This window comes from Vicia villosa, linkage group LG1, assembly GCF_029867415.1.
Source record: "Vicia villosa cultivar HV-30 ecotype Madison, WI linkage group LG1, Vvil1.0, whole genome shotgun sequence".
Classification (NCBI taxonomy): domain Eukaryota; kingdom Viridiplantae; phylum Streptophyta; class Magnoliopsida; order Fabales; family Fabaceae; genus Vicia; species Vicia villosa.
In genome coordinates this window covers 1,754,356-1,811,486 of record NC_081180.1, presented here as the reverse complement: position 1 = coordinate 1,811,486, position 57,131 = coordinate 1,754,356, and the positions used below count along the sequence as shown (strand labels likewise).

Here is a 57,131-nt window from a genome sequence, read left to right as displayed (position 1 = left end):
AACATGATGATTAACTTACTAAAAACACTAGTAGAAGACCCGTGCGTCCGCACGGGTAAGTCAAATCTTAAGATGAATAATGTATTACAAACGTAAAAAAAAAAAAATTAAAAACTCGAATGAGGAATGTTAATTTAAGATTAAAAAAATATAATAGAGATGAAATGAATTTATATATAATAACTATGGAAAAAAAGAATATGGAAATACAATAGTCATTCATATCTTAGGTCATTCAATAAAGTTAGGTTGTTAGTGTTATACAATTGTTATTATAAAATTGTTATTATAAAATCACTAATAACTGAAAATATTTAAAAATATATATTTATCAAATCACCAACATGATAAATTTAATATGTCTAATATCTATAAATATTTACAAGTATGACTAATAACTATAAATATTTACAAATATCACTGATAATTATAAATATTTATATTATTTTATTGTTTAAATAAAAAAGTATTGTGATAATAGTGTCCCGTAAAAATAATGAGTTTATGCTAATTATAAATATTTATAATATTTTGTTGATTAAAATAAAAAAGGTATTATGGTATAGTGTCCCGTGAAAATTACTTAAATGAATAGTTTTTAATTTTAATTGATATATAATTTATTTTAAACAAAATATAGTTTTTAAATAAATTTATAAAGGGGGTGTGCTATTTTGACACCATTTATCCCTACACCGTATATCACACAACAAAGTAAAATATCATGCACATAAACCAAAGTTAATTAAATTAATAACAAATAAAATAGTATGTTTTATGCATTAAAATATGGTGTATGTGTCAAAAAAAATAGTGTAACTTCTAACAATCTAATTAAAGTAAAACATCTTTAATCTTTATAAAGATTTTACAAACAAACACATGAAGATAAATGAAAGTCTGTTGGTATTAACTAACTTCTAACAATCTAATTAACAAACTAACAAAAGCTAACAAAAGCTAGTTGTTCTAACTACTAACTGATTTCATTAGTTTAGTATTACAAAACTTAACATGTACAAAGTATAATGGAAGAAAGTTGAGTGGAAACAAAATGACACAAATTAGAACTTCAAAAGCTGCTTTAGCAAATAATAGCTCCCAAGGATACCGGAGGATATACTCATCATACTGGTATTAAAACATGGCAAAGATCAAAATATCTTACTAAACCACCAACAGCATAGTGGTATTTAATTTAGCACCAACAGCATAGTGGTATTTAATTTAGCACGATATTCATGTTTTATAAATGGATTAAATAAGTTTTTGGTCCGTATAAATATTGCAGTTTTTATTTTTAGTCCCTTCCTGTCTTTAGACAACCGTTTTTACAAAATAATCTTTGTCAAAACCAGCTAAAACCGTTGCCAAAATCCAGAAAGGACTAAAAATGAAATTACAATATTTATAAGGACAACAAATTTATTTAACTCATTATAATTTAAAATCTAACTCAAGTATTCGAATCATTATTGCACAATTACATTTGAATTGTGGATCTTGACAAGGAACAATTAGGGGGGATTCAAGGGACACCAAAATGGTTTTAAAGAGGTCTGGAGTTTCAATCCTGAAAAGACAAACATGATGATTAACTTACTAAAAACATTTGTCTATCCATAAGCCAATTAACAATTAAGATGCCAAAATTTCCAATTACCATAAAGGCGCTAAAAAATGTGTGCATTAATCAAAACTATTTCTTAGAACTCACTTATACCTTAACCGTTGATGCATAATGTGCGGGCGGGTATTGGATTGTTGATTATACAATTCAAACGTTTAATCAATAAACACTAAGGGTGTGTTTGGATTGACAGTGAATATAATTGATTCTAGCAGAATTGAGTTTGGTAGAATTGATTTTAATAGAATTGAGTTTAGTAGAATTGATTTATGTTTGGATACATTTATGTAAAAGTGAGTTTGGATACATTTATGTAAAAGTGAGTTGAATAATAAATTTCAATATAAAAATCATTCAAAATCAATTCTGGAGGTAGAAACTACAAATTCTAGCTTCAAGTAGAATCAATTTTACTTTTCATAAAATAAACATCTCAAAATCACCCAGAATCAATTCTACACCTCTAAAATTGATTCCGAATCTTTCAAAAAATCAATCCAAACATGCTATAAATTGTTTATTTGAAAATGACATTTTTGAAAAATAAATTTCACGGACTCACTCAAAATCTTATAACACATTCTTTAACTTTTACATAAATTCTTCCATTCTTATTTTTTAATTAAAGAATTTAATATTATGTTTAGTAATACAATTGAACTATATTTTGACAATAGAAATATCATAATTGTCTTAAATTAGACACAATTTACATTTGTATCTCTTATCACTAAATAACAATTTGATTTTTTATTCACTGTGAAAGTTGTCATAAAAATATCACCTAGAACCTTATATTTTTTTTCTTAATTGTAAATTTTAGACATTTGGAATGATTGTTTGCATTCTCTTTGTTTTTAATTGGTGTAGATATGACACATTTTGGTGTTGTTAACCTAGTTAATTAATGTATTAAAGGATGGTGTGTTTAGAGACCTTCAACTTGATGTTGTATACGTTGATATTAGAAAAGAATTTATCATTGAACATGAGTTTACATTACGTTATTACATGCTTAAATGAGTTTGAGCAAAAGTTGTCAAATTAGGGTTTGGGATTAATTATGAGGTCTGATTTTGGTTTTGATAGAATACATGAATTTTCTACGCTGAGATGTGAAAGAAGTGATAAGTATAAAGAATCTATCCAAAAGTTAAAATACGATGACACCAACGCAAGTGAATGTGGATGCATTTTAAGTTGGGTGGATATCCCACGATAATTTTTTTTGACATTTAATATGATTTACACTGTACATAACCATTGTCTGACTCACAAGTTAGTCGATTATTTGATTGTCATTCATTTAGATTCTAAAGAGAAGATATTTTTGTTGAGATAATAATAGGCATGGTTAAACCCATAAACATACTCACAACTTCGAAAGAAAGGACAAAAAAGTCTCAAATATTAAATACATTTATAATATTCGAAAACAGCAAGACATCCACAACATGGTCCGCACTAACCAATTTCTAATATCTTATGATGAGTTGGCCTTAAGGGATTTTCCTTTGGATTAGCGTCAAATATATATGGAAAAATCTGTAATACCATTGGATGTAATTGTATGTCATACTCCACAGGTTAGGAATGTACACACTACAAACATTCTTCAATACCAAATGCTCATGGTATTCTACAAAAATCTCATCAATATCTCTACGATGGATTGTGGGAGGTGTAACAAATGTTTGGTCCCAAGGTATACCCTGCATATAACAATTGTCTTAAACTTACATTGGTAGATGTGAGTACTTAAGTCGAGACTCGATAGCCACCATCCAAAGTATTAGCAGATCTACTCTAAAGGCTGTGTATGATGATGTTCATCGTATGATGTGAAGCATATATCACCTGCCATAATGTGGTCAATAACATATATGTGCAACTCAATCTCCAGATTTCTCCTTTGGGTTAATCAACCACCCACAAGGCAACTTTTTATATTACCCGATAAAAAACTTTCACCGACGATACTTGAAAAATGATGGAGGATTCATGCATGAAAAAGATTTAAATGAAAATCATTAATATCAACATACATGTACCATGAAATAAACAATCTATATTGTCTCATCACCAAATACAAAAAATATGTCCTCAATGCACATTATCTATGATAAGCAATCTGAGTATCATCACCAACATGATTAAAATCAATAGTCAAGTAGTATTTGTAATTAGCCTTTTAAAATGAAAGTCTTGTATGTGCTCCTAAAATACCTACAATCTCTTCTTGGTCCTTACCCGAATTAACTTATAAGTGTGTAACCATTAGGTCTAGTGCATCAACTTTTTGTATTGGATCTTGATCTAACAATCCGTCTATGATAGGAAGATGTGCCTTTTCTCAACAAAGAAAAACAAAAAACCATGGCCAATGAAACCAAATCCAATTTTACATGCATCCTTCAGCCTGAATGCTTATAATACATTCTGAAATCATGGATCATCTTACTCGAACAACCTCCTACCATGGTTAATGCATGTTAATGTTTTACGGAACAATAAAAATTAATACATTAATGTCAACTGATTAACTAAAAAACAATGATCATAAATCAAATATTTAAAATCATAAACAAATATTTGTTTTACCTCTCCGTCCCAAACACGAGCAACGACATGGCCTACATATAGTGGAAGTAAGGACATGTCTTTTGGCCCTCTAAGAAATTGCTCAGGTGCGTTAGGAGTAGGTCCAATGGGAACATGTGTAACATAAGCAAAAAAGGAAAGAGTAGTGCACAAGCCAAAGGTATGTCATGAGACCTTGATCCACGACCATGTGATGATGTTGAAAAGTACCCGGTGATTGCCAAATTTTACAGTGTACTTTCATCCCTTAATGATTTTGCTTTCACTCTACATACTAAAGCACATTGTGATTACCAATCATGTTTATACCTCTCTTCGTCATCAATCATTTTTCTATAATCACACAAGACACATGGTTAACATCAGTAAACCTAAGTAGACATATAAAAAATATTGAAACCCAATACAAAATACATTGTATAATATCTCAACAGATTAGAGATATATGAAAATTTCTAATGTTCGAAAAACACTATTCAAATATGATCTCTGAATACTGTTAACTTGACGATTTCGAATTAGAGAGTAAAATCAAACCGAACTCTAACCCCAAATCTAACCAAATTAAAACTCAAACAAACAACAACAATAAATTAAACTTGGGTATGATACGAGATATAATATACACTAAGTCAAAATTAGAAAGAAATTATTGCATCATGATCACAAGAAGTAGTGTGAGGATGTGAAGCGAGTAAATTTACCAAATGTTTTTCACATAATACAATTACTTGGCAAAAATGTGCGAAATTGATTAAAAACTTAGTTTAAATCAATAAGAGTAAGAATTAAGAGATTTTGACTAAATAGTTCTCATGCAAATTGTGTTTTTAAATTATTTGACATTTTGATTTTAAAAGTTACTGAATGAAAAAAAAAAAAAGCATTTTATTTTATCAAGGATGCGTGTAATTAATAATGGGTGTTCCGAGAATTCTATACCCTCATTTACATTTGAATACATTTTGTGTTGAAAGTGTTTCTGAATTCTAAATTGTATTATTTAAAGTTACATGCATATATATATATATATATATATATATATATATATATATATATATATATATATATATATATATATATATATATATATATAAATATTAATTATATTATATTCTCTCTGTTTTAAAATGATTATCATTTAAATTTTTTGCATAGAAATTAAAAAATATAATCATATTATCATAAAATATTACATTTTTATTAAATTATTCTTATAAATGTATTAAAAATAATATGCAGAATAATAATTAAAAAACACAATTAAATAAATAACAATTATTTTTATATTGGAAATTAGAATAAGATTCTTTTAGAAGAAATTTCTAACAAATCATTTTAAAAGAATAATAATTTTTTTTTGGCTCTATAGCACCTGTTTAGTCCGGTTTGAAGGCAAATTCTGACATCAAGTGGTTCTATCCCCTCCCGATCACTTAATAACAATTATTTTTATTTTGATATATATATTTTATGTTAAAAATATAAAGGGTTGATGATGATGGGAGAATAGGCAAGATAAAGGAGTAACGAGTTGATCCGTTTGGTGAGTAAGTAACACGTTGATATATCATTATCATCTTTCTGATCTGTACTAAAAGGATAGGGATAGATAGATAGGTATGGGAAAAAGAATACTAGCATGCAAAAGACAAGACAATTCAAGTATCCGTGGATGTGGGTCCCTTTACAATCCTACTATTATTAACGTCTTTAACTTTCCTATGTTTTCTTTCTTCTTCTGATTTTCTACCATCTCTCAATCTTTTCCGACGCTCCTTAATCATCCATCCATGTCTTCAAATTCCCGAGGTATGTATGTCTCTCTTTTAATTCAATATTGTATGCATATTCAATACCAATATTTATTATGGATCATTGTTTTGATTAATATTATTATTACAGATGTTTGTATTGTTGGTGTTGCAAGGACACCAATGGGTGGTTTCCTTGGTTCCCTTTCATCTCTTTCAGCCACACACCTAGGCTCACTCGCTATTCAAGGTATCAGCTCATCTCTTATCTATTGCTATTCACACTTGTAAAAACGATAAATAACTGTATCTGTATCAGCACCTTCCGATACCGTTTTAAAAACCTTGCTTGTAAAGCTGTTTGGTAGACTTTATGAAAAACCTGCTTCTCCTGCAGCTGCTCTCAAGAGAGCTAATGTTGATCCATCACTTGTGCAAGAAGTGTTTTTTGGGAATGTTCTTAGTGCTAATCTAGGCCAGGCTCCTGCTAGACAGGCTGCATTAGCTGCTGGAATACCCACATCTGTTGTTTGCACTACTATTAACAAAGTTTGTTCATCAGGGATGAAAGGTATGTTCTTTTTCTTGTTAATTTTGTAAATGGGTATTCATGGTTAAATCAAATTATGATTTAAACTTTTTCGTTTCAGCTACTATGCTTGCTGCACAAACAATTCAGTTGGGTTCCAATGATGTTGTTGTGGTTGGTGGTATGGAAAGCATGTCAAATGCGCCTAAGTACATTGTCCAAGCAAGGAAGGGTTCTCGGTTAGGACATGATACTATCATTGACGGTATGCTCAAAGATGGCCTTTGGGATGTCTATAATGATTTTGGCATGGGAGTTTGTGGAGAACTGTGTGCAGCTCAGTATTCCATAACTAGAGATGAGCAGGTAGTGTTCCTAACGAATGGAACTTCGCTAAAATTTTGCAGTAGATTTTATTATCACTTCTTGCTTTAACAACTTTTAGCCAAGTCCTTTAATTGCTTCAATCATCGTAATCAATATCAACGTCTGAAAAAGTCACGACTCTTCCGACTACCATAACCCCTTTTAATTGTTTTGGAATAACAAAGTTCTTACATTGATAGTATATTTCCTAATTTTGATCTGATAATTGTACTTTCTTGTCGCATGAATCTACTCTACTCCCCCTTGAAGTTTCTTTTGGGTAATATATGTCCCTTGAACATTTTTTCAACTCCGTTAAATCCTTGGTATATAATTGGGTTTGATTACTTTGTTTTGCTCTGCTATATAATATCTATATGTTGTTTCTCAGGATGCTTATGCCATTCAAAGCTTTGAGAGAGGAATATCTGCACAAAAGAATGGTCATTTTGCTTGGGAGATAGTTCCGGTATGATTACGACTTCTGTCTCTGTTGAAACTTTTGATAACTTAAGCAGTGTTGTTGTGATTTTCAATCAACACTTTCTGCTCCTTGCAGGTTGAAATTTCCAATGGAAGAGGAAAGCCTTCCACACTAGTAGATAAAGATGAAGGTTTGGGGAAGGTAAATAGATTAATTTTGAAACATGTGAACTATTCTTAATATACCATATAGTCTCTAGTGTGCATACTCATAGATTTAGGCTTAGTTTGTGTGTGTGTGCGCGCTTGCGTGTGTGTGTGTGCGCGCTTGCGTGTGTGCGTGTTGCATTTAGCATTTTTTTACTGCCAAGGTTCGACCTATGTTAAATACAACAAAATGAAAATCTAAACTGAAATTGTTTTTGTGTGTATGATATACTTTAGCATTTGATAAGTTCATTACTCTAGAATCTTTCAACTAAACTTTTGTACGAAATTTACTTGTTCCCTTTTGGAATATGGTGAAAACCTGTGTTTAACTTATTAACTTCCGTATTCGTGTTTCCAGTTTGATGCTGCAAAGTTAAGGAAGCTTGGACCAAACTTTAAAAAGGTTGGAGGTACCGTGACTGCTGGCAATGCTTCTAGCATAAGGTCCCTCCCTCCCTCTCTCTCACTCTCTATCTCACCTCATCTGTGTGTTTTTCGGTATGCATTGATTGTTTTCGTTGCACGATCTTTTGTTGATAATGCATTTTTATTGACCTGAATAGTGATGGTGCTGCTGCATTAGTGCTAGTGAGCGAAGCGAAGGCACGTGAGCTTGGTTTGCATGTAATTGCAAAGATAAAAGGATTTGCAGATGCAGCTCAGGTTCGATAAAAGGTTAAAGTAAATCTTGATTAACGAGCACTTGGAATGGAAACTGAAACAAAACTATTTTTGCAGGCACCCGAATTATTTACAACTGCTCCTTCCCTTGCAATACCTAAAGCTATATCAAATGCTGGTCTGAAGGCTTCTCAAATTGATTATTATGAAATAAATGAAGCCTTTTCAGTATGGAACTCATCACATATTTTATTTGTTCACGCTCTCCTTCATTACGTTTCGTTCTTTCATTATGTTTCGTTAATCATTTTCTAACCTCTATGTAGGTTGTGGCTCTTGCGAATCAGAAGCTTCTCAGTCTTGATCCTGTGAGGGTTCATGTTACTTGGCTCTTTGACTTTTTTGAATATTAACACGTTATTTTTTGGATACTCAAATCGTTAATTCATGTACTTCATATTGAATGCAGGCAAAAGTTAATGCACATGGAGGTGCTGTATCATTGGGGCATCCATTGGGTTGCAGTGGAGCTCGCATCTTAGTTACATTATTAGGGGTAACTTGTGCACTCGGATTCTATATATCATTTTCTTTCACCCTTTGAACTCAAGTTCTTATACTTCTCCATTTATCATGTCTATTAGCCATGCTGCTGCTGTTATCTATTCCATTTTATATTTGATAGGTGATACCTATATAGAATTATAATATTATGATGAAACACATGGCTCTAGAAAATGCATTAATTTCCCCCCGATTTTTGTGATCTGTGGATATCTTAGCCGGGTTATGTTTCAGGTATTGAGACATAAGGGTGGAAAGTATGGTGTTGGTGCCATCTGCAACGGGGGAGGAGGTGCCTCTGCTCTAGTCGTTGAGCTAGTGTAAGCCATTTTTTATTTGGTAAAGTGTAGCGTAGATTCTTCCTGGGGTGTCTAACTTTTGCATTTTGCAGGCAAGGCGCTACTTTGAGACGTTCGTCATTGTGAGAAAGATAGAAACTCCTTACATCACACTGCTTTCCAACACATTTTGGAAGGACAAAACATATAGGTTGAGTTAAAGGAAGAAATGGTATTAGTTCACAACCATTTGTAGTTATGTCTTTTTATGAACTATATCTAAAGGTTATCAATGCAGAGTTGACAAAAGAGAATAAAGAAATAAAGTCGGTCTCAAATCTAGAGTGTTGGTGAGTTTAGCCGAATCACGGCAAGCTACCATGATTTTGACAAAAACTACACTTTGTAGCTTCAACAAGATCATAGTGCCACTCTGATTTCATCAAATTCAAACAAACATGTACTTAATCTTTCCGATGAATGAACACTTATGTAGATTCCTCAAGAGCTTAATAAAAATATTGTAACAACTAACTGGCAACTGATTTCTATCTCCTTCAAGCTAATCTCCTTCAAGTTTCCACCAATTCATCTTTCCATTCTTCATACAGTATCTCTTTGTAAGGCTCTAGTGACTAATCCTTGATATCGATGTAATAGCTATTTGAATGACATAACATGGTCAACTAAGGAATTCTACAACTGACTGGCAAAGTCATGATGAACCTGATATGAGAAGTTTTCATCGTATAAAATTGAAATTGAAGGAATGCATGACAATAAGTTTTAATTAGGTATAATGTTTAACAGCAACGAGAGGCAATAAAATACTCCCTCCGTCCTACAATGAGTGACCCATTTGGAATAAAATGATGTCCCAAAGTGAATGAGCCATTTCAATTTCCAATACATTTTTACCAATTTTACCCTCTAATTAATAAAACTTTCATCATTCTCAATACATAATAAGGATACTATAGTAAAAATACTATCATCTCTCCTACTTTTAACAACTTTTCTTAATCTGTGTGAAATGGTGTGCTGGGTCACTCATTATGGGACGGAGGGAGTACTATGCAATGAAAAATATAAAAATAAATGTTTCTATTGGATTTTTGACCCAAATGCCACTTGCAAGAAAATATATTATCCTGATGACTTTTTCTGGCTGACCGCCATTCTAAATGTTGGATGTGGCAGAGTCTTTTCATGTGGCCGCCGTTTGAAATAGAGGACATTAATATTTTTTTTTTATTTTTTTATTTTTATTATTTAAAGGTTTTTTTAAATGATTTTAAATCATTTTTAATTAATAAAATTAGTTAATAATTAAAAATAATAATTTAAACAATAAAATAATTATAAAATATTTTTTTGAAATTTTTTAAATAATAATGTATTGGAGTAGACTAGGCATACTCTATTGTTGTTTAAAAAAGTTCAAAAATTATTTTATAATTATTTTATTGTTTAAATTATTATTTTTAATTTTAACTAATTTTATTAATTAAAAATGATTTAAAATCATTTAAAGAACGTTTAAATAATAAAAAACGGTGCCCTCCATTTCAAACGGTGGCCATTCGCCACTTCCGCCATTTGGAATGGCGGTCAGCCAGAAAAAGTAAAAAAAAAATGATATTTAGAAAATTATTTTTCAAAAAGTGACATTTAGGAAATATATTTTTTTGCTGCAAATGGTATTTGGGTCAAATATCATGAAGAGAATGTTTGTGTGGATGGTTGTCAGTTTTACATAAAAATTAGTGAAATAGTTGGAAATTAATTTTGTCAAATTTTAAGTCAATGATGACCATACATGTCATAGGACAACACAAAATAGGCAAGTACTCCCTCTGGTCCCATTTATAAGAGAAGATTCTCTTTTTAGATACATTGAATAAATAATGTATCTGGACAACAAAATGTCCAAATACATTATTTATTCAATGTATCTAAAAAGAGAATCTTTTCTTATAAATGAGACTGGAGATAGTAAAAAATAATGCACGTACACTTAGGCATAGTCAAGATATAAAATCTAAAGGCGGTAATGAGGAGTCAAATTCTCACGTGAACATGATCAAACATAATAGCATATATAGCAAAAAGAAGGGAAAAGGAATTGATTCAAGGGGCTGGAGGAATAAAATAACTTATTTGAGGAGTTTTGCATAAAAGTTGCTCAAATCAAATATAGATAGTAATAGTCATACAATTCTCTAAGTCCAATGTGGTTCGTGTGTTTGAGATGATTTATATGTTACTTGCAATTTTGCACACATATAGGTCTCTTGTAGGATTAGATGCATGTTTTTGTTTTTGAAAAGTATCTATGGAGTTCGATTGATGTCAGTTGTTGAAAGAGGATTATCAATGTCATGTTTTATGTAAAATTCATTCAAATTGCAGTATCACATTAATTAAATTTCTTTTGACAACAAAATCTAACATAATTTTCATTCATGACCAAAAGGTGTTACAACATTAACAAATTTATTTTTCATTGACCTTCATTGTCAACATGATGTCCTTTTGGGACAATTCGGCCCTTATAAGATGTTAGTCTTTGTAAGCAGAAAAATTCATTGATGAATCATAAGAAATTAGAACATCAACACTTATTTATTGAAGATATGATTTGAGAATAAGGGTTGTTATTTTTGTCACCTTAATTCAGAATCTTGAAAAGATAAGTGACTAGATCTTCCTCTGTATCTCACACTCCTGTTTACAACTCTCAATGGGGTAAGCTGTGGAGATGTCAATTATGTTTTTGATTTTCGTGATTACAGAGGGGACCTAGCCACATAATATATAACTATAGCCCCTACCCAATATGGGTCAAGGGTTAAGGCCCACACTTTTACCCACACCAATTAGGTTTCAAATACTCAGGCTTTAATTCAAAAGACCACTTAACCAATATAGGAGTCTACTTTTGTCAACATTGAACTCACCATCATGCTCCGACTGCCTTCTGAATCCTATCTTGTGTCTTAACCAATAGCAGATCAATGGTTCTGACTTGTTCCAGAGGGTTCAGTGGTTTTGATAATGCAGGTGATTCTTTTGACCTATTGATGGTAGGTTTGGCGATCAGTTTCTGCTGAGCGATGAGTTTCTGTTGAGCGATGAGTTTCTGTTGAGCGATCCTTCGTGGTTCTCATGTCTTTATGGAATTTGTTACTTGTTTGGGTGTTTCTATACACTTATAGTGTTGCAATTTTTCTTTTATTGTCTTTTGTCTTTTTACTTTCTACTTGGCACTCCTTATGCCAATTGGCTTTGATCTTGTATATTGTTGTGTTTCTCCAACTTATATTTATATAATGTTATTTTTAGTGAACCTTTAGAGGGAACAACTTATGTAAATGCGAGGAAGGCCAACGAAGGGGTGAGGGGCGAGTCATTCGGCGAAGCCCCAGGCCATTCAAATGGTCCATGAGGCCTTCAAAAATAGACCAAGAGGTCGTCCAAATGCGGAAATACAACTTGTACAATTGGACTTCCATTGTCCAAATTGCGCAGTAAACGTGGGTGATGTTGTGTACCCACAATGTCTGACTAAAAAGAGTCAGTTAAGAGAGGAAACCAGCACGACTCTAGGAAGAATAAGTCTTTCCTTGACCACTCTTCCGGTCATGGAGTTGGGACATAACCACCCACTAACTCTACAATCCAGACCCACTAAAGCCTCTATAAATACTCTTATATTATGACTGGGGAGAGAGTACAAATCCTAACTCATACGCTAATATACTTAAGCGCTTAATATTCATGGCCTCTCACTTCACGTGAGTAAGCCCTCTAAACTACCACAAACACCACCGTACAAGATTTCTTGCCGCCTTGAACAAGTCATATATATATATATATATATATATATATATATATATATATATATATATATATATATATATATATATATATATATATATATATATATATATATATACACACACACACACACGAGGATCCGTTGACACCAGGTGTAAGTCTCTACAAGACTTACACCAAATCTGAACCGTTAAAAGAATTAATCAAACAGTTAAATCTTAAATTCATATTTAATAAAAACTAGTTATTTTTCATAGATTTAGTTATTCTTTACGTCTTAAACTATTTAAAAAAGTTTAATAGTTTGCAATTAAATGGTTACTAATAAAACCTTTAAACTAATATTATTTTTATATGAAGTATTTAAATAAATATTATTTTTGTAATTAGATCATTTACATTGTGGTTAATAATAGTTAAATGCCAATGATATAAAAATACATCATATTATTACGAAAATAGTTAAACAATAAGATGATTAAATAATCTTTAGTTTAGACGTTAGACGCTTTATATTTCAAAATTATTAGCAAATTTATCATATAGATTATTTATTATTTCATATGATTATTTGTATCATTCTATTATTTTTTTACTCGAGCACATTGATAAGTTTTAACCAGTTGATTTGAAAGCATGTACAAACTCATATCTTAACCAAAAATATCTTCAATCTCTTGGATGGTTATTATAATAACACATGAAATATGAATTAGTTACTAGTACAATTGGATGATCTAAAACAATAATTAACATTTGTGCTGTCTTAATAACACATTAGGCCAACAAGATTTTTCTATAGATCATAATCTAATTATAAATCATCCTCATCATGCAAGAACAATGACAACAATTAGCCAACATGTAAACATGAGGTATTTTTGTATTTGACCAACCTCTTTGGTTGGCATCCATCCACAAACCTCTCTGTCTCTTGTGCCAAAATAGCATAACTAATTCTTCATCCTAGCAGATTTAACCAACCATTACCTGAGTTTTTCTTTTCAAAGGGTCCATCACCTTTCAAATGTAACTTGGACTCAAAGAACCTCCCTTTTCATTTTCATTAGGGTTCTTCTGAGTTCCAGCACCTTTTCACCTTTGGAGATTCATCTCTACAAGGCTTTTCACCCTTCTTCATCTTTGTTTCTTTCGCGTAATAAGGTCACAAGTTTGTCACCATTTTCATTTACATTTTACATATGCCATTTAATCTTCATCGTTTGCGTCAATCATATCATATTGAATATAATGTATTGCAGATTCATATGCATTGTCGAAAGTTTATAATGAATCGAATGTAATGTTTTGCAGATACTATATATAGTCGAAAGTTTATAATGAATCGAATGTAATGTTTTGCAGATACTATATATATTTACAAGTTAGAGCAAAGAGAATGAAAAGCCTTAGAAAGTCGGATTCTCCGAGGGGAGAGGTTGGAGAGATTGACACAAGGGCACCATTCCAATCTGTCAAAGCAGCTGTTAGTTTATTCGGTGAAGTAGCAGTTCCTAGGGACAGATTCGCTGTCAAGAGAAGATCAGCAGAGGTATGTATGCACATCGAATGAGAACCGCGCATGCATAGATAATTTTTTTTCCATAAAATATCAAATTTATGCTACTTTGTTACCATCCTTAAAAAATGCAGAAATCCAAAACAAATGACGAGCTTATTAACCCTTGAAACATATGAACCGATCACCATCTAACAAGAAATCGTAAAGCTTATACGACTATATACAAATGAGTTTTTTTTAGCTACCTATTATTATAAAAAGACTGGTGATTAATCTTTGTCACGGGAATTTGCAGAATGTATTTGAAAAGGAGACACAACTTATCTTGGCCCAAAAAGAACTAGGCAAGTTAAAGAAACATGTCGTCAATGCCGAGGCCACGAAAGCGAAAGCACTTTCTGACCTTGAGAAGGCCAAGGAGACCCTTGAGAATTTGACAAACAAGCTGAACAATGTGAGAGAATCCAAGCAATCTGCAATGGAAGCGGCAGAAGCTGTGAAGAATCAAGGCAAGCATTTTGAAAAGACGTTATCTCTAAAAGCTATAGGATATGAAGCTTGGAAACATGAGCTAGAACATGCAAGGAACGCGTACACGACTACGGTAACAAAACTAGATTCTTCCAAGAAAGAACTCACGAAAATCAGGCAAGATTTTGATGCAGTTTTGGAGGCGAAGCTGACAGCAGTCCAGGCAACAGGAGAAGCTCAGCGGTCTGCAAAGTTAAACTCGGAAAGGATTGGTGAACTGTCGGAGGAAATCGCAACGATGAAAGCATCGATAGAACAGTTGAAGCTCACCTCTGCGGCAAATGAAACACAATTTGAGTTTTATAAAACCACAAAAGAAGAAGCACAGAAGAAGCTGGAGGCTTTGAAGAATGAATATAATGATCCAGAACTAATCCAAAGTCTTGACGCAAAACTTGCTGAAACAAGTGCGGAGATTGAGGTTCTTCAAGAGCAGATGAAAAAGATCCATGCTTCTAAGATGGATTCTGTGAGACTTCTAACTTCAGAACTCAAAGAAGCGACAAAGAAACTGCAGGAGGTTTCTGCAGAAGAAAACTCCCTTAAAAAGCTAGTGTACATGCTTAGGACAGAACTGAAACAAGTGAAGAAGGAGCAAGATGAACTGAAGGAGAAGAAACAAGCAGCAGAAGATCTTGCTGCTAACCTCGCCGACGAATTGGAAGAGAGCAAGGAAGAGGCAGGGCCTCAGCCAGGTACTGTGGAGGATCTTGAAGCTGATATCTTCTACATGCAGAATTCCAAAGTCCAGAAGTTACAATCGGAGACAGAAGATGCAAAAAGAGAAGCAGAAGAGATGAGAAGAAAGGCTCAGGAACTGAAGCAAGAAGCAGAAAAATCCCGAGCAGTGGCTGACGAAGCAGAGAAAAACCTGGAACTTGTACTGAAAGAGGCCAAAGCAGCAAAAGCATCAGAACTAAAAGCCATCAAAGAGATGAAGATTTTGTCCGACGTGCAAAGTAGACTCTCGAATTCAAAATTCAGCGGTAAAATCGGGATGCGAAATGAAGAGTTTGAGTCATTGAATGGAAAAGTGAAGCAAATTCAAGATTTGGCAGAAAAGAAAGAGGCATCTGTCATGGCTGAGCTGCAAGAAATGTACACAAGGAAAAATGAACTCGACAGAAAGGTGGAAGCTAGCCAGAAAGTTATTGAGGAAACAAAGGCTGCAATGGAGACAGCTTTGTGGTATGCAGAGATGGCAGATTCAGCTAAAGTGGCAATGGAGCATGAACTAACCAGATGCCGTCAACCTGGTAGTACGAATTCCCGGATATCAGATTGTTCTGATAATTCTTCAATATTGAGCAACTAGAACTGTAATAAGAGATTCAAAAGCTAAATGGGAAAGTAAACAAATTGGTTGATTCTTGGGTTGGCTTTCCGTCTTTCTCTTGGAAGAAAAGAAGACTCCTCGCATTGGAAGGTCACTTATTTTAAGCAGTAACTCTTCCATACCTTGGAAGCAATGTTAATATTCAATCTTTCATATATGAAAACAAAAATAAAAAAATTTCAAAACAAACTTGTGCAAATATGATTTCTCATTGTTAACATGCTGGTTTCTTCTTCTTCTTGTTCCTAGGGCCCTTAGTAAAATAGTTTCTGGCTATTGTATTTCAATTCAGGGAGAAATATAAGATGTAAGTACTCACACAATGCTAAAGAAGGTTAACTTAACCGAAAATAAAGCATAAGTTGCCCTAACACACCAATCAAATTGACTATGGTTGGCTTCTGCTTATTATCTGAGATTTCTCTCTTGCATTGTGGAATGCAGCAAAGCTAGGATTCACAATAAGCCAAATCCTAGCCAGAGTAATTTGGACATGCAACTTTTACACTAGCAGTACTCTATTGATTTTGCGTTCTTAATTGAAAATTCTAAGTAAAAATAGTTTTAGTTGCATTGTCGTTCTCAAATTTGTTTAACTTAAGTGATAGCAATTATATTGGTATACATTCTTCGAGTCAGTGCCAAACTCCTAACAAATTGTGATTCTTTCTGTAGCACGCCTATTCCAAGAAGTCTTTTCTTTTTTATTTCCTCTCCATACTACTTGATACCTCACTATAAAAATAACAAATTGAAAAATAAAGATGAAAATTTAATAGAATAACAGCCTCAAAGCTCTGAGAATCTCTTAGTGTGTCCTTTCCTTCCATGATGAAATCATTGAGTCATCCCAGTTTTCTACAAGATTGGGATCCCACACCTGTTGTTTCTTCCTTCTTTCAGCAGCTTCTCATTTCCTGTTCTTATAGCTGTTATGCTAGTCTTCAGCTGGTGGGTTTCCTTCTTGTTCCCGGGATTGACCTGTCTTCGATTAGACCCGTGTCTCAGTCAAATTGTTCAAACGTTCCTTATCACCGTTCAAGGTTAAGCTATCAAACTCCGACTCTATAGTCTTGGCAATCCTTGTATCCACATCCTGAGGTTCGGGGAATACCACATGAAATGATCCCTGTTTGATGGGTGCAACATCTTCCCGGAGTCTGGCTTGCTGCTTGACGTAGTCGTAGAGCTGTTGATGGAAGGGATGATCCAGAGAATAGACATTTTCGCTTCCACCTTCTAAATGTGGGGATGAACCAGAGCCTTCTTTTCTACAGAAATGTGGCAGAGATGGGTAATCCATGATCTACACCAAATTTCATTTGTTAAATTCAATTAGATGATATAAAAGTAGACAATAAGTACCAAAGAGTAGGTCTTCCATGTTGTAAGAGAACTACCATGTGCATTCTAAAAGGAATAAAATAAATAATGTGAAGAAATTCAGAATGAATAAACGCACTTCTAGGAATCACTTCTGCTGCTTTTTATAAACAGGTTTGAATCTTATAAAATGGAAGGGGCAATTTCAAAGGTAAGCGTGGAATTAAAAAATGATTGGTTGAGATTGCAATAAAGAAATTTGTATGATAAACAATAAAATTACTAAAAGTTACTTAATCTTTTTAATCAATGGTTACAATTGCATACTTTACTTTCTAAAGTGAACTAGACGTTAACGGACCTCAAAGGTAATTTCTCTTTACACAAACACACAGACACACACACATGTACAGAGATGACACAAATGTTACTCGTTAATAAAAAATGATTTTGATTGAATTTATCCGATGAAATATAGCTAATATTAGTAGGTAATGATGTTAAATTTTACAAAATTTTAACAGCAATAAGTTGTGATTTAAGATATTTATGTAGGTAAGAACTAGTTTCATATCAATAAAAATCTAAGATTAAGATGTGCATAGTGAAGTTTCAAAGCCAGCCAAAGACTTTATGATAAATGTCAGTTAAAAGCTTATCACAGTAAGATAACTTTAGCTTATAACAATGTAAGTAGATCGTCGATTATAAACATAGAAAACCCATGTTACAGATATAGAGACTAATTAAAAACTTTCTCCAAACTTATATGTTGTATACCTTTCAATTCTGGAACAAATAATAATGCCCTTTCTATATTTGCAACTGCAGTTGGTGCTTTCAGTGACTAGTCTGGGAAGTTTTAACCATTTTCCAATAATTAGTTTCAAATGCTGTGTAGTGTAAGGGGGCTTTATTCGACTGATCGGCCATACAGTACATGCAATATTAAGGGCATGTGTGTGGCTGAAAGAAATACAGTAACTTTATGACGACATTCTCTAATCTGAGGTAAAAAAATGCCAAGCAGGCACTTCTGTTCTGTCCAGCTAAACTAATGGCTTTTGTAGAGTGGCCGGTTGTTCGGCTCTTCTAGGGTGTTTTTTCTTTCTATATTGCATTCTTTATTGTTTTCTTGAATCATAAAAGGAATACCTACCCTCTACTTATTATGCATTTCTCTCCTATTATGAAATATTATAAGGATCTTCTGGAGTAAATGTAAGCAAAAACCGAGATCATTATAAATAGGAAAAGAAGCATTGCTTTCCTTTCATATCTCAACTATTCATTTCTTACACACCAAAAATATTGCTCATAGAAACAAGGGGGAAAAAAAGAAAAAACCTTACATTTAACAGCTCATCTCGTCCACATCCTGGTAAGACCTGCACTTTTCTTCTTGTCCTCTCTTGCAAAAGTGGCTTCACAACCTGTTAATGCAGAGTGTTTAACATCTCGCTAAGGTCTCCATACAAACTAAAATTAAATAAAAATATTATGCAGGAAACAAATCCATAAGGAACAACATCTCCTCTTCTTATTTTGGCAACAGTAGTAACTCACCTTCCAACAAGCTGAAAATATGTATGGCGCATTTACAATGAAATAAGTATGCGTCTTCTCAGGGTAGTTCTGATCATCAATGGATGATACAATCGTTAACAACTGCAGCATCAGCATGAACAAGTCAATGATATAGGACATATATAGATAAGAAAGCAGTTGGAAAAAATTGAACAGTTTATGCTTCATATAATTTTTCATGAAGCAATAAATTAAAAAGTTAGACCTCAATTCCAAAACTTGGAGTAAAAATGTGTGTATGTTTAGTACTTAACTTGTATCAGACACTCTACTGTTTATTGATCCTTGCCTATTAATGATATTTTCAACATGCTCTCACAGTTGTTCACTATACAATATACAACTATACAATTCAAGAATGGTTTATAAATACATTCAATTCACAGTTATTCATGAGTATGCTGATCCTGTAGGATCAAGTAGCAGTGCAAGCTAAACGGTACCTTAATCTGATTCAGGGCCGACAGCTTCAGACCAGTCATGTCTAAAACCTTAACACAAGTGGTAATAGGCCGACCATGCTTCTTCGATACAGAAGGCTACAACCATATCAAGGGTCAGAAGAAGAGAACAAAAAACATAACAGGTTAAACATGAAGCATCTAAATACTAATACCCACCAAGATTACACGGTCGCGATATTCATTCATTTGAATGTGAGACTGCACATAATAATGTACCTGCAATAATACAAATATGAAGTGAGATCACAAGGGATTTGACCATGTAGATTTAAGATAACCTAATAGATATTACTCCAAAAAAATTCAACATTTGTTTTCCCTTTTCAAATAATTAAACTTACGGATGCTTTGTCAAACGTGCTAAGCCCAACACCAATTGAAAAGACAGGAAGACCCTAAAAATGAAAGGATATAAACCAACTAAGTTATAGCATATTAATTGATGTAAAAAAGTCTAAAATTCACTTTTTCATAAGTAAACACTTCCATTCAAGGCACTACAAAGATGAGATAGAATGTGAAAAAGAATATGTCTGAGAATGAACACCTCTCTTGTGTACCCGGACACTCCAATGAGTTGTGAATCACGTATTGCTCTATATACTTCGGCAGGAATAATTGGTTTCTGAAAAACAAATAACCATAGAAACATGTGGCACAATAGATTAATTACCAATTTCTTATAACTATTAATCAACACATACTCAAATAAACACATGCATAAAGAGGAAAATATGGCAATCCAAGTTTTAACCCGAGATTTCACATAAAACATTTTTCAGAGTCAAACAACTAGGTCATATGCCATAACAACGAGGACTAACTAATAACTTCTTGTATGTTTGGTTTAACTTTTTGAAGAGGCAAAAGCAATTCTAGAGTGCATAATTAATTTTGGAATGATTTTGAGGTGTTTGGTTCTTCTAAAGTAGAATTGATCCTGTCTCAAGAATTGATTCTACTTGAAGCTATAATTTGTAGCTTTTGAGTTTAATGTGATTTTTACACTGCAATTTACTATTCAACTCACTTCAACATTAATCTATCCAAACATAAATCACTTTACTTTCAACTCACTTTTAACTAAAATCAAATTTACATAATCAATTCTTTTCACCGCATAACCAAACACACATTTGATAATTCAATTTAATGCACTAATAATATAAAAAAAAAAAATGATGCAAACTTACGGATAATATATTGTCAATCTCATTTTGTACTCTCCAATTCAAAGAATCAATCAACTGAAAACAAACACGAACCATAGATAACAAAAATTAGGTCAATAGAGTGAAAATCATATAGCAAAAGCACAATTGAACTTGCAGTTGCATATACCATTTGATAAGCCTTAGAAGGATCCCAATCCCTTGCTTTAAGAAATCGAGTCAATGTTTCAGTAACATAACCTTGATGAAGATTCTGAAGATAGAACAAAACTATTAATTAATCACGAATCATCAAAAGCGTAAAAACGGAGGAAAAAAACGGTTAAAACCTGAAATGTTTTCTGCAACAATGGATCGTCAACTACGGTGGTGGTTGAAAATTGAAACGAAAAAAGAAAAGAAAAAAAGTGAGAAAAATGTAATACATAACAACTAGAATCATGAAGATGATGAAGAAGAAGAAGTAATAAACCTTTTTGGATGAATGTCTGTAACTGATTCATAGCATCCATTTTCTTGCTCTGAGTTGAGTTCAACTGCAAAATATGAGAGAGAGAGAGAGAGAGAGAGAGAGAGAGAGAGAGAGAGAGTAATAATCTATTTGTATGATTGTTTTTGTGATAGAGTTTGTTAGGAATAACTAACTTGAAGTCAAAAAAATGAACAGAAAGAGGAAAGATTCAATAATGGCGGGTCTACCGTATACCATCATCAACAACAACTCTTGTATTCTATTTCTAACTAATGCCACGTCATTATTCAGAATATTCAATTCTCTGGAACTTTATTTTATGAATTGGAAATGTGGAAATTTCAAGTCTTGATGAAAGTTTCGAATATGACTGCTGAATGACTTTTTTGGTGGCAAGTTGTTTTCATTAGTCATCGCACTTAATTAAAAAGAAAAAAAAAAAAAAGTCATTTACTTGTGTCAAAGAAAAAGAAAAGTGATTATGAGTCATTATTCACAAATGTCGACGGGTATTTCTTTCTTGTTTCATGATTGACCTTAACGTTGAATAAAGTTTAGCCTAATTTTCTTAATGAGGACAAATAAAACTAGTTTTCTTCTTCTTGTCATTCGGCACCTAACAGTTTCGTACTACCTTCCTCTCAAAGAATTTGTTAAAAATCAAACTTCCAATATATTAATTTGAAATTATTTAAAATAGTATGTAGACGTAGAATAGTTAAATAAATTACTAGTAAATACAATTTAAGTGGTAGAAAAACCGCATGCATATTGATTCTAAGCCTAACACCAATTGCAAAGATAGGAAGACACTAAAATCGAAGGATATAAATCAACAAAGTCAAAAGAATTTAATGATGTTATAAAGCCTGAATTGTAATCTTGACAAGCAAACACTTCTGCTTAAGACATGACAAAACTGAGATAGAACGTGAAAAAGATTATGACTGAGAATGGACACCTCTCTCGTGTATTTGAACACTCCAATGAGCTGTGAATCACATATTGCTCTATATACTTCCGCAGGAATAATTAAATACTGTGATCCGAGTTTCAACCCTGGATTTCACATAAAACATCCTCATAGATGATTAAAGCTTATGAAGCACGGACACCTTCAGGAGTAGGCGTGCCGCGGTGTCCGACACGCGTCGGTGTCTGACACTGACACCCGTACGACACGTGTCGGAAAAGTCAAACAAGTGTCGGAAAAGTCAGACAAGTGTCCTCTAAAAAAATGGTTTTTTTCTTTGCTTCGACACTCTTTTAATCAGTGTCTGACACTTGTATGACACTCATATCACATATTTCCGACAACTCAGACAAATATTTCAAACAAAAATTTGTTTTATTTCTTTGCTTCAACACACATTCATATATTTTTTGGACAAATCTCACACATCTAAAAGAGTTAAACATGTATTGAAACAATGTTATCAATAAAGAATTTCAGACATTAATTTTGATCAATATATGGATAAATGAAACTCAAATATTAGCTTATATGTAGCGGTGTCGATATCCTACGTTTTCAACATTATCGATGTCGGAGTGTCCGTATCGTGTCGTGTCCCGGTGTCTGTGTTGGAGTCTGCTTCATAGATTAAAGCCATAACTCTACTATTGAAGTACTTTGTAATCCTACTTCCAATTCACTATCTTCCTTCGTCAGCCCTCCTCCATAGCTACCTTTGAAGGGAAAGCTGGCTAGACCAAGCCTAATAATTAATTGAATAAAAGGGAAAAAGGCCACTCAGGTCTATATCTAGAAAGGAGGCTGGATTGGAAGATTGAGAGACCCGGGACTGGGCAGGTTTGCAGAAGTTTACTGAGAAGGGTAGAGTTTGCAGTAAGCAATGTTTATTAATATTATTACCTTTCTAATGCTTGTGCTTTGGTTAAATATTGCGCTCTATTTGATTTTGATTCTTGGCTGAATGATTAAAATTTATTGAAAACACATGATATGATAAATGCACTGTGCCTATGATTAGCTCAACGGTCATTCCTATTGCTTTGGGTAAAGGATAAATTAACACTTTAACAGTATACTAATACATTTAGGGATGGAAATGTAAATTAATAGTTTGCTAAACAGTTGTATGGAAATGTAAATTAATGTCACTTCCGAGCTAGCTTTATGTGGTACCAACAACTTTAAAAAATGTGTCACCGTTAACATTTGTGATTACTTTTTTTTTTTTTATATTATTATCAATATCGGCGTGTCAGACACCGACAATAGTGTCAGAATGTCAGACACCGACATTAACACTTATGATTAAATATTATTACCGATATCGGCGTGTTAATGTTTGTGACATGTCTACGGTGTCCATGAAGGCATCCAATCAAGAGAATAGTAGCCATACTTGAAGCAGTTGGTTTGAGGCAAATAATCCTGTGATACACTACTTGTGGCAGCTTACTGCTCAAACAATTTAAATTGCAAATTCCTCTTTCAATAATAAAATTTCATTGGCCTACTCAACTCCATAGAATCCAATTTCACAAGAATTAATTAATACTAGTACACTATTTTTTTTTGGTTCTAAACAATAGAAAGAGTCAGTCCCAATTATTAATACATAGCATTATCCAATACTAAAGTAGAAATGTATCCGCCAATGACATATGTGAAATAATACTGTAATATGTGTTGCTCCGTATCATGTTCCTTTTATCATTTTCATCAAGATATCAAACTATGATTGAAGAAAACAAACATTTTCATCAAAAAATCAAATGCTTCAACAAAGGCCTCATTGGACCCCCCATTTGTGAAGGATAAACAGGGTAGGCAGGGCATATGGTTGTTGTTCCTAACACTGACAGTGGTAGACAAGATGTTCAAATTGAAATCCATGCAGCTCACTTACCCCCAAAATATTGAGAGAAACTTTGATGAGGATGTAATAAGCTCTAGTGGTTCATAAATTGTGGATGCTACTCAAAGAGAATATACACTCTGAAGCTGCTGAAAACACACCCAACAAGAATGTGCAACAAGACATGGTGTTTCTCAAGCAGTCCTGGGCTAATTTGGCAAAAGAACCAGGTAATTTAGATGAACCAGATAAGGAATTTCAAATGGTGGTCTCAAAGAAAACCAAGAGGAAAAGCAAGTCAGTTTCAAAATCTATTTTATCTGATCCCAGCACTAGAGCAATGTTGGTTTCTCTTGAAATTACCCAATGAAGGGTCTCTACTGGAATGTTAGAGGGTTTTCTAATCAACCCACAAGATTAGCTCTCGAAAATCTTCTTTTGAAACATAAGCATGATGAGAAGAGAATTATGGACTAATCTTTCCTCCTTAAAGAATTTGAGTGACAAACCTTGGTGTTTTCTAGGTGACTTTAACACCATCTTGGGGGCTCATGAGCATAGAGGTTCATCCAACCCTTCTAAGACTCCAATTGAAGATTTCCAAAGTTGGATAGATGCTAACAATCTGATTCATCTTCCAACCAGAGGTGCAGAATTTACCTGGAATAATGGTAGAAGAGGTGCCCAACATATTGAAAGAAGACTTGATAGAGTAATTTGTCATCAGGCTTTGGCAATGTTCATGACCTCTTAAGGAAAGCTACAATAAATTTAAATGAAATCCAATCCCAAATTCAAAGAACAAAAAGAGTAATATGCTCTTTTGTTAGATAAGGAACAAAAAGTCCAAATTGACATGGAAAATGCTTTGAAATTGGAAAAACTATTCTGGCAAGAGAAATCAAAGGTAAAGTGGCACATTGAGGGAGATATAAATACTACTTATTTTAACAGGATTTCTAAAATCCGGCATGCCACTAAACTTATTTCATCAGTCTAACATGAAGAGGCTGTTTACACTGGCCCTAAGGAAGTCTCCAATATTTTCTCAAGACACTTTGAGCAGCTGTTTAACTCCAACAATACTTGTACTGACAATGACCTAGTGGATGAGGTTATTCCTAAGATAGTCAATGACCACACCAATGCTTTACGAACTGTTATGCCTAGTCACGAGGAACTCGGAGAAAAATATGAATTCGTTCAAGGCAATGCCACTTCCGAGCTCTATGTAGTAGCGACAACTTTAAAAAATGTGTTAGTGTCAATATTTACGAATACGTTTAATTTACTTTTTTTCTCCATATTATCATTTTCATCAAGAAATCAAACTATGATTGAAGAAAACAAACATTTTCATCAAGAAATCAAACTATGATTGAAGAAAACAAAATTGATCCAAGTCAATTTACTTATTGATGCCTCCTCCAAAATTGGTCTGAGTCAATTTATTACGACAGAATATGCGGCAAAGCCAGCACAACCAACAGATGCAGCTGCTGGACCACCTGCGACCACACAAGAACATTGCAAACATTAATAAATGTCATTGCGAAACAGACAGAGCAGATTTATAAAACGAATAGCACCGAGCGAGGGTTTCAAGTCTTGGTATGCAAGTTCATTATCCTGCAGTATTATTGTTTCTTTTATCTCTTTTTACATCAATTTGTTTTTCATCTCAACAGTCTACAACTAGAATAACAGTGGCTATATCGAGCACTACACTCCATATGGGATCACTGTTAGAAGAACCCCATGAAATGAAATAATACTGTTACAATTGCATATTCTGATTTTTGGTTTATATTTAAATAGAAAACAAAATTGAAAAGGGATAACAAAATAACTCCACCTACCAATAACCTGTTTAGGGTGAAATATATTAAGATAAATGTTTGGTAGCCACCATAAAGATAAATTTCTAACCATCCATCCAAACACCATATCAAGAAACCTTCCACACATTAATTTTGACAAAACGGAAGATACTGTGTTCCCAAGAACAAACAGCATCACAATCTGGTAGGATTGTGTGGGATTCACATTCTTACTTGTAAGGATTATATGATCTGTGCTCCGATCTCACTATTTATGATCTTTACTCTCCTCTTCTCAATCTAAGTAAAATCTGGATTAGACTAGAGTGAAAGACAGAGCAGAGCATAAACTCAGTCTTGCTTTATGTTTATGATTTTGCCAAACAGAATTACGAGACTATAGGTATACTCTACCAGTAGTACATCCAGCAGCAGTATTGGTGATGCCGTTAAAATCCATTTGAAATTCCTTTGCAAAGCAGGAGGCATAGATTGCTTTAAAAGTAAACAATGCAAGATTATAATGGAAACTTGCAACTGCTGAAAAGTCTAATCCGTGCTGGAGCTGATCCCAACAATAAATATTATGATGGCAGAGCACCGTAGGTGCGAAATGCTGCCTTTTTACGGTTACATATTTCAAGAAAAAAAAACTAAAAAACTAAATTATTGTTTACATATACATCATCAAGTACTGAGTCTGTAACATCTTCAGCAGCAAAAGCATCCAGCGGCTATGGAACCTAACCAACAGATCCTTTTAGCTTCAAGCTCAACAACTGTTTTGTTTCAGAAGCAAATTCATATGGAAGATCATCAATTACATCTCTACAGAATCCAACTATCATAGCCGACATGGCATTCTCATAGTCGATTCCTCTCTGTTGAAAGTAAAACAGCTGATCTTCACCAATTTTCGATGTTGTAGCTTCATGTTCAATTCGAGCAGAAGGATTCTTAGACTGATAAACACATGCAAGGCATTAAATTTCAAGCACTATTCAATAAAGCAATTGTATGTTCACGACAATTCACCGTCGACACAACAATCAAAATCCTAGATATCATATTTCTATAATACTCCCTCCGTTATTAAATTATTGTCCATTTTTTACTTTCTTTGCTTTTTAAAAATTGAAATTTGGCCGTAGATATTTTTGTTTGTGTTGTATAATATTTGATGAAAAATATATCATTGGAAAGAGTTTAACTTTTTATTGATATATTTTTCATAAAATATTATACAACACAAACAAAAATATATACGGTCAATTTGCAAAGCCAAGTAAGAAATGAACTTGAAAATGCCTCCTTAAATGTAATATATAAAACAAGAATAACGTAGCAAAAACGTTAAGTGGAAACCCATGAACCGAGGCATAGACATTAACATCAAGAGGATGTAAATAAAATCACAAAAAATCAATAAAACATTTTCAAAATGTAACTACCTGAATGTATGGGTAGGTATTTGCAGCTGCAGTATCTCCTACGAGCATGGAATCGCACTGTGAGGAGCTTTTAGCTCCGTCTGCACCTGACATTACCTGCACAAGTCCTCTATAACAATTTCTGGAATGAGCAGCAGAAATACCTTTCGATACGATTCTACTCCTAGTATTCTTTCCCTTATGTAACATCTTTGTCCCTGTATCTGCCTGCTGATAGTTATTAGTCAGTGCTACCGAATGAAACTCCCCTACTGATTCATCACCCTCTAGAACAACACTCGGATACTTCCATGTAATTGCTGATCCTATTTCCACCTGTGTCCAAGATATCTTTGATCTGGCCCCAGCACAGAGTCCCCTCTTGGTGACAAAGTTATATATCCCACCTCTCCCATTCTCGTCACCAGCATACCAATCCTGCTTTGTCAGATATTTAATCTCCGCTCCTTCATGACAATATAATTCAACCACTGCTGCGTGTAACTGATTAGTATCGTAAACGGGTGCAGTACACCCTTCCAAGTACTCCACAAAACTACCCTCTTCTGCGACAATCAATGTCCTCTCAAACTGACCAAACTCTTTCGCATTAATCCTAAAATATGTCGATATTTGCATTGGACACTTGACATTCTTGGGAATATACACAAACGTCCCATCCCCATGCACAGCAGAATTCAACGCTGCATAAAAGTTATCATCAGAAGGGACAACCTTTCCTAAATACTTCTTAACCAAATCCGGATACTCCCTTACAGCTTCGGATATAGCACAGAATATCACGCCCGACTTTTCCTCCAAAGTCTTCTTATGAGTCGTTGCAATCGAAACACTATCACAAACAACATCTACGGCTACATTACCCGTCTTATTTTCTAAGAGAGGAACCCCAAGCCTATCAAAGTAGGCGAGTAGCTTAGGTGCAGGCTCATCAAGACTATCCGAAGTTGGTTTCTTCTTAGGCTCGGAATAATAACAAATATCCTGAAAATTAATTTTCGGGTATCTATTGTCAGACCAGTTTGGATCTTTCATGTTCAAAAACTTGTGATATGCTTTAAGTCTAAAGTCAAGCATCCAATCAGGCTCATTTTTTCTTGCAGATATTAACCGAACGGTTTCCTCGGATAGGCCTTTGGGTAAAGAAAATGAGTCTATTTGTTGATTAAATCCCCACCTATAATCCCTTTTCAGGAAGTTGTCAACTTGGTGATCACCACAACTGTTTGCCCTAACCTTAAAACCTGAAGCTCTTGATTTGGTACAATTTACGTGAACCGAAGAGCCTTTCACAACTTGTGGACGAAATTGGGGAATTCCATTGACAAGAAGAGATGACATTGCTGGCATTGGTGTAACTTTGGTCAACAGTATCTATACTTAAATGTTTGATTGAAAATCAAAATAAAAATATAAATCAAAACCCTAAATCAAAAGTTAAATGAAACCCTAATTAGAAAACATATAACATGAAAAATTCAAAATCGTGTTATCCAAGCAATACAATACTATGCAAAATGGAGAGAGAAAGAACCTTTGGATCGGAGAGAATGAAAAAGAAGATCGGAATTTGGAGACTTTTGAGGGACTATGATTCGAGTTTCGAAAAACTATTTGCAATATTGTATGAGATTCTGATTACTGTTTTTTTTGCACGATATTGGAATTGGGAGAGTAAGGCTTGTCGACTTCTTCATAGAGTGAGTAGGTTATTCAAGAGAGAAAAAATAGATCTTTGAGTAAGCTTTATATTTTGAAAAAAAAATCAAAATTTTAATCAATTATTATTGTTGATTGTTTTTAAGAGATAAATGTGAAAAAAAAATCAATTTTTTAATCAATTATTATATTTAATTTTAATTCTTGATTGTGTATCAGAAAAAATAAAATTACTTCATATATATATATATATATATATATATATATATATATATATATATATATATATATATATATATATATATATATATATATATATATATATAAAAAATAGTACTATGTATGCTTTATATATTAATAAAGTTTAATCAATTAGAATACTTAATTGTAATAGTGTCTAAAAATATTGATATTAGTTTATAATAAATATTTCGTCAATTACCGCATAATTGTATATATAACGATATTTTTTCTTTTTAAAAATATTTTGTTCCAATATTTTCTCTTAATATGTGTATTTTTGTTATCCAGCATTTTATTAATTAAATAGTTAAGATTTAAGACGTGGAAAATTAAAAGAGATATAAATTGAGAGATTCAATCCTAGTGCTTTCTCATGAAAAAAGTATCGATAAATTGAGAAGGTGAACCTTTGTAATTATTACTATTGGAATATTCTACCTCTTGAATGCTTTGAGAGGTAGGAGCTTTCCGCTTTGTTTCGGGATGGAGCATCCTTTTGCTCCTTATAATTCCATTGCTTATTTAAAAAAAATATATTTCTTGTCACAGCTTCATCGGCACATGTAATTCTTCCCGCCCATCTTATAGTTGAAGTTTTATCACACCTCATGTGAAACATATTTTGCGACTCATATGCGTTTGCAAATTTGGGGTTGCACAGGTTAAAAATGACTTTTTAAGTCGGTTTTGAAACAAATTTAAGATTTGTCGACATAGGAAGTTTTGACCTCTTAAGTCGAATTTGGACATAACTTAAGAAAAAGTTATTAGGTTTGTTAAACAAAATCAACTTAATAAGTCTAGACACACACACACACACACACACACACACACACACACACACACACACACGATCACTTGCTCCCTATATATATATATATATATATATATATATATATATATGGGAGCATATCAAGTGAGAGCATTTTATAATGAGAGATGAGAGGAATAAATATCAACCATTGGATTCATCATGAGAGAGAATTTAATAGCCACATTAATGTATTAACCTTCTCTCTCTTGATGAATCCAATGGTTGATATTTATTCCTCTCATCTCTCATTTTAAAATGCTCTCACTTGATATGCTCCCATATATATATATATATATATATATATATATGTCTCTCATTTAAAAATGCTCTCACTTGCTTCCTGTGTGTGTGTGTGTGTATATATATATGAAGCATATCAAGTGAGAGCATTTTTAAATGAGAGATGAGAGGAAGAAATATCAACCATTGAATTCATCAAGGGAGAGAAATTAATAACCTCATTAATGTATTAACATTCTCTGTCTTGATGAATCCAATGGTTGATATTTCTTCCTCTCATCTCTCATTTAAAAATGCTCTCACTTGATATGCTCCATATATATATATATATATATATATATATATATATATATATATATATATATATATATATATATATATATATATAGGGGACGACTCAAGTGAGAATACTTGGTTATTATGAGAAATGAGAACAATGAATCACGACCATTAAATTTTGATTTTGTTGATTTTAATGGACTGGATTGGTTTCTCTTTCTATGATCCTTAGTATTTATTTTGAATCAACATAGAGAGAGAAACCAATCCAGTCCATTAAAATCAACAAAATCAAAATTTAATGGTCGTGATTCATTGTTCTCATTTCTCATAATAACCAAGTGTTCTCACTTGAGTCGTCCCCTATATATATATATATATATATATATATATATATATATATATATATATATATATATATATATATATATATATATATATATATATATATATATATATATATATATATATATATATATATATATATAAAGACTAACAACAGATCAACACAACTAGCAAAATAATAATAACACAACATCATTTAATCATTTTGTTCCATATATCTCATCTAGACATCAAAGTAAAAGCATAGAAGTAAAAATATTGTCATATTAAATTAAAACATCATTGTAATCATAATAGGTATACCGCCACTGCGTAAGCAGCTAAGTTCAATTGCACTAAAATGTGAATTCAATAGAGATAACACTAGTCTTATTAAAACACATAAATAAGAGTAAGTACTTAAGTATAACAACAACTACTACGTGCTTATCAAAATAAAATCAAAACAAGAAACCTTAAAGACTGGACAGAAAAGATCATATCCTCATCCGAACAACCAATATCCAACAGAGAATTGCACCTAATTCATATCATTGTCCGCACTAGCTTTAATATGTTTTAATATCATGTTTGCACATCATTCTTAAACATTTTTAACTTCATCTTTTTGTAACGGATTTGAATCCTGAAATATTTGAATAAATAAATGTTAGTTATAACATTAAATAGAATATGCATGAGTTTCTGAACATCATAATAAAAGTAATAATCTCCACGTGTTTCTTTTTTGGGTTTAGTATGGGCCTGTTTGTTTCAGCTTTAAAAAAATGGATTTTTTCTTTGTATTTTTTAAAATAAATTTTTCAAAATCATTTTTTAAAATATTACAAGTTTTTTTATATTCGTTTTTTCTAAAATGAAACACTAATTCTGATATCATAGAACATAAACATAGATTATTGAAGACCAAAACTTAGTGAAAAGAATTTAATTCGTATGCACTGACAGTGTAAAGCAGTTTTACACCGTCAGTGAATCCTAACCGTTAAATGCTTATTGAAATTTAGTTTTAATTTTAATTATTTATAAAATAATATTTGTGAATGGTTGTGATGCACTGACTGTGTAAAGAATTTTACACTGACAGTGCATAATAATTAATCTCTAGTGAAAATCACAATTTTTTTAAAAAGTTGTATTTCAAAAATGATTTTTATGAAAATCTATTTGAAATAGCTTCAAAATTAAGTGATTTTTTGAAATTTTGATATCCAAATTTTTTCCCATAAATAAATGAAATACTTAAAATCACATTTTAAGATTAACTATTCAAACAAAATTTTCATTTGAAGCTTTTATAAAAAAAAATGTTGTAAAATTTTTTTTCACAAAATTTTGTAACACTATAAAAATCGATTTAAAAAAAAGCCAAAACAAACGGGTCCTATATCTAACGGTTTCCGTTCAATTCTGAATAATGAACTACAAGAATAGTGCATAAGTCAATCACTACATTTTTCTTTAAAAAACTTATCGAACCTAAATGGTTTCAGTATGGGCTGGTCCAGATCAGCTTGGAAGACTGGCAAACTATGATCTTTAAAGCAATCAGCTAATAGTCTAGAGTTGGGTATGCGGTATCAACCGCCCCACATAAACCCGCACATTAAATATGCCATACTAGACCGTCTGCAAATGATTAGGAGTTGTGATATGTTGGCTCAAGTTAGGGGTGGACAAAAGAAAGCCATCCGTGTATATAACCGACCGGTCCGAATCAAAATAAACAATTCGGGTCGGATGAAATCGGGTCACGGGTTAAAATGGGTGATTCACTCGGTTTAAAGTGGACTACTTCGGTTCGGTTCGGATTAAAATATTGGCCCCATCGGTGACCGAATCCGACCGATCCAGTTATTACGTTTTATTTATTAACACTACTAGGGTTTCAGAACACAACCCAAATTTCTCACTTCATTTTTCTTCTCTTCCAAATAGCGCCGCCCCCTCTCCTCTCATATGTTCTTCATCTTCAAACTTTTAACCTTATGTCTCTAGATCTTAGAAAAAAAAGAACAACCACCTTCGATGTTTTCATCACCACCACCTTCAATCTTTTCATTACCTTACTCACATATCAGTTTTGAAATCCAAACCATATCCCTAAATCCAGAAAAAATCAAAATAACAACTTGTTGTTAGAGAATCCTTATAAAAACAATACATGCATGTATTTTTATTTGTTCGTAGTTCTCGATCTGCTTTGGATTCCACACTTGTTTGTAAATAATTATCATTTTCATCTTTCTTTCATAAGTATTTTATTTTCAGGTGCTTGACCAACTTAAAGCTATCACATGTGGTACTCTGATGAAGTTAATCTTACAAAAGGTTGGTTGTTGTTGATTTTTCTGTATAAGTGATTTAGATCTATGGTTAGCATTTGAGTTTTTGTGAACTTTTAAGATTAAGTCAGATTTGTTTTGATTTTAGTTGTGCTTTGATTTTTAGGTTCAACAAAGTGATATAATGAAGGTGATTATTCTTTTAAGGTAATAGTTCTTAGGGTTAATACCTATTTTCCCCCCTGCCATATACGCGACATTTGAAAAACCCCCCTGCAAAAAAAAAGTTGCAAGAATTTCCCTAACATTTCAAGATTCTCTCATTTTAAACCTTCGTCAGATCCAGTCATCCAAAAAGCTTGCAACTTTTTTTCCACGTGGCATTTTTAATATTATTATATTATTTAGTTCTTAAAATCATAAATATCAAAATTTAAAATTTTGGTCCCAACAAGGGTTGAACCCAGGAACCATAGCATACAACTCAAACTCTATACCACTGCGCTGGAGCTTGTGTTTTGACATATATTTCCCTTAGAAGATATATAATAACCATCGTTTACGTTATTAAAATTAATATTTAATGTTTACATTATTAATTAATATTAATATTATTAGTTAATAATTATTAGTTATTAGTTTATATTTATGAGTTAATGTTAATGTTATTAGATAATATTAGTTATATTATAAAATAATAATTAATATTTATTTTACTGTTTAACTTAATTAAATTATAAAATATAAACTAAAATAATTAATTTTAAATAATATTAGTTTATATTAATTTAATTTAGTTTAATTTAATTTATATTTAATAATTAATACTATTTTAGTTTATATTTTACGGTTAATATTATTAATTAATATTTGTTTATATTATTTTAATTTAGTTTAGATTTTCTAATTAATATTAATTTAATTAAATTTAATGTTTATATTAATGTTTATATGTAATTTAATTTAATTAATGTTATTTTTCCTTTAACATTATATTTAACTTAATAAATTTAATTTAAATATTTTATATAAATGTTTATATCTAATTTAATTTAATTTATTTTACTTTTAACGTTGTTAATTAATATTTGTTTATATTAATTTAATTTATTTTATATTTTATATTTAATATTAGTTTAATTTAATTTAACATTTATGTTTAATTTAATTTAATTTATTTTTATTTAATTTATTTAATATTATTTTGCCATTAACGTTATATTTAAGTTAATTAATTTAATTTAAACAATTTATATTAATAGTAAAATAAATATTAATAATAGTAACTTTATTATTTATATTATATTAATTTAATTTAATTTAATTTAGTTTATAATTTAATTAACTTTAACAGTAAAATAAATATTATTATTTAATATTAATAGTAAAATAAATATAAATATTAAATATTAATTATATTAATTTAATTTAGTTTATAATTTAATTAACTTTAACAGTAAAATAAATATTAATTATTATTTTATAATTTAGTAATATTAATTAATAATATTAACTATTAACTATTAATTATTAACTAATAATATTGTTATTAAATAATAATGAAAATAGTAATTAAACAAAAACTAATAATGAGACGTTACACTGTCTATTATAAAGTAGCTAAGTCAATATTACAGCATAATATGAAGCCCAGCGCAGTGGTTAAATGTTAGTGTAGGATGCTATGGTTCCTGGGTTCAACCCTTGTTGGGACCAAATTTTTAAACTTTGATATTTATGATTTTAAGAACTAAACAATATAATAATATTAAAAACGCCACGTGGATAAAAAAGTTGCAAGAAAAAATATAAAAAGCCACATGGGCTATCTAGTCAACGAAAAAAATTAAAAAAATCAAAAAAATACATGCCACGTAAGCTTTTTGGATGACTGGATCTGACGAAGGTTTAAAATGAGAGAATCTTGAAATGTTAGGGAAATTCTTGCAACTTTTTTTTTTGCAGGGGGGTTTTTCAAATGTCGCCTATATGGCAGGGGGGAAAATAGGTATTAACCCTAGTTCTTAAGACTTTGATTAGGTTTTGATTATTCTGATTTTTTTTCTAATTTGTTTAATCTTGTTGCAGCTTGAAAGATCTTAAGTTTCCTGAAATTATAGATCTTGAAAAGGGAACTCTCTAAACAACAAAGATCTTGGTAAACACTTAAGGCCAAGGAGTATTCTAATTACCTAGTTGTTGAAGATTTTTCCTATTTTTCTATCTATTTAGTGTAAAGTTCATTTTCTCTTACTTACTATCACTATTCCATAGTTTGACTATTATCTTCTTGTCTATGCAGACAAAACTGGTTTGCAAGAGGGATGATTTCCTGGTTCAGATCTACAATTTATATTCCACCAACAGGGTCTAACATTATTCCTCCACTATAAGTGTGAGATATTGGATCGAACTCTAGTATGGCCGAAGGGTAGCTTCTTGGTTCGACAGGGTTAAGCATGAAGTCGAAGGTTGTTCACATGCTTGTGTCGAAGATGCTAGGGTTGTTAGCATGTTAAATTGGGTTTTAGTGTTTAAACCCTAATTTGTTAAGTTAGCTTGTTTATTAAGTTGGCTTGTGTAATGGGCCTTGTGGAAAAAGTCCATTAGTTAGTATGTTAGGTTTTATTATAAATAGCATACTAGTCTCTCATCATTGCTACGCTGCAAATCCTAATTTAGGGTGAGAGAGGTTATTTGTTATTCTTGTAAACTTGTAATCTTGTTTTAAGAGAAAGTAAAAGAATAGCAGTTATAACCAATATTTGTGTTCTCATATTCTTCCTTGTCCTTTATTCATCCCTTATTTTATACTTTGTTCGTGGCATTGAATTCACAATAGTAAGTTTTTTAGTTTCATTATTTATTATGATGTTTATTATCATGTTCATATTACCATGTTTATAGGATGTATGACTGGTTCCTTATGCTTGTTAGTTCTTATGAAATTTCTAATATTTTTCCTACCATTTCAACTGCAGAAATCATTCTATGAAAAAATCAATAAAAATGTGTTTTTTTCCTGATATTATGAGAATTTATTGAACTTTAATGTTATTGAGTCAAATCAAATATTATAATTTATTCAATACTAATTTTGCATTAATAATTTTTTTTGAATGTTATTGAGTATTGATTACTTTTAATATTTGAATATTGATGGGTCTTAGTACTCTGTTTAAATGTTTGAGAGGTATTACATGAACATGAAGCTATTATTATTCTGTTTAAATGTTTGATAGGTATTACATGAATGAAGGTATCTCTTGGAGGAAGTATGGACATATCACATTTTATGACACATAAGGATGGATATTCAATTTAAATGTCCATTTAAGTTGTAATAATAATATATTTGAAACACTTTATATTTTGTTTTTACTATGTTTTTTAATGTTTTAATTAAAATAATTTTTGTAAAGATAATTTTATTTTTCTATGTAAAAATGAAATATAATAATATATTTTTTTAATATGGTAGTTAAGTGAAGATAATTAAATTATAAATTTTAAAATGGAAAAAATGAATTTAGTTGGGCTAGAAATATAAATCGGCCCAACAATTAAGTTAAGTTAACCTGAAAAATAGAATTCACTGACTTTATTTTGGGCTTAAAAATCAAATTGACCCAATAAAATTAACCGAAAAAAACTGATGTTGCAAACCGAACTGTTTTAAACCGAACCTTAAAAAACCGAAAGGTCAAACGGTCGGAAGTTGGGCCTAACCATCTCACCCGTGGTTTGGTTCGGTTTAGTGGTTTGGGCCCGAAATCAAACCGTTGTCCACCCCTAGCTCAAGTCCGCTGCGCATTAGTCCACCGTTAACCTAGTTGATTCGCATATCATAAAATGGAAAAGAAAAAGTGCTTTTTTGTAAAAGCAAATTACATAAACAGCCCTTCAGACTAAATGGCTATTATCAGAATACAGGCGGAAAAAACATGTAACATCTGAATACATGTCACGACACAACAAGATAAAGTAAATACAAGTCCTTGAGATGTAACATCCCGTAGTTTTCCATGTTTGACGTTTGAGAGATGCTATTTATACACCAATTTTTGTTACACTGTATTTTACACCGTAGAGTTTAACAAAGGAAAAAAAATTTGCACAAAAATCAAGATAATATAAAATATTAAAAAAGTAAAACTTATGCATACTAAGTATATAAATACGGTGTGAGTGTAAAAAAAGTTGTAAACTTATCATTTTTGTTGACGTTTTTTGTAAGTGTAACTAGGTGGTTCTGTGTAACGACATCAAACAGCAAGACAACAAAAGTTAATTACAATTCAAAATGAACACAATCAATCACCACACTTTTTTATGTAACTACATTAACGTTAACTCATCAGGACTGCTGTACTTTGCCAAAGCACTAACAACCTGCCGTAATTTGGCTTTGCTAACATCTATCTCCTCAACTAGAAAACTGCATTATTTAATTTTATAGATGCATCAATTTTCAGCTACACAGATCTCAAACATATCAAAGTACTGAAGAATCAACTAGCCGAAAATTTAACATTTTGTATAACTATAAGATTCTTTGGTAGGTTTAAGTACCTATCAGCTGTTGGATGGTTCCATGCTTTACGAATTAATCCAACATGAATATTAAGCAAACTGACACTAAGTTCATTCTCTTTCTCAGCTACCTCTTTGCCCGTAGGTTTTGAGGCTTTCGCTTTGGCAGGATCAGTGTCTCCTGTGGACTTCCGTTAACCTTACAAAAAAACCGAATTGTAAAGCCATGGTGAAACAACTGTACTAAGATGCAATTAGTAAGTAAAAAGGAACAGGAGAAATCATGAGTTGTAAAAATCTGAGTGGCTTGATAATTTTTTTAAAGTTCATAGTTTGCCGGTCTTCCAAGCTGGGGGCCAGCCAATATTGAAACAATATAGGCTCAATACATTTTTTAAGGAAAAATGTAGTGATTGACTTCATGCACTATTCAGATTGTTAGTACTGTGAACAATTTAATGTAACTGCATGAATATAGATGTTAACACCAACAGAAACCAACTACTAACAAATGAAGGGAATACAAAACTAACACAGAAACAACAATCAATCCCACAACACAGCTGACCCTGAGAACATACTACACCCCTGCAACAAACTACACCCCTGCACCCCAATAAACTCCTTCTCACCACTAGAAGTGTCGCCTAATGTTAATAATTAAGAACCATTATTAATAGCTATGAAGCACGAATACTTCAAAAATTAGGGTGTATCGAATGAAACAAGAGTAACTACTTAGGTGAAACAAGAACTACGTACTTATCAAAATAAAATCAAAACAAAAAACCTTAAAGATTGGACAGAAAAGATCATATCTTCATCCGAATAACCAATATCCAACAGAGAATTGCACCTAATTCATATCATTGTCCGCACTAGCTTCAATATGATTTAATATCATGTTTGCACATCATTCTTGAACATTTTTAACTTCATCTTTTTGTAATGGATTTGAATCCTGAAATATTTGAATAAATAAATGTTAGTTATAACATTAAATAGAATATGCTTGAGTTTCTGAACATCATAATAAAAGTAATAATCTTAAGTGCGAGGAATGTATATATACCAGTGTAATCTTCTACACCTGTTTCTTTTTTGGGTTTAGTATATCTTATGGTTTTCCTTCAATCTTGAATAATGAACTACAAGAATAGTGCATCAGTCAATCACTACATTTTTCTTTAAAAAACTTATCGAACCTATATGGTTTCAGTATGGGCTGGCCCAGATCAGTTTGGAAGACTGGCAAACTATGATATTTAAAGCAATCAGCTAATAGTCTAGAGTTGGGTATGCGGTATCAGCTGCCCCACATAAACCCTCACATTAAATATGCCAGACTAGACCGTCTGCAAATGATTAGGAGTTGTGATATGTTGGCTCAAGTCCGTTGCGCATTAGTCCACCGTTAGCCTAGTTGATTCGCATATCATAAAATGGAAAAGAAAAGGGTACTTTTTTTTGTAAAAGCAAATTACATAAACAACCCTTCTGACTAAATGGCTATTATCACAATACAGGCGTAAAAAAATGTAACATGTGTAACAAGTCACGACACAACAAGATAAAGTAAATACCAGTCCTTGAGACGTAGCATTCCGTAGTTTTCCAGGTTTGACATTTTTTGTAAGTGCAACTAGGCGGTTCTGTGCAACAACATCAAACAGCAAGACAACAAAATTTAATTACAATTCAAAATGAATACAATCAATCACCACGCTTGGTTATTTAACTACATTACCGTTAACTCATAAGGACTGCAGTACTTTGCCAAAGCACTAACAACCTGCCGCAATTTGGCTTTGCTAACATCTATCTCCTCAACTAGAAAACTGCATTATTTAATTTTATAGATGCATCAATTTTCATCTAAATAGATCTCAAACATATCAAAGTACTGAATAATCAACTAGCCGAAAATTTAACATTTTGTATAACTATAAGAAGATTCTTTGGTAGGTTTAAGTACCTATCTGCTGATGGATATATGGTTCCATGCTTTACGAATTAATCCAACTTGAATATTAAGCAAACCGACACTAAGTTCATTCTCTTTCTCGGTTACCTCTTTGCCCGTAGGTTTTGAGGCCTTGGCTTTTGCAGGATCAGTGTCTCCTGTGGACTTCCGTTAACCTTACAAAAAAACCGAATTGTAAAGCCATGGTGAAACAACTGTACTAAGATGCAATTAGTAAGTAAAAAAGGAACAGGAGAAATCATGAGTTATAAAAATCTGAGTGGCTTGATAATTTTTTTAAAGTTCATAGTTTGCCGGTCTTCCAAGCTGGGGGCCAGCCAATATTGAAACAATATAGGCTCAATACATTTTTTAAGGAAAAATGTAGTGATTGACTTCATGCACTATTCAGATTGTTAGTACTGTGAACAATTTAATGTAACTGCATGAATATAGATGTTAACACCAACAGAAATCAACTACTACACAAATGAAGGGAGAATACAAAACTAACACAAAAACAACAATCAATCCCACAACACAGCTGACCCTGAGAACATACTACACCCCTGCAACAAACTACACCCCTGCACCCCAATAAACTCCTTCTCACCACTAGAAGTGTCGCCTAATGTTAATAATTAAGAACCATTATTAATAGCTATGAAGCACGAATACTTCAACAATTAGGCCGTATCGTATTCGATATGCTCCGATACGGCGCCGATACGTATCGAAGGAGTATCCAGATTTATTTATTTTAAAAAATAAATAAATTCCGATACGGCAGTGATACGTCTCCCATACGTCAGGATACGTGACTTCTCAATTTTAAGAGATTTTTTATTTATTTTAATGACTCTTTATTCTTTTTAATGGTAATTTTTAATACCCTATTTAATTCCTTCCATAAACTTGTCATTTTTCAATAATAGTTTAATTTCTCATAATTTATTACTAGCAATTTTCAATATTTTAAATTTAATTCATATTAATTATAACTTTTTTTTTTACGTATCAATCCTTTTAATTTTTACAACAAAGTTTTAATTTCTTCTTCTTCATAATGCCTTCACATTTTTTCATTAAGAATATCTTTTTACTATAATATAGGTATCACTTTAATATTTTCCAGCAATATAGTAATGTATTAAAAATTCCATTGAGTTTGGTTTTGTTAAACTATAATTTAACTAAATATATAATTCTAATTTGTATATACGTATCTTAAACGTATCGTATCTTATAGTTTTCAATTAGTAACGTATCACCATATCGGATACTCGTATCGTGTCCGTGCTTCATGGATAAATAGTATTAAACTACTCACCACTCATACTCCTAGCTCCTCTCTTCTTATTCATCTTTAGCGTCTCGTTTTCAATACACATAGTGTAAACACCGATGAGATTTGAAGCTCATGGTGTCATATTATGTAAATGAGATTTGTTAAAAGATCCATATACCACGGAGTTCGTAGTTGATCTTCTAACAACAACATGAAGTTCACCATCTTCACCTATCTCAGCATCAGTTTGAAGCGGTTATCTACCGTGGAGCGAAACAACATCGGAATCAACTTTGAATGAAGTTATAGAAGACGCGGTTTCAGAAAATTGTTCTGTAATGAGAAATTTTACCAACTCTATATTCAGATAAAAACAACACAAGAGTATACCAAATACACTTTGTAGAACAATTTGTACCATGAGATTTCCAGTGAAATCACCATACATAGATGTTAAAAGAGGGAATCCGATAACAAGTGTGTTAGGAAGAGTTGAAAGTGAGAAAAGTATAATATTCCAATCAAGACTATCTTGTTTATGAAGGAAGGTTAAAGGATAGAGAAAAGATAAACGAAGATCGGGTTTCTTCTCCGACTACGTTCTTCACCATATCGTTGCTTCTAAAACTAACCGATTTCAAACACGGCGAACCTGAACTAACTTTGACTACACCCTTCACCATATCGACGTTTCATCATACCATAAAAATGTTCCCAAACCACAAACCCTAAATATCAAAGATGAAATTTTAGTAGAAGAAAAGAAAAAACAATTGAGTCGAGAAGAAAATGTGAATCATAGAGAACATGTGAAAGTGGAATGGAAGGTCATACTGAGAACCACATAAAGGTGTCTTCAAAAAACAGGGCAAGCTCTAGAAATTTTTAAATAAAGAAGTGTTTTAAAAAAAATAAAATGAAGGAAAAGTGAAAATAAAAGAGAGAAAACAAGTCATATTAAATTTGTTTTTTTTCTTCTTTTCTTGTTATAACTAAATTGTATCTAACGATTTTATTTGTAATACAATGCAGACATTATGACCGACCATCCAAACCGCATTATGTTTGGGAGACTGCACAACATGCCTCTATGCGACGTGCACAGATGCAGGTCCTGTCACATGTGACTGATGGATCAGTCGTTCCATCAGATGTACCTGATACATCCGTTGCAGCAAAGGTATTTATTACATTCGTTCTAGCAGAGGGGCCTTCCACATCTACTACCTCATCCCGTAGGCCTCGGGGTGATGTTGAGGGTTCCTCACAAACGTATCTCTAAGCATGTAGCGTTTCCATTCTCGGGAACATTACTCCATAAAACATGCATACATGCATCATAGCATAAATCATCTCTGTTTCTTTCTACATGAAAGTTATCAAGATCTTCAAATGCCTCCCAGAAAGCTTTACGCCTATTCGTTACAGACGCCTATCCTGATGCTCAGATCAGAAGAAGATTTTCTACTTAGTCCTGATGTCCCCAAATCAGTTGAAGACATTCTTATTCCTGGCGCACACGGATCGGATGAGATATATGTTCTTGTCCTGATATCCAAATAATCAGTCAAGGGAACCGCCTCCGAATACCCAGATCCAGGGCCGGTCCTTTGAATTTAGGTTCCTTGGGCGAATCAAATGAGTGGTGCCCCTATAATTTTTTTTAACAATAAATACATAAGGATAAAAGAAATAATTAGATAAAAATACATTTTTATTTGACATTATGAAAAAAGAATACAAGTATGAATCTTTGAATAATTGTTTATACTACATCAAAACATAAACCACTATAAAGAGACCCATTCTTCTTTTTCTTCTTCTTCTTCTTCTTGATCCGGTCTTTTTTCCTATAAAAAAATTGACCAAACTTTTAAAATTCTTTAAATATCACCCTCTAGCATTTTTTGTTGCAAAATCATTAATAATTTATTCATAATCAAGGTTCTTCAAAGATTATTTTCAATTAAAATCAACGTAAGAATATTTAAATCTATCTTGTGGTATAGTATATCTCAAATAAGATTTTAATAATTTTTAATTTAGAAAAACTTCTTTCAGTAGATGTAACACTGATAGAAATAGTCAATATTATTCTATAAGCTATGCATGCAATAGAAAACAATTAAAAGTCTTTAAAGAACTCGGTATCATATAGCTTGATTTTAATTCGGTTGTTAAAACTTCTAGAATACCTTTCAATTCTTCAAAAAAAAATTCACCATCAAGATCAAGAGAATCGTCAAGTTTTAAACAAGTTTCAAGATGTTTATAACATGCTTTTAAGTCCCTATCAGATAATGATCAAAGTCTTTCAATACTAAACAAGAATCTAGTTTTTTTATATGTTCTATAATGCTAAAATCTTCTATCAAGTGAGTCAATTGTTTCATCTACAATATATAAGACATAGTGATTTCGGAAAGACTCTTTAGTACACTCTAGATTCAGTTGTGTGGGTTTAGATGGATTTTCATTAGTGTTGTTTTCTACGAATTTGACATTTTTGAATAAACACATAATCAATCTCCATTTCATTCTCAATCTTTTCAGCACTAGCCTTAACATTTACAAATCCATATTCTCTTGTAATATATATAGATGTTAAAAAATATTTTTTTGGTGCCCCTAAAATTATGGGGCCCTGGGTTCCCGCCCCACGAGCCCGTGCTCAGGGCCACCCCTGCCTAGATCTTTCTAGGAGCCAGCCTCCTGTTGCCCAGATCAGTCGGAGATACTTCCTAACGATTTATTTCATCAGAAGAAGATTGTTCTACTTATTTTTTGATATTCCTCATATCAGTTTAAAGACATTCTTATTCCCGGCGCACACAGATCGAAAGAGATATTGTTCTTATCCTTGATACCCAGATCAGTTAAGGGAATCGCCTCCGAATGTTCATATTTTCCTAAGGAGTTAGCCTCAGATGCCCAAATCAGTTAGAAATATCTGCCTGATGACTTGTTTTCATTAGAAGAGATTGTTTGTTCTACTTGTTTTATGATGTTCCTCAGATCAGTTTAAAGACATTCTATCCCGATGCCCAGATTGGAGACATCTATCTCGTCTTGATATTCATATTAGTCGAAGATGTTTACCTTCTTTTGATGCCCAGATCAATTGAAGTTTTCCCCTTTCCTGTAGGGATACCCCTTGCTAGTAGGGATATGTTCCTTCTCACCAGCAGTTTTAGGACATTTAATTATCAGAGCGTAAATTTTCGAGTTCATTCTAGTATTCAATCCTCTGCCACCTCGATCGGTCGGAACTTTCGTTTCTCCACTTATCAGGTTCAATAAGATTGTTCTACTTATTTTTTTGATATTCCTCATATCAGTTTAAAGACATTCTTATTCTCGGGGCACACAGATCGAAAGAGATATTTGTTCCCGTCCTTGATACCCATATCAGTTGAGGGAACTTCCTCCGGATGTTCAGATTTTCCTAAGGAGCCATCCTCAGATGCCCATATTAGTTGGAAATATCTCCCTGATGACTTATTTTCATCATAAGAGATTGTTCTACTTGTTTTCTGATGTTCCTCAGATCAGTTTAAAGACAGTTTATCCTGATGCCCAGATTGGAGACATCTATCCCGTCTTGATATTTAAATTAGTCGAAGATGTTTACCTTCTCATGATGTCCATATCAATTGAATTTTTCCCCTTGTCTGTAAGGATACCCCTTGCCAATAGGGATGTGTTCTTTCTCACGAGCAGTTTGGGACTGTTTACCCATAATTTTGGTAAATAACCGTTAGTTTCTTTTTAAAGGTTACTTCGCAGGATCAACTAGTAAATCCTAAGACTCTTTTGTGCTATATTCCTTTCCTATCTTAGTTTGACTTATATTTAATGCATACAAGACAAATTGTAAAGAAGAGACTGTGCACAGAATTTCAGGCGTGACAGAAAATAAAGGCATGTAAGGAAAATTGGCAGGAAATAAAGGTACCAAAACGAAGATGCAAATATGTGTAAAAGACAAAATGAAAATCTGTTGCATAATGATTAAAATGGCACGCATATGTACATTTCCAGAAAGTAACACTCGTTTCTCACTTTTGCACAGAGATTTAAAGTATTCTTTTGTAACATGAAAATACGGACCCTTCAAATCTACAAACAACACTGCTTATATAGATTTCTTAAAATAAAATTGTCCTAACGGTCGACTAAGCATATGTCCACACGTGTCTTAATCATGCAGCCTTCGTATAGGAAGCCTCCACGTATCTTGAAAATAACTGTCTAGTCTTATCCGTTCCTTTCGACTTCGACTAGCCTCTGAGAAGTACGAAAACTTCTAAGTTCTTTTTGCTTAAATAGCAAACCTTGTCGTCGACTATGAAACTCAAACTAAAGTCGACGACTTTTCGACTCAATAAACATCCTCAACTCCTTTTTGGATCGACGTGCTTCAATCATCATACTTTAAACAATTAGTCAAAATTCTAGGATAACATGGACATTTAATTATCAGAGCGCAAATTTTTGAGTTCATTCTAGTATTCAATCCTCTTCCACCTCGACCGGTCGGAACTTTCGTTTCTCCACTTATCAGGTTCAAGAAGATTGAATAGGGACAACTGTTGCACCCCCAAATTTTCCATCTTCATTTGTGCTATGAGTTATGGCATACGATTATTTCTTCATTCAAAAATCAGGAAAAATAATAACGAGCTCCCGCGGTTTCAAGACAGTTTGGTGTGAAAGTGTTTTTACGGCGCAAGTGAAAAATTCATAACTTCTGACTGGAAGGTTATATGGGATTGGTTACCGTGTGGTTGAGACTGTTTCGACATTCTCTATATCTTTTGTGTTCGATCCAGAGGTCAATTCATCAAGGAAAGTGGCAGGAATTAATTGTTTCTGAAATTTCAGTTTTGCCGTTCCACTATTTTTCAGATATTTGAAAATTCATAACTCCTGATCGGGATACTATTTCGAAGTGATCCATATGCCAGAACTTCTGTATCGAGGTCTACTATGTTCCATGTGTTGAGGTCAACAATTGTTTCTTTGAGGAAGGTCCCCGAATTAACAATTTACCTGAGGTTTTATAGTGAAAAAATGTGCTGAACCGCTGTTTTCTGGACGCTAAAAAAATCATAACTCTCTCAGTGTTTATCCGATCCGGCAGAAATTCCAAAATATTGCACCAGAAATTCCAAAATATTGCAAAGCGTAAGCAATAATGGAAGATTCAGCATAAGCAATGCTCTTACCTCTTTTTCTTGTTGCCTTGCTAATTGTTGTCCAGTTATCCACTTGAGCCTCTCCTTGGTCCTCATTCAAGTTCTTCTTATTATTATCCTTTGATGTTGTGTTGGCAATAATGCTATCTGGTTTAACTTTTGCTGGTTGAGGCTTTGGCCTCCATATCTTCTTCTTGGGCACTTCACCACATATGTGACCAACAACTTAGCATTTGTCACAAACCTTAGGTCTCTATTCGCATTTTATTATTCGCTTCACATTTCTTCCTTCTTTGTATTTGATAGTAATTTCGTCGAGCAGCTTGCGGGTGATGTCGACTACCACAAGTATTCTTGCATAAGACACTCGCAGCTTCTGCGCAGTACATTCATATGATACTAGTGGCACTCCAATTGCACTTCCAATCTTACTTAGACATTTTACCCCCCCATAGATGAAGAGGTAGCTATGGGAGCTTCACCTAAATCGACATAGTTCACATAATATCTTGTTTCAAGCTGAAATTAGGCCTTCATTTCTTAATCACATGCACGCTTCTATAGGTGTACGACCTTTTCATCATTATCGCATCCTTAACCTCATGGCTCTAGAATCGGAGAAGGACGTATTCGTCGTCGTGATAGTACATATTAGGTAGTTGGACAAAATTCCAAACCCTAACCATGAAATTCTTCACCATATTCATGCTCATATCCTCACCGAGCACATACAAAATGAGAGCGTTTTCTCAAAATTGGAGCTCCGATGTTACATCCTCGTCTTCGATTTCAACTTCCCCATCAACGTGCTTCGGCGCCACATATATCATCACGAAACCATTCGCAGGGTTTCGAGTTTCGATTTCCTTCAAAATATCCATCAACAGCTTACGATCCTCCGTAGAAAACGGTAGTTCCTTTGGCGTTTCATTCTCTAGTAACACCACTTCAGTAGTAGTTTCCTCTGTTTCCGTTTCGTCTTCCTTATGCTTCACAGTAGTAGCAGTGGTTGTCTCCGATTGAGCCCCGACGACGCAAGACTCACCGATGATATTGGCACCATCGTCTTTGGCCGCCCTCGTCCCCTTTTTGCCATTCCTCATTTAGCTCAATTCTGATATAATAATTTTATTCTTTTTATACTATTTATTTATTGGTACTTATGGTAACAACTTAATGCATCATTCATAAATTTTTTCTAATTATTTTTATAAGAAATTAATATTTATTTTTGTATTTTAATTTAAAATAAAAAATATTATATAATAATAAAATTATTTGTATTTATTTAAATATACCAAATTGATAGAATTAAAATATTTTCTTATAGCATATAACCTAACTTTTTTGACTAAATAAAAATTTAAAAAAGTTTGTCATTTTTATTTGAAAGAAAGTGTGATCCAACTTGGGCCGGTGTAGGCTAGATAATTTTAGCTGGTATGGCCTATTTCAATATAAAATTGTCGTCTTTAATATATTTTGCAAATTATTGACTAGAGACTAATTCTTAATTAAATTATGAAATCTATTCATTAATATCTTAGAATAATTAGTATTGATCAAGTCAATAGAGAATCAAAGAATCACAAATAGGATATACCTTTGATGATGCGGCAATTGTGCTGCCACACTCCCTCATGAAAGTCAAATTACAAACAAATGTAAAAAAAAATTCATTTTTCTTCTCAAATAGTATAAAATAATATTTTTTATTTTATTTAATTATTGTTTTAAGAATACATCTGTTAAAAGTAAAATTAAATATAAGTTACATATATCACCTCTTTTCTATAAATAATAATCAATTAAAATTATTTTTTATATTTTTCTCCATAACTAATTACCAAAAAAATATAAAAAATTTGATTTCAAATTATCATGTTTTAGTTTTTTTTTTTTTTTTTACTTTATAATTAGTGTATTTGTTTTATATTTTTGTTTCTTTTATCAAAAAATTTCCTTTGATCTCGACATAACCAAGAATACTAGTACAACATATTGATCATTTCGGGTGAAGATAACAATACATTAGTAAATTCAATACATTTTCACCATTCACTACAAACATTAGTAAATTCAATACAAATTTACAAACCAAACCAAACTACATAATTTTGTATGAAAAATGTAATAATTATTTCTGGTAACACATGACAATGAATGCTTGTCATTTAAACTTTGGTTTGAAACAAACACATAAAACTGAATCATTTTCTTTTGTGTTGTTCACATTATTAGCAGAGTTGGCAGTGGCAATCATCTTAGGAGAAGGTGTCTTCATCATCATTTGCTCATCATTTACTTCCTTACCTTCACAGATAATTCTAACCTTACAATTTTCTGGTGCATTCTGTACCACCTGATCAGCCACGCCATTTCCTTTCTTTGATCTCGCTTTTCTGTGAATACAGACATAACACGACACAGACACTTATTAGTACAGACACGCTGAATAAATTGAACATAATTACATGTGTCAGATAAATGGAACACGCGTTTGTTATACCTTTGATGGAACTTGTTGGCGCCGATGACTAAATTTGATATTTGAAGAATAGGAATTAGGTCAAGGATGGCTTTTGCAACGAAATCACTTTCTATTAGGATGGTATCAACCTTAACTTTGGAAAGAGAGCAAGATTGGATGAACTTGTGAAGGAGTTGTCTTCTCTTGTTTCTTTCTTGCTCCATGTAAATTTCTACCTGCTCAGCACTAACTTGATTCCTAGCAATCATTCCTACTCCCACTGCATATATAAACAATTAGATCCATTTGATATGGATATGGTAAAGAACAAGAAAGAATGATTACATGGATGTGGAATGTGTTTGATTTCTGGGAATACATGAATGAGATAGAGCATGGTGGAATGAGTGGTAAGGTTATTGAGTGTCCATGAGAGAGCTTCCATGCTTGTATCGCTCTTACCAACTGCAACATAAATGGAGTCTTCTTGTTCTTCTTCAATTTCATTGTCGATTGTGTCAAGGTACTGGTGGTGGTTGATGATGGTGTCTTCTTCCTCCTCTATCTCGGTGGTGGAGTAGTTGTTGTTGAACATTGTTAGGGATAGATGTGAATGGTGGTGCAAGGTGTTGGTTGACTTGGTTGATGAATTTATGGTTGAAATTGAAGGAGGAGTAGTTTTTGTTTGTTTGTTGGAGAGGAAGTGAGAAAGAAAAAGCGGAAGATGGGACTTGTAAAGTTGTAACTATCTCTCTTCATTTTCATCTACAAGTAGAGATGCTCAACTAGGCAATAGGAGGAAATTCAAGGGACGGCAAAATATCATAGTTATAAGTTATTAATTCGAATTTTTAACTATATTACCACCCTTTCCAATTTACTCTTACTAATTTTAATACTAATATATAGCATCATTTCAAACAAAAAAACCTTCTTTCAGTGGGTCCGCAAAAGAAATGGCGTGCCCTTCTTCCATTACAAATAGGGGTGAAAATATGTTAGGTCGGCCTAAAGAGGCAGGACCGACCCTGACTTTTTAAAGGTTATGGGCAAATAATAGAAATTGAGCCATAATAAAAAATTACGCAATTAATTTTGAAATTATTTTTTTGAGTTTTATTATTTCCTTTCGTTTCAGAGAAAGAGAGGGGAGAAGTTCATAATTTTTGACTCAAAGAGAAGGGTGGTTGTCACCGGAGTTGGTGGCGGCGTTGTGTGGTGGTTTACACGTGGGAGACAAAGGGTCGAAGGTGAAAAACTAAAAGGGAGGTATATATAAATGCTATTTTTACACTCTTTCCTACACCAAATATCTAAATCATATACACTGTTCACCGTATTTATACGGTGAACAGTGTTTTTTTTATTATTTTTTTAAAAATAATATTTTATAACACAAATATATAGTTGCGTCATTAATCAACTTTACAATTGTATTAACCACAAAAATATACGTCATTAAACACTTATCTTACTTATAATTTATTTACCACTTTCACTACTACATTACCAATAAAATACATACTATTAACCATGTTCTGACACTAAATTATAAATGTATTAACCATCTTTGACATTTCATTAACCAATTTTATTTTACTATTTGATTATTATTTTTTATATTTGAGAATTCATTAATCATGTTATAAACGGTATTAACTAACTTTATACATAATATTAACCAAAGTTAGTTTACTACGTAAGATTTAATATTCGATATCAGAATCTTCGTTAACCATACTATGAACTATATTAACCAATTTATAACATTCAATTACCTATCTTTACTTTATAACTTAAAATTATTTTTTATTTCAGAATATATATTAACTAAACTCTAAACTGTATTAACCAAGTTTTAATATTTCATTAACCAAAGTAATTTAAAAAAAATCAAAAAATAAAAAAAATACTGTTCACGTATTTGTGAATAATGTATTGGATGTAGGTGTATGAATTGGTGTAAAGATATCATTTCTTATATATATATATATATATATATATATATATATATATATATATATATATATATATATATATATATATATATATATATATATATATATATATATATATATATATATATATCAGAGAAATGATATCTTTACACCAATTCTTACACCTACTTCAAATGAGGATCGTTTCATTCCATTTAGGAACCATGCATTTAATGCACCATACTTCAAACGTCTTTCCATAGATACCATCATGAAAGTTCTTGGGAACCTAAATTCTTGAGGGTGTGAAAGATTTAAACGCGTTTGGTGAATTCTTTTTGTCTTCCAGAATGTAGTTTTCTCTCCAAAGGATAGATATCTTCTTCCTTTTCTGAGTCCTCTTTTTCTAGTTTGACAATTTCATCATTTCCTCATAATGTACTTTATTTCTTGTAACTACAAAATTAGTGCAATATGAGTGAAAAATTGCAGGAAAGTATTAGTAAGTCTCAAAGGGATATTCCATATTTTTGGAGGAATCCTTTTCATTCTTCCACTGTTTCTATTTTTCGCCAAACCAGAATGTCTTGACAATTCTTTTATAGAAGTTGGTACACCTTATGACTAGGAAATTGTGAGCCCTTCTGAGAAAGAAAGAATATGCGACAAATATGGCACTTCCGTCCTTCCCTTTATGAGTGTTCTTTTTCCATCATGGGTCTTCGTCTCCCTCTTACTATTTTGGAAGTAGATATATTGAAACATATGTCCATAGCTCCTTCGCAACTTCACCCTCTCATACTGGGTATATATGACATTCTAATAGTGTTGGTGTGAGTAGGAAGACCCTATGTGTTTCTTTTTCTTCACATTTTCAAGTCTCCGTGAGTCGGCGTCCCTGGCTAGGGATAAAATATTAGTCTGCTTCAAGCCAATCATTCATGGTTTCGAACCTCTTTTGAAGCTATAATCTTTTGGGGATTAGCTCTTTCTAGTGAACCTTTTTATTGGGAAATAAATTTTTGCATACATCGAGAAAGATCTCTCTGAAGCGACTTAATATAAAAAAGGTAGATTAGTGAAGTTCAATAATAATTCAGGATATATATGGGGAGCTACCTTGATGAGAAAAGTTGATAAGAAAATTTTAAAGTATCTCATTGATATTCCGCTATTTATAAAACACGTTCTCGGGAAGAGGGGAGAATTTCTTTAGGTAAACTTCACACTTTTTGAGTTTTATGGTATTTTTATTATGAATGCCTCTAATATATACATTTTACTCATTTTTTGGCAGAGTGCATGGTGAATGAAGAACAACTCTAGCTTCTAAGGTGGGGAGTTTAGCAAGTAAAAAAATAATGCTATTGTGGAAAACCTGTCGACTTCATTAAATACGTCGAGTCAGTATGGTCGCCTTTCACTGATGGGATTCGGTTTCTGCTCTGCTAAAGGTTATCAACCCCTCCTTTAGATAAGGATTGTGCTTACTTGGATAAACTTTTCGAGCCCATTTTGGATGAAGAAATGGGAAACTTGGCCAAGTAGACTCGACGCATTTCAAATGCTTTGGCCTATTTCCTTTATTTTTTCTTTCTCAATAGCTTCATTCAGTTTTAGTTGAGAGAGTTGATCTAGAATGGCTTTAGGAATATGATTGTGTAGACTGATGCTAGGATTATTCATTAGGTTGCTACTAAATTTCTTCTCTGATTGAGAGATCTGTTTTATGTCAGTTTGGATAGCCTTCATCCAAGGACCAAGTGGGTTAAGTTCAGTTATCCCTTGGCTTGGGAGAATCAACTTTGAGCAATGTTCATCACTATATCCCATATATACCCATAGTAGAAACTAAATATATGTCATCTTTTATAGCGGAAATCAATCTAATTCACCCCATTATTCTTGCTACAAATGTACATACTGGGCATAATCAAAGAATCTATCTTTAGATTGATCCTAACTTTCACAATTGTTGTTCTATCAGGAATTTCATACACACCAGCTTCAATAACTTCACTGATAACTTCTCCTAATTTCATCCCCATTTGGACTGTTTTACCATTGATTGGTAATCCCCAAATTTAAGCCTTAGAAAATTTCATACTAGAAATAGATTTCTTTCCATCCCATTATTGAAGAATGGTCGTACCCCAAAATTTACCCTCATACTTTCATTCTTCATTTGCATATTTCATTCAAATGGGTCATGCATTACATTTTGCATAACACAATCATTAGGTTAAGGTTCAGTAGTTTTTTGGTTTTAATCAGTTCAAAGTGAATTTTTGAGGCGTATGTTATCTGGTAATTATTTGGGTTTATTTCTCATATTTACTCATGGTGAGGATCATCTCTTTATTTGAGATTCATGGTTTTCATAATTATTACTTTAATTCGTAGAATTACTTAAATTCGAAGAAAAATGGTAAAATTGGAACAAAGGAAAATATTCTATTAATCGGAAATTCAAAGTCACATAATGAATCGCTTGAGATACAAGTCATAAGAGTGGACTACAAGGAAATAACCAAAAAAATTATATTTTTGGTATAATTGACTTTTGGTCAAACAGTTGATTTTGTGGTCAACTGTTGGTTTTCAGTTAACATTCCGCCTCTGACTTGATTTTTTATTCCTAAATATCCTAGACCTATCCCAAATAATTTAATACAAGATTCATCACCATTCATGTAAAAAATGACTTATGTCATGTTTATGTTACATGAGAATTTCCAACAAAAATCAACTTTTATGAGGCATTCTTTCCATGCCTCTATTTCCACTTTTCACCATTGGTTCGAGCTCATTATTTCACCATGATGTTGGTTCGAGCTCATTATTTCACCATGATGTTCACCTTGCTGCAAAAAAAAAAAAAAGACATGTCAAATAATCAGTAAATATTATGAATCAAAGTCATCAAAAAGTTGCTCGAAAGTCAAGGAAAAATTCTGCACTTTTCACTTAGAAAATATTTGACATGGTAAGGTTTATTTTTGCAACATTCCCTAATTTTTGCTCAAGTAAAAAAAATAGAATTTGACCAACAAACAAAATCACTTATTTTCAATAAAATTATTTTTCAAAGAAGAACATTCAAAGGAATGACTTAATTCACAAAAATTCAAAGTAAAAGTGGTAAATTCAAAAGGAATTACAAAGCAAAAAAAAATAAGTTATTCAAGTGACCATTAGTCTTACATGGAGACTTGATACTTATGATAAACTCCAACATGTTTTTCCTCTAACTTCCTTTAATCACCTATTTGTTCCCAAACCCGTGCATTTATGCATTTACCCTTAACCAACTTCAACTTCCTTAAAGTTTTCAAACTAACACAAAATCAAACAATTTTTTTAATCAAACCTCCACCATTGATAACTTTTTCATGAAACGGCTACGGTTAGAAATCTGCAACCAAGCCTCTAATTGATTTTCAACCATTAATAAACTCCTAACTTGGATCACAATCTAAAAGTTCAAAACCACCCACAAAAACTATACAAACCATCAATTTCTCTAATTTTGGGGACCTAACCATTTTTAACCATTTTCACCATTTTTCATACTCTCACTTTTCTCCATTCTCTCTCAATTTTCCACTACTTTATTCATCTCTAACCATCACTAAAGTTCATCACCATCACCATCTAGACTTTTAAAAATTGGAAATTCTAGATTGGTGGAACTAAACCTCCATCCAAAATTCAACAAAACACAACAATTCCACAAGTATTCATCATTCAAGAATCATCAAAACTCAAGTGTTATCATCTCAATGTTCTTCATATTCAACTTCAAGTTTTCTATTCTACATCCAATAATTATTCAATCATCATCATCCAAGATTTCATCAAGTTTCTTGGATTAAAGGTTTACCACATTCATCAACATATTCATCATTTTACTTCAAGGTTCTAATCTACCTTCATCATCAAAGTATCATCAAAGTTAATTTCAATAAATAATATTCAAGATTATTCGTTTATATTCAATCATCATCATTGGAAATTAATTGGAGTGAAAAAAACTTACTTTGAAGTTTTTCGAGTCTCTCGTCGGTGAATGAATAGCAATTTTCAACACTACCCGGAACAAATCTCCGCTCCATTGGTAAATCTTAAACTTTCATCTTCTCCATTCCATGATCATGTTATTTCTTGTATGAATGATTCTTATTGAATGTATGTGATGCTTACTTGGGTTATGCCACTGTTTTAATTGGGTTGATTTGATCATGAAAATAGCTTAATTATTCAAGATTTCTCACATTAAAGTAACATGAAAATTGACATACTATAAGTTCTTCTCTTAATCTAACTATCAATTTGCATTTAGTATCATAATAGATTGCATGCAATATGACAACAAATTTGGTTTAGGTACAATGCATAACAACTAGTAAAAATAAGCACTTTTATACTAATAAGCAATTTTTCATACAACAAAAAAAAAAGCTTTTCTTTAAGCTCAAGAACACATTTCATATTTTATCATTTAATTTACATTTAAGCATTACATTATCATCATGAAAGAAGCATATCCAAATAATTGTTTTTTCACCAAAAACCAAACAATGCATAATCTTAAAACTCATTTACAAAATTTCAACTTCATAATCTCAGATCCAATCATAAATTATAGAATATTGTTGCCCATGAAATTCTATGCAAGGTACATATTTATTTCACAGAATTTAGATAAGAGATGAGAAAGTTACGAGCATTTTAAATTTTTACCACAAAAAATTTCACGATTATATACTCAATGGTGGGAGTATGAGAGAGCAAGAGAGAGAGAGAAAGGAGTGGAGGATTTCTTTCTTTTATTCTTTATTTATTTATTTATTTTTATTTACATTATTTTTATTATTTTTCTTTTGACACCCTTATTTTTATTTTGCACTCATATAAAACAAACACATTACATACATTTTTTAATTCTAATTTTTTATTTTAAAAGTAACTTTAATTTTTTTCTGAAAATAATTTTAGAATATAATTAGAATATTAGTATGTAGAAAGTAGATTTTTTGTCACATTTTTATCTTGATTTTTGTGATTGTTGTTTGGACTTGATGCTTATTTATTTATTTTTTGCTAGAAAATTCCCAACATAAATTGACCTATATTTTGTATGCTTCCTTAAGGTTTTTAGTTTTAATTAATTAAGTTTTATATACTTGATTAATTGAATTAAATTTTAAGCCATAAACCAAAAACAAATACATGTTCCCTTAATTTTTCCCATACCAAAATCCTATAAATAGTTTTGTTTCGAATACTTGTGTGCGAGGTGCTTGACCCATTCGCTCAAAGTATTCGTTCTCACGAATGGACTTTAGTACAATTCAACTCACAAATAATTTCACAAATATAGGTGAATGAAGAACTGGTGGTGCATTATTCTTGATTCCCTGTATAGCTACGTGCCTCCTGCATAGGAGTAATCAGCAACAACAACACATGAAACTCTTTTTTCCTTAATAATATTAAAAAAACAAACTATTTTCACAAAATAACTGTTATAATTTGTTCCTTTGCAATATGACTAATAACTTTGAGCATCCGAACTAGGATCAAACAAGTCACGTCTAAACACTTCTAGGATATGATTATAACATTGTTTCCTAAAAAACACAAACAAACAAAAACAATATTCTAGACGAACTACAAAGCTCTGATTTCTTCATTGCACTATGTATCTCCATGGGAACCATTTTAGTTTTCAATTATAAGCAATAAACAAGTAGCCCTTTTACAACAATAACACACAGATAACTAAAATGGTTCCCATTGAGTACAATGGATGTGAGGGGTGTTAATACCTTCCCCTTACATAACCGACTCCTGTACCCATATCTCTTTCCCTTAGGTTTTATTGATATTTTCTCTTTCTTTTAAGATAAATAAAATTCAGTGACGAATCTGTCTGTATTTCGAGCGTGCGATGCACTCAAGTATTTTTCTCGCTGCGGCAAGATTATGCCAAGAGTTTCTAAAAACACAAGGGCTACCTTTGAGTATACGACTATGGTAAAATTTTGAAAATGGTTGTGTAAATTTCATTGACAATAAAATTTCTTGGATTACATAGAGCCCCTATGAATGGGCTTTTTTGTAATGATCATAACCAAGATACATAAAGATTGAGAATCTTCATGTTCTTGAATTTCTTTTTCCTTATAAGCAAGGAAATCAGGGGTTTAATTTTGGAGGGTAGGTTACATGCCAATATAGAATTAGATAGATTTTTGGGGTCAATATGAGGATAGTTAGGTTGGTCATATTTTTCCGAGCAAGGTTATTATTTGTAATTTTTCTGGGTGTTAATTATTTGACGGTTCTTCTGATTCATGGCCACCGTGTTGTTGTCAATAGGTTCAGAATTTTTGGATGTTATTTGATGGTTTTTATGATTCATGGAAAATGTGTTGTTGTTTCCAAGTTCTGTAGCGAGGTTATCAGCAAGGACAATATCTTTGTCATTGGGTTCATCTATGTGCATTTTATTGATGTTTTGCTCCATGGAAATAGATTAGAGAATAATGA

The 57,131-nt window shown here is 32.2% G+C and overlaps 6 protein-coding genes across 10 annotated transcripts; 2 read left to right on the top strand and 4 right to left on the bottom strand.

Moving 5' to 3' along the window:
* Positions 1-5,882: 5,882 nt before the first annotated feature.
* Positions 5,883-9,517, top strand: LOC131626326 (acetyl-CoA acetyltransferase 1-like). Its single transcript, XM_058897164.1, has 13 exons — positions 5,883-6,043; positions 6,137-6,235; positions 6,383-6,556; positions 6,636-6,880; positions 7,272-7,349; positions 7,440-7,505; positions 7,872-7,957; positions 8,077-8,176; positions 8,252-8,362; positions 8,461-8,502; positions 8,604-8,690; positions 8,933-9,018; positions 9,090-9,517. Exons 1-13 carry the CDS (start codon positions 6,025-6,027, stop codon positions 9,121-9,123), a joined length of 1,227 nt encoding a protein of 408 aa, XP_058753147.1. The 5' UTR covers positions 5,883-6,024; the 3' UTR covers positions 9,124-9,517.
* A 4,141-nt stretch (positions 9,518-13,658) lies between these two features.
* Positions 13,659-16,423, top strand: LOC131626309 (WEB family protein At1g12150-like). Its single transcript, XM_058897144.1, has 3 exons — positions 13,659-13,980; positions 14,182-14,368; positions 14,634-16,423. Exons 2-3 carry the CDS (start codon positions 14,216-14,218, stop codon positions 16,182-16,184), a joined length of 1,704 nt encoding a protein of 567 aa, XP_058753127.1. The 5' UTR covers positions 13,659-13,980; positions 14,182-14,215; the 3' UTR covers positions 16,185-16,423.
* A 328-nt stretch (positions 16,424-16,751) lies between these two features.
* Positions 16,752-21,383, bottom strand: LOC131626317 (phosphatidylinositol/phosphatidylcholine transfer protein SFH2-like). The gene is made up of 11 exons (XM_058897153.1): positions 21,224-21,383; positions 21,081-21,112; positions 20,921-21,004; positions 20,773-20,826; positions 20,127-20,204; positions 19,921-19,974; positions 19,736-19,795; positions 19,559-19,654; positions 19,095-19,196; positions 18,881-18,961; positions 16,752-17,511 (listed from the first exon to the last, which is right to left on the bottom strand). Exons 1-11 carry the CDS (start codon positions 21,261-21,263, stop codon positions 17,197-17,199), a joined length of 996 nt encoding a protein of 331 aa, XP_058753136.1. The 5' UTR covers positions 21,264-21,383; the 3' UTR covers positions 16,752-17,196.
* A 4,976-nt stretch (positions 21,384-26,359) lies between these two features.
* Positions 26,360-29,050, bottom strand: LOC131626289 (UPF0051 protein ABCI8, chloroplastic-like). Of its 4 annotated transcripts, none has more exons than XM_058897124.1 (3): positions 28,857-29,050; positions 27,323-28,747; positions 26,360-26,833 (listed from the first exon to the last, which is right to left on the bottom strand). In XM_058897124.1, the coding sequence occupies exons 2-3, from the start codon at positions 28,670-28,672 to the stop codon at positions 26,615-26,617; spliced, it is 1,569 nt and encodes a 522-aa protein (XP_058753107.1). In that variant the 5' UTR covers positions 28,673-28,747; positions 28,857-29,050; the 3' UTR covers positions 26,360-26,614. The 4 variants fall into 4 exon arrangements, with proteins under 4 accessions (XP_058753107.1, XP_058753114.1, XP_058753110.1 ...); XM_058897131.1 differs by having other exon boundaries at positions 27,323-28,701; XM_058897127.1 differs by having other exon boundaries at positions 27,323-28,696.
* An 8,475-nt stretch (positions 29,051-37,525) lies between these two features.
* On the bottom strand, positions 37,526-41,654 carry LOC131645242 (uncharacterized). The gene is made up of 7 exons (XM_058915916.1): positions 41,624-41,654; positions 41,236-41,328; positions 40,233-40,311; positions 39,468-39,558; positions 39,304-39,372; positions 37,760-37,908; positions 37,526-37,625 (listed from the first exon to the last, which is right to left on the bottom strand). Exons 1-7 carry the CDS (start codon positions 41,652-41,654, stop codon positions 37,526-37,528), a joined length of 612 nt encoding a protein of 203 aa, XP_058771899.1.
* A 6,448-nt stretch (positions 41,655-48,102) lies between these two features.
* Positions 48,103-49,410, bottom strand: LOC131599465 (U-box domain-containing protein 54-like). 2 transcript variants are annotated; one of them, XM_058871806.1, is made up of 3 exons: positions 48,985-49,410; positions 48,679-48,919; positions 48,103-48,571 (listed from the first exon to the last, which is right to left on the bottom strand). In XM_058871806.1, exons 1-3 carry the CDS (start codon positions 49,232-49,234, stop codon positions 48,340-48,342), a joined length of 723 nt encoding a protein of 240 aa, XP_058727789.1. In that variant the 5' UTR covers positions 49,235-49,410; the 3' UTR covers positions 48,103-48,339. The 2 variants fall into 2 exon arrangements, with proteins under 2 accessions (XP_058727789.1, XP_058727797.1); XM_058871814.1 differs by having other exon boundaries at positions 49,102-49,410.
* Positions 49,411-57,131: the final 7,721 nt, after the last annotated feature.

Bases quoted from the DNA above. Each gene is read 5' to 3' on its own strand.
- LOC131626289 (XM_058897124.1), bottom strand. From the start codon at position 28,672: ATGCCAGCAATGTCATCTCTTCTTGTCAATGGAATTCCCCAATTTCGT. The intron at 26,834-27,322 runs GTAGTTACATTT...TGTGTTTATCAG, and splicing joins ATACCTACCCATACATTCAG to TCTAAGAATCCTTCTGCTCG.
- LOC131626309 (XM_058897144.1), top strand. From the start codon at position 14,216: ATGAAAAGCCTTAGAAAGTCGGATTCTCCGAGGGGAGAGGTTGGAGAG. The intron at 14,369-14,633 runs GTATGTATGCAC...GGGAATTTGCAG, and splicing joins TCAAGAGAAGATCAGCAGAG to AATGTATTTGAAAAGGAGAC.
- LOC131626317 (XM_058897153.1), bottom strand. From the start codon at position 21,263: ATGGATGCTATGAATCAGTTACAGACATTCATCCAAAAAG. The intron at 20,827-20,920 runs GTATATGCAACT...GTTTGTTTTCAG, and splicing joins CTTCTAAGGCTTATCAAATG to TTGATTGATTCTTTGAATTG. The intron at 19,975-20,126 runs GTGTTCATTCTC...TTTCATTTTTAG, and splicing joins TGTCCGGGTACACAAGAGAG to GGTCTTCCTGTCTTTTCAAT.
- LOC131599465 (XM_058871806.1), bottom strand. From the start codon at position 49,234: ATGTTCAACAACAACTACTCCACCACCGAGATAGAGGAGGAAGAAGAC. The intron at 48,920-48,984 runs GTAATCATTCTT...TTATATATGCAG, and splicing joins CAAACACATTCCACATCCAT to TGGGAGTAGGAATGATTGCT. The intron at 48,572-48,678 runs GTATAACAAACG...CTGTATTCACAG, and splicing joins GCCAACAAGTTCCATCAAAG to AAAAGCGAGATCAAAGAAAG.
- LOC131626326 (XM_058897164.1), top strand. The intron at 7,350-7,439 runs GTATGATTACGA...TGCTCCTTGCAG, and splicing joins TTGCTTGGGAGATAGTTCCG to GTTGAAATTTCCAATGGAAG. The intron at 7,506-7,871 runs GTAAATAGATTA...TCGTGTTTCCAG, and splicing joins AAGATGAAGGTTTGGGGAAG to TTTGATGCTGCAAAGTTAAG.
- LOC131645242 (XM_058915916.1), bottom strand. From the start codon at position 41,654: ATGGTGAAGGGTGTAGTCAAAGTTAGTTCAG. The intron at 39,559-40,232 runs GTCAGCTGTGTT...TAAATAATGCAG, and splicing joins GGGTGTAGTATGTTCTCAGG to TTTTCTAGTTGAGGAGATAG. The intron at 39,373-39,467 runs GTAATGTAGTTA...GTTGTTGCACAG, and splicing joins GCAGTCCTTATGAGTTAACG to AACCGCCTAGTTGCACTTAC.